The sequence below is a fragment of the Bos indicus genome, chromosome 28 (genome assembly GCF_029378745.1).
Source record: "Bos indicus isolate NIAB-ARS_2022 breed Sahiwal x Tharparkar chromosome 28, NIAB-ARS_B.indTharparkar_mat_pri_1.0, whole genome shotgun sequence".
Lineage (NCBI taxonomy): Eukaryota > Metazoa > Chordata > Mammalia > Artiodactyla > Bovidae > Bos > Bos indicus.
The window spans coordinates 35,497,450-35,564,313 of NC_091787.1; the positions used below are offsets into that span (position 1 = coordinate 35,497,450).

At 43.5% G+C, this 66,864-nt stretch overlaps 1 protein-coding gene and 2 long non-coding RNA genes across 3 annotated transcripts; 2 read left to right on the forward strand and 1 right to left on the reverse strand.

Moving 5' to 3' along the window:
* Window positions 1-14,539: 14,539 nt before the first annotated feature.
* LOC139180365 (uncharacterized) lies at window positions 14,540-16,031 on the forward strand. Its single transcript, XR_011564636.1, has 3 exons — window positions 14,540-14,728; window positions 15,485-15,600; window positions 15,798-16,031. It is a non-coding gene; the product is annotated as an uncharacterized lncRNA (long non-coding RNA).
* Window positions 16,032-48,922: 32,891 nt separating this feature from the next.
* LOC109553865 (collectin-46) lies at window positions 48,923-58,864 on the forward strand. Its single transcript, XM_019954117.2, has 8 exons — window positions 48,923-49,022; window positions 49,438-49,639; window positions 53,944-54,060; window positions 54,381-54,488; window positions 54,811-54,918; window positions 55,277-55,393; window positions 56,009-56,092; window positions 58,308-58,864. Exons 2-8 carry the CDS (start codon window positions 49,441-49,443, stop codon window positions 58,688-58,690), a joined length of 1,116 nt encoding a protein of 371 aa, XP_019809676.2. The 5' UTR covers window positions 48,923-49,022; window positions 49,438-49,440; the 3' UTR covers window positions 58,691-58,864.
* LOC139180366 (uncharacterized) lies at window positions 50,460-58,312 on the reverse strand. The gene is made up of 2 exons (XR_011564637.1): window positions 57,457-58,312; window positions 50,460-55,354 (listed from the first exon to the last, which is right to left on the reverse strand). It is a non-coding gene; the product is annotated as an uncharacterized lncRNA (long non-coding RNA).
* Window positions 58,865-66,864: the final 8,000 nt, after the last annotated feature.

Consider the following 66,864-nt stretch of genomic DNA (forward strand, 5'->3'; position numbering starts at 1 on the left):
TTGCCTGGAAAATCCCATGGATGGAGGAGCCTGGTAGGCTGTAGTCCATGGGGTCGCGAAGAGTCGGACACGACTGATCGACTTCACTTTCACTTTTCACTTTCATGCATTGGAGAAGAAAATGGCAACCCACTCCAGTGTTCTTGCCTGGAGAATCCCAGGGACGGCGGAGCCTGGTGGGCTGCCATCTATGGGGTCGCACAGAGTCGGACACGACTGAAGCGGCTTAGCAGCAGCAGCATCTTTTTTATCCATTCATCTGCTGATGGACATCTAGGTTGCTTCCATGTCCTGACTATTGTAAACAGAGCTGAGATGAACATTGGGGTACACGTGTCTCTTTTGATTCTGGTTTCCTCAGTGTGTATGTCCAGAAGTGGGATTGCTGAGTCCCATCTTTGCATTCTAGAGATAAATCCAATTTGTCATTATGTATAATCCTTTTAATGTGTTCTTGAATTTGGCTTACTATTATTCTTTGCATCTGTATTCATCAGGGATATTGGTCCATAGTTTTCTTTCCTTGTACTATCCTTACCTGTCTTTGGTATCAGAGTAATACTGGCCTTGTAGAATGAGTTTGGAGGTATTCTCTTCTCTTTAATTGTTCAGAAGTGTTTAAAAAGAATTGGCATTAATACTTTAAATGTTTGGTGGAATTCACCAGTGAAGCCATCCACTTTTGGAGTTTTCTGTGTTGGGCTTTTAAAATTACTGTTTCAATTTCTTTATTTGTTCTTGATCTATCTAAAATTTATATTTCTTCCTGATTGAGGTTTTCAGGTTGTTGTGTTTCTAGGGACTTATTCATTTCTTATAGGTTATCTAACTTTGTGGTATATAATTGTTCACATCCTCTTATGATCATAAGTATTTCTAGAGTATAAAGTTGCAATGTCTTCTCTTTCATTTATAATTTCATTGATTTGTATTTTTCCTATAGCTAAACATTTATCAATTTTTTAAAATACTTTGAAAAACCAGACCTTTTGTATTATTGTTCTTGTCTTTATTTTCTTTACTTCTGCTCTGATATTTATTACTTCATTCCTTCTGCTAACTTTGAGCTTAATTTGTCTTTTTCTCATTCCTTGAGGTGTAAAGTTAGGTTGTTTATTTGAGATCTTTTAATTTCTCAATATTTTCATTTATCGCCAAAACTTCCCTTTCAGAATTGATTTTGCAACAGCCCCTAGGATTCAAATGTCTGTTTCCATTTTCCTTTGTTTGGAATTAATTTTTTAAAAAAAATAAATTTATTTATTTTAATGGGAGGCTAATTACTTTACGATATTGTATTGGTTTTGCTATACATTGACATGAATCTGCCACGGGTGTACATATGTTCCCCATCCTGAATCCCCCTCCCACCTCCCTCCCCATCCCCTCCCTCTGGGTCATCCCAGTGCACCAGTCCCGAGCATCCTGTATCATGCATTGAACCTGGACTAGTGATTCGTTTCACATATGATAATTTACATGTTTCAATGCCATTCTCCCAAATCATCCCACCCTCACCCTCTCCCACAGAGTCCAAAAGACTGTTCTATACATCTGTGTATCTTTTGCTGTCTCGCATACAGGGTTATCGTTACCATCTTTCTAAATTCCATATATATACGTTATTATACTGTATTGTTGTCTTTCTGGCTTATGTCACTCTGTATAATAGGCTCAAGTTTCATCCACCTCATTAGAATTGATTCAAATGTATTCTTTTTAATGGCTGAGTAATATTCCATTGTGTATATGTACCACTGCTTTCTTATCCATTTGTCTGCTGATGGACATCTAGGTTGCTTCCATGTCCTGGCTATTATAAACAGTGCTATGATGAACACTGGGGTACACGTTTCTCTTTCAATTCTGATTTCCTCAGTGTGTAGGCCCAGCAATGGGATTTCTGGGTCATATGGCACTTCTATTTCTGGTTTTTAAAGGAATCTCCACACTGTTCTCCATAGTGGCTGTACTAGTTTGCATGCCCACCAACAGTGTAAGAGGGTTCCCTATTCTCCACACCCTTTCCAGCATTTATTGCTTGTAGACGTTTGGATAGCAGCCATTCTGACTGGCATGAAATAGTACCTCATTGTGGTTTTGACTTGCATTTCTCTGATAATGAGTGACGTTGAGCATCTTTGAATGTGTTTGTTAGCCATCTATATGTCTTCTTTGGAGAAATGTATATTTAGTTCTGTGGCCCATGTTTTGACTGAGTCTTTTATTTTTATGGAATTGAGCTGCAGGAGTTGATTTTATATCTTTGAGATTAATTATTTGTCAGTTGCTTCGTTTGCTACTATTTTCTCCCATCCTGAAGGCTATCTTTTCACCTTGCTTATAGTTTCCTTTGTTGTGCAGAAGCTTTTAAGTTTAATTAGGTCCCATTTGTTTATTTTTGCTTTTATTTCCAATATTCTGGGACATGGGTCATAGAGGATTCCGCTGTGATTTAGGTCAGAGAGTGGTTTGCCTATGTTCTCCTCTAGGAGTTTTATAGTTTCTGGTCTTACATTTAGATCTTGAATCCATTTTGAATTTATTTCTGTGTATGGTGTTAGAAAGTGTTCTAGTTTCATTCTTTTACTAGTGGTTGACCAGTTTCCCCAGCACCACTTGTTAAAGAGACTGTCTTTTCTCCAGTGTATTTTCTTGCATCCTTTGTCAAAGATAAGGTGTCCATAAGTGCGTGGATTTATCTCTGGGCTTTCTATTTTGTTCCATTGATCTATATTTCTGTCTTTGTGCCAGTACCATACTGTCTGATGACTGCAGCTTTGTAGTAGAGCCTGAAGTCAGGCAGGTTGATTCCTCCAGTTCCATTCTTCTTTCTCAAGATTGCTTTGGCTATTTGAGGTTTTTTATATTTCCATACAAATTATGAAATTATTTGTTTTAGCTCTGTGAAAAATACCGTTGGTAGCTTGATAGGGATTGCATTGAATATACAGATTGCTTTGGGAAGTATATTCATTTTCACTGTATTGATTCTTCTGATCCATGAACATGGTATATTTCTCCATATATCAGTGTCCTCTTTGATTTATTTCACCACTGTTTTATAGTTTTCTATATATAGGTCTTTAGTTTCTTTAGGTAGATATATTCCTAAGTATTTTTGAGAAGGCAATGGCAACCCACTCCAGTACTCTTGCCTGGCAAATCCCATGGACGGAGGAGCCTGGAAGGCTACAGTCCATGGGGTTGCGACGAGTCGGACAGAACTGAGCAACCTCACTTTCACTTTTCACTTTCATGCACTGGAGAAGGAAATGGCAACTCACTCCAGTATGCTTGCCCGGAGAATCCCAGGGAGGGGAGCCTGGTGGGCCGCCGTCAATGTGGTCGCACAGAGTCGGACACAACTGACGTGATTAACAGCAGCAATATTCCTAAGTATTTTATTCTTTTCGTTGCAATGGTGAATGGAATTGTTTCCTTAATTTCTCTTTCTATTTTCTCATAATTAGTGTATAGGAATGCAAGGGAGTTCTGTGTGTTGATTCTATATCCTGCAACTTTGCTATATTCATTGATTAGCTCTAGTAATTATCTGGTGGAGTCTTTAGGGTTTTCTATGTAAAGGATCATATCTGAAAAGTGTGAGGGTTTTACTTCTTTTCCAATTTGGATTCCTTTTATTTCTTTTTCTGCTCTGATTTCTGTGGCCAAAATTTCCAAAACTATGTTGAATAGTAGTGGTGAGAGTGGGCACCCTTGTCTTGTTCCTGACTTTAGGGGAAATGCTTTCAATTTTCCACCATTTAGGATAATGTTTGCTGTAGGTTTGTCATACATAGCTTTTATTATGTTGAGGTATGTTCCTTCTATTCCTGCTTTCTGGAGGGTTTTTATCATAAATGGATGTTGAATTTTGTCAAAGGCTTTCTCTGCCTCTATTGAGATAATCATATGGCTTTCATTTTTCAATTTGTTAATGTGATGTATTACATGATTGATTTGTGGATATTGAAGAATCTTTGCATCCCTGCGATAAAGCCCACTTGGTAATGATGTATGATCTTTTTAATGTGTTGTTGGATTTTGATTGCTAGAATTTTGTTAAGGATTTTTGCATCTATGTTCATCAGTGATATTGGCCTGTAGTTTTCTTTTTTTGTGGGATCTTTGTCAGGTTTTGGTATTAAGGTGATGGTGGCCTCATAGAATAAGTTTGGAAGTTTACCTTCCTCTGCAATTTTCTGGAAAAGTTTGAGTAGGATAGGTGTTAGCTCTTCTCTAAATTTTTGGTAGAATTCAGCTGTGAAGCCGTCTGGACCCGGGCTTTTGTTTGCTGGAAGATTTCTGATTACAGTTTCAATTTCCGTGCTTGTGATAGGTCTGTTAATATTTTCTATTTCTTTCTGGTTCAGTTTTGGAAAGTTGTACTTTTCTAAGAATTTGTCCATTTCTCCCACATTGTCCATTTTATTGGCATAGAGTTGCTGATAGTAGTCTCTTATGATCCTTTGTATTTCTGTTGTTGTCTATTGTGATCGCTCCATTTTCATGTCTAATTTTATTGATTTGATTTTTTCCCCTTTGTTTCTTGATGAGTCTGGCTAATGGTTTGTCAATTTTATTTATCCTCTCAAAGAACCATCTTTTGGCTTTTTTGATTTTTGCTATGGTCTCTTTTGTTTCTTTTGCATTTATTTCTGCCCTAATTTTTAAGATTTCTTTCCTTCTAGTAACCCTGGGGTTCTTCATTTCTTCCTTTTCTAGTTGCTTTAGGTGTAGTGTTAGGTTATTTATTTGACTTTTGTCTTATTTCTTGAGGTATCCCCTTATTGCTATGAATCTTCCCCTTAGCACTGCTTGTACAGTTTCACACAGGTTTTGTGTTGTTGTTGTGTTTTCATTTTAATTCGTTTCTATGCATATTTTGATTTGTTTTTTGATTTCTTCTGTGATTTTTTGGGTATTCAGCAGCGTGTTTTTCAGCCTCCATATGTTGGAATTTTCAATAGTTTTTCTCCTGTAATTGAGGTCTAGTCTTACTGCATTGTGGTCAGAAAAGATGCTTGGAATGATTTCAATTTTTTTGAATTTACCAAGGCTAGATTTATGGCTCAGGATTTGATCTAACCTGGAGAACATTCCCTGTGCACTTCAGAAAAAGGTGAAATTCATTGTTTTGGGGTGAAATGTCCTATAGGTATCAATTAGGTCTAACTGGTCTATTGTATCATTTAAAGTTTGTGTTTCCTTGTTAATTTTCTGTTTAGTTGATCTATCCATAGGTGTGAGTGGGGTGTTAAAGTCTCCTGCTATTATTGTGTTATTGTTAATTTCCCCTTTCATACTTGTTAGCATTTGTCTTACATATTGCGGTGCTCCTGTGTTGGGTGCATATATATTTATAATTGTTATATCTTCTTCTTGGATTGATCCTTTAATTATTATGTAGTGTTCTTCTTAGTCTCTTTTCACAGCCTTTGTTTTAAAGTCTATTTGATCTGATATGAGTGTTGCTACTCCTGCTTTCTTTTGATCTGTATTTGCATGGAATAGCTTTTTCCAGCCCTTCACTTTCAGCCTGTATGTGTCCCTTGCTTGTAGATGGGTCTCTTGTAGACAACATATACAGGGGTCTTGTTTTTGTATCCATTCAGCCAGTCTTTGTCTTTTGGTTGGGGGCATTCAACCCATTTACATTTAAGGTAATTATTGATCAGTATGATCCCGTTGCCATTTACTTTGTTGTTTTGGGTTTGAGTTTATACACCCTTTCTGTGTTTCCTGTCTAGAGAAGATCCTCTAGCATTTGTTGGAGAGCTGGTTTGGTGGTGCTGAATTCTCTCAGCTTTTGCTTATCTGTAAAGCTTTTGATTTCTCCTTCAGATTTGAATGAGATCCTTGCTGGGTACAGTAATCTGGGCTGTAGGTTATTTTCTTTCATCACTTTAAGTATGTCCTGCCATTCCCTCCTGGCCTGAAGAGTTTCTATTGAAAGATCAGCTGTTATCCTTATGGGAATCCCCTTGTGTGTTATTTGTTGTTTTTCCATTGCTGCTTTTAATATTTGTTCTTTGTGTTTGATCTTTGTTAATTTGATTAATATGTGTCTTGGGGTGTTTCACCTTGGGTTTATCCTTTTAGGACTCTCTGGGTTTCTTGGACTTGGGTGACTATGACCTTCCCCATTTTAGGGAAGTTTTTAACTATTATTTCCTCAAGTATTTTCTCATGGTCTTTTTTGTCTTCTTCTTCTGAAACTTATATGATTCGAATGTTGGGGGCATTTAACATTGTCCCAGAGGTTTCTGAGATTGTCATTTCTTTTAATTCATTTTTCCTTTTTCCTCTCTGTTTCATTTATTTCTACCATTCTATCTTCTACCTCACTAATCCTATTTGTTGCCTCCATTATTCTACTGTTGGTTCCCTACAGGGTATTTTTAATCTCATTTATTGCATTATTCATTATATATTGACTCTTTTTTATTTCTTCTAGGCCCTTGTTAAACTTTTCTTGCATCTTCTCAATCCTTGTCTCCAGGCTATTTATCTGTAACTCATTTTCTTTTCAAGATTTTGGATCATTGTCACTATTATTATTCGGAATTCTTTATCAGGTAGATTCCCTATCTCTTCCCTTTTGTTTGCTTTGTTGGGCATTTATCCTGTTCCTTTACCTGCTGGGTATTTCTCTGCCTTTTCATATTGTTTATATTGCTGTGTTTGGGGTAGCCTTTCCGTTTTCTGGCAGTTGTGGAGTTCTATTTTTTGTGGAGTTTCCTTGCTGTGGGTGGGGTTGGACAGGTGGCTTGTCGAGGTTTCCTGGTTAGGGAAGCTTGTGTCTGTGTTCTGGTGGGTGTATCTGGATTTCTTCTCTCTGGAGTGTAATGAAGTGTCCAGTAATGAGTTATGAGATTTCAATGGGTTTGGAGTGACTTTGGGCAGCCTGTATATTGAATCTCAGGGCTATATTCCTGTGTTGCTGGAGAATTTGCGTGGTATGTCTTGCTCTGGAACTTGTTGGCCTTTGGGTGGTGCTTGATTTCAGTGTAGGTATGGAGTCTTTTGATGAGTTCCTATCGATTAATGTTCCCTGGAGTCAGGAGTTCTCTGGTGTTCTCAGGATTTGGACTTATGCCTCCTACCTCTGGTTTTCAGTCTTATTCTTACAGTAGCCTCAAGACTTCTCCATCTATACTTCACTTTCAGATAGTGCCTTGATCCAGCTTATACTTCTCAAGATCTATAGGCCCCTTTCTATGTAGTCGGTACTAACTACAGGGTTTTAAAATATTGCAGCTGTCACTTCCAAGGCTGTTCCCTCTGTTTTCGCTTCTGTTTGCTGGTTTCTTCGGTGTCTAATTTCCGCCCTGACACAAGGGGGTGGTGCTGGACACTTTTTTAGGCTCCCTTGTTCAGTTGTGGACAATTCTGAAAGAGATCGGAATACTAGACCACCTCTCCTGACTCCTGAGAAATCTGCATGCAGGTCAAGAAGCAACAGTTAGAACCAGACATGGAACGACAGTCTGGTTCCAAATCAGGAACAGTGTACATCAAGGCTGTATATTGTCACCCTGCTTATTTAACTTATATGCAGTGTATAGCATGTGAAATACCAGGCTGGATGAAGCACAAGCAGGAAACAAGATTGCCGGGAGAAATATCAACAACCTCAGATATGCAACAACTTCAGATCTACCACCCTAATGGTAGAAAGTGTAGATGAGCTAAAGAGTCTCTTGATGAAAGTGAAAGAGTAGCGTGAAAAAGTTGGCTTAAAGCTCAACATTCAGAAAACTAAGATCATGGCATCTGGTCCCATCACTTCATGGCAAATAGATGGGGAAACAATGAAAACCATGAGAGACTTTACTTTTCTGGGTTCCAAAATCACTGCAGGTGGTGACCACAGCCATGAAATTAAAAGACATTTGCTCCTTGGAAGAAAAGCTCTGACAAATCTAGACAGCATATTAAAAAGTGGAGACATTACTTTGCCAACAAAGGTCCATCTAATCAAGGATATGGTTTTTCCTGTAGTCATGTATGGATGTGAGAGTTGGATCATAAAGAAATCTGAGCACCAAAGAATCAGTGCTTTTGAACTGTGGTGTTGGAGAAGATTTTTGAGAGTCCTTTAGACAGCAAGGAGATCCAACCAGTCCATCCTAATGGAAATCAGTCCTGAACATTCATTGGAAGGGTAATGCTGAAGCTGAAACTCCAATACTTTGGCCACCTGGTGTGAAGAACTGGCTCACTGAAAAGATCCTGATGCTGGGAAAGATTGAAGGTGGGAGGAGAAGGGGATGACAGAGGATGAGATGATTGAATGGCATCACTGACTCGATGGACATGAGTTTGGGTAAGCTCCGGGAGTTGGTGATGGACAGGGAGGCCTGGCGTGTTGCAGTTCATGGGGTTGCAAAGAGCTGGACATGACTGAGTGACTGAACTGAACTAAACTAAACTCCATGATGAGTGAGAAAGGATGAGGCACTGTGGCCCCATAACAAGCCTGAATAAAAGGATTTTCCCTCAATACATTACAGAGGGAAAGAAAGGGACCTTATATTTCATAGTCCGGTCCTGTGCTTAGGAGTTCACTTGAGTCATTCTAGCAAGTGATGCATTAATCTCATTTGATAGGGAAGACAATTGTGATACAATGATGCTATGTGAAACCCAACCCAGAAGGTGAAAAGGACATGGGTTTCTTTTTCAGACACATCTGTGCATGTCTGATAGCTCTTTGTCCACAGCAGAGGTCCCTAGGTCAAAGTACTCAGTGTCTCTGAGCCTCAGTTTGCTCATCTATGGATGGAAATAATACAACCACAGAGTGATAAATAATTGAGCCAAGCCTTCATCTTTCTTTTTCTTTTTTTGGTGAGGCTTCAGGATAAAGTTGCATCCTCTTGCTGTACCAATTAGGTGGATTCTCCTGATTACTGGTGAGAACTGAGAATACAATAAACCAACAATGAGTACGAGGGGACCACCATGGCCCTGAACCAGGGCTGTGGAGGGATCAACTGAGGTCTTTATCTTTTTTGGTTTGCATTTTAGCTGTAGAGGAAAGAAGCGAATAACATTTAAGCTGCAAAGAATACACAATATCACCAGGCTTTGTAGGATAAGAGACAAGTATCTCTCCTTTACAGACAGAAAGTCGTTCCCAGCATTAATGATCGGAGCCGTGATAAGGATGTCTAGACGTGAACTCAATCAGATCAGATCAGATCAGATCAGTCGCTCAGTCGTGTCCGACTCTTTGCGACCCCATGAATCGCAGCACACCAGGCCTCCCTGTCCATCACCAACTCCCGGAGTTCACTGACTCACGTCCATTGAGTCAGTGATGCCATCCAGCCATCTCATCCTCTGTCGTCCCCTTCTCCTCCTGCCCCCAATCCCTCCTAGTATCAGAGTCTTTTCCAATGAGTCAACTCTTCGCATAAGGTGGCCAAAGTACTGGAGTTTCAGCTTTAGCCTCATTCCTTCCAAAGAAATCCCAGGGCTGATCTCCTTCAGAATGGACTGGTTGGATCTCCTTGCAGTCCAAGGGACTCTCAAGAGTCTTCTCCAACACCACAGTTTAAAAGCATCAATTTTTTGGTGCTCAGCCTTCTTCACAGCCCAACTCTCACATCCATACATGACCACAGGAAAAACCATAGTCTTGACTAGACAAAACTTTGTTGGCAAAGTAATGTCTCTGCTTTTGAATATGCTATCTAGGTTGCTCATAACTTTCTTTCCAAGGAGTAAGCATCTTTTAATTTCATGCCTGCAGTAGTGGGGTGGTATTCAAGATACCACTTCCCTCTAGTTCCCAGAGTGTCCTGAATTGAATCCTGGGGCAGGGGGTGGGGTGGAGACTTTCCCTACAGTGGCTCTCAGCTGCATGATGTACCCCAGACCTCTCTTTCTTGTGCATTCCAAGTCTGGCCTTGGGTTGGTGCTTGGAGAGAGAACAGTGCACAGTCGGGCCAAGACCAGGCTCCACACTGGCTCCCCAGATCCAGGCACTGTCGTCCTTCAACAGTGATGGGTCTGAGAATTTCCTGGAGATCCTATCATCCTCAGATCCTGACCAGTAGGGCTGGGTGGAACCAGAGTCTGCACTGGCGACAACCTCCCCCACAGATTCTGACACACATGTTCCCAAGAACCTGATGTAAAGGACAAGATGGGCCTGAGAGGAGAGACCTCTGAGCAGAGGTAGAGGGTGGCGCTGAGTCACTTGGTGATGCCCCAGACGTGTCGTGCAGGGCCAATAACACCTGGGCCCTGCTTGGGGAGCTGTATTTCCAGGGTCAGTTCCTTCCTTAATGACTCTGAGATTGTTGCCCAGAAGGATTCAGTGCCAGAGTGCCTCCTGGGGTGCACATCTCCCATGGGAGTGAAACTCACGTCCCACAGCATCTTCCAACCTCGACCCCTGCTGATCTCTCTGAGCTCATTTCCTTCCCCTCTTCCCACACTCCTTGGACTCTGACCATACTGGCTCCTTCTTGGTCCCTGAGCACGCACATCCCCCTGCCTCCCCAGGGCCCTGTCCTTGCTCAGTCCATACACATCCCCATGGCTCACTCCTCACCCCCATCACAGCTTCACTCATAGACTCCCTCTCTGGCCATCCTATTTGGAAGACACCCCCACCAGTTCTCTAGGCTTCAATTTACCTCTGTAGCACTTATTCTGATCTGATGAATTACCATCTGTTGTACACTTTAATTTTTATTATCTATTTCTACATAGCTGAGTTTAAGCTCTGTGAGGAAGGGACATGGTTTTTGTCTGTTTATTTTTTTCACTAGTATAATCTCAGCATTTAGGACAGCACCATGTACCTAGTAGAAGCTCAGTGAATACTTGTTGGAATAAAAGAATGTAAATGGCCAGGAGATGAGGCATTTTAGTACAGTTAAGGCTGGCCAAATTGCTGGTCAATCAAGCTTCACTTCAGGTGCCAGTAAGGTACAGGGCTAGGACTTCAGGGGATGTGAGGAGGCAAAGATGAGTGCTTGGGAGGCATGGTGATTGCTGCTCAGCAGGACGTTCCTTCCTCCACCTCAGTGCACCCATGGCCTCCATGGTTTGTGCACAAGGATGGGCAACCTGTGATGCTCCCTTCTAAGGAGTGACTTTCTTTCCAGGTAGTTGCTGCCACCCAGCCAAGGGCGAGCTCGGGAGGGGCTCATTGGGAGCCCAGGCATCTCTGCCTGAGCACAGTGCACCACGGTGTCTGGGATGCAGGGCTCAACCTCTGGGCTTCCGTACCGTGCCTAGTGAAGGTTGTAACTAACATCAGGACACAACGCCCAGCACAGAGGCTCTCAGCCACACATCAAATGCACCAGTCTCCCACCACCTGTGCATTCTTGGCCCAAGCAGGCCAGATCCTCTTACTCTGGGAAAATGGTTTCCCAATCTGATATGTCACCTCTCCTCTCTAAGTCTCTCTAAATCCTCTTTAGCCTTAAAGTCCTGTTTGCTCCAAATGTGTGTGCTCAGATTGAGGATGCTCTGATGGGATGAGGGACATCTTAGGAACTGTTTTCCTCACTCATTACCTGTGCCTCACAGTTTAAAACTTGATGAAAGATTCCTTGCAGATCAGGACCTGGTGCTAACGTGTACATCCTGCTCAGTGCTAGGCAGAAAGCGATGTTCTGCAGATAGTTTCTCAGTGAACAGAGAAATGAAATAATGAGGAAATGAACAAAGAAGTGAATGAACAAGTTAGCAGCACCTGACAGATTTCTTTTGTTGTCTTTTTGCACATGAATGCTTTACTCACAAGAGCCAAAAATGGAAACAACCCAAGTGTCTATCAACGTTTATCCATAGTGAATGATAAATAAAATGTTTTGTGTTCACACTATAGAATATTGCTCAATCATACAAAGAAATGAAGTTCTGAGATGTGCTTCAAATTGGATGAGCCCCAAGAAGGTTGCTCTGTGTTTAAAAAGCCAGACACAAAAGGTCATTTTTTGTATGTATTTATATAAAATATTCAGAATAGATCATTGAGACAGGAAGCAGAACAGTGGAAGCCAGGGCCTGGGAGGAGGCAGGGACGGAGTGATGAATATATGTGAGGTTTCCTTTGGGGTTGATGAAATATTTTTAAATTAAATAGAGGTGGTAGTGGCACAATGTTGCGAATGAGCAAATGACACTCATTTGTACACTTTGAAAAAGCTGATTTTAGGGAATTGGATGGTGGCCCAGTGGTTGCGACTTAGCGTTCTCACTGAGAGGCCCTGGGTTCAATCTCTGGTCAGGGAAAGAAGATTCTGCATGCCATGTGGCACAGCCAAAAAAAATTTAAAAGTTAATTTTCTATTATGTGAATTTCATCTCAATGGATCAAGAATAACCAAATTCCCAGAATGGAGTGTAAAATTCTTAAGTAGGGGTAAATCTCATATAATTTCAGACCTAGGCAGCATTTTGTGAAGTAATATGTCTTTTTAAAAATGTTTGTTCACTTTCCAATATAGAAAATAATACATGGTCACCAAAGATAAAAAGAAGAAAATCAAGATGACCTGAACTGTGCCACACAGAAAGAACAACTGTGAGGACTGTTGTATATGCTGTTCTTATGGTTTTTCCAATACGTATTACATGTGCACATGCATAATACATATTGAATGAGTGTTTATAACATACTTTTATCACTTAATGGTACATTATAATTTAGTCTATTTTCTGTACTTTCAAGAGCATGTTACATAGCTTTTTCTCTTCCTTTTATTAAAATATAAATGACCTAAAATATATTAGTTTCAAGTATAAAACCTAATGATTTTATATTTATATATATTGTGAAGTGATTGCACAATAAGACATGTCAAAATCCATCAACACACATAGTGACAATTTGTGTGTGTGTGATGAGGACTTTTAAAACCTACTCCCTAAGCAACTTTTAAGCATGTAACCCAGTATTACTAACTACAGTAACCTTGCTGTACATTCACTCCTGGGACTCATGTGTTTTATACCAGGAAGTTGTGCCTTTTGACTGGGTTTACCCCTTCTGTTCACTTCCCAACCCCACCTGGAGGGACCATCAGTCTCTTCTCTGCATCTATGTGTGTGTTGCTTTTGTCCATTTGTTTTTTAGATTCCAAATATAAGATCCTATGATACCTGTATTTCTCTGCCTGACTTATTCCACTTATAACCATTTATAAGCCCTCAGGGTTTTTCCATGTTGTTGCAGATTGCAATTTTTCATTCCTTTTTATGGCTGAATAATGTTCCACTGAATATACAAACTGCATTTTCTCCATCCATTCATCGATCCACAGATTCTTAGACTCTAGGCTGCCTCCATGTCTTGGCTCCTATAAACAATGCTGTGATGAATTTGAGATTTCAATATCTTTTTGAATTAGTGCTTTCATGATCTTTGCTTGAATACTCAGAGGTGGAATTGCTGGAAAGTATAGTAGACCTATTTTTAATTTTTGAGCAACTTCATACTGTTCTCCATAGTGGCTGTATCAATTTACATTCCCACTGGGCTCACTCATTCAGTCATATCTGCTTCTTGCTACCGCATGGACAAAAGCCCATCAGGCTCCTCTGTTCATGGGATTCTCCAGGCAAGAATGCTAGAGTGGGTAGCCATCCCCTTCTCCAGAGGGTCTTCCAAACCCAGGGACTGAACTTGGGTCTCGTGTATTACAGGCAAATTCTTTACCTTCTGAGCCACCAGGGGAGCCTACATTCCCACTAACAGTGCATAAAGATTTCCTTTTCTCCACATTCTCCAACAATTATTTGCTATCTTTTTCATCATAGCCATTCTAAAGGTATGCAGTGACAGCTCATTGTGGTTTTGATTTATATTCCTCTGGTGATTAGTGTCAGGTGTCATTTCTGACATAAACTTTGATTCTCAGCAGGTGAAGAGCAGGGAGTCCATGGTCAAGGGTAAAAGCTGACAGACTTACCTGTCATAAATATTACAGCCTTGGGGCAGGGGCAGGTGCATTTTATGCAGTCAGGTGGGTCTTGGTTTGGATCTGCCTCCAACTCTGCAAGCCTGTTTCTTCACCTGTAAATGGGGATGTGGACACACATTTCCTGGATCACCACTGGCCCGGTCAGGTGGAACGGAGTGTATACACCCTACAGAACCCCAAAGGAATGCCGGGGCCCTGACTCTGCAGGCAGCTGGTTCCTCCTGGGCTGGAGTCAGCTTTATTTCCATCTCTTCTATGTCACAGGTTCACCAGGACCTGCAGGACGAGCAGGAATGCCTGGACGGGCTGGCCCTGTATACCCAAAGGGGACAATGGCTCTGTGGAGAACCTGGACCAAAGGGAGAGCCTGGATCACCTGGTGAACAGCTGGGCATGGAATGCAGGTGTTTGTAGATGGCGTGCTGCTGCTAGGCCATGGCAGTAGGTGTGCACAGATTCTACCCCAGGAAGAGGAAGAAGGTCATTCTCAAGGTGGCATGGGGTTATTTCAGGGAACGCTGGAGCTCCTGGGGAGGGTGGAGAGTGAGGGAAACATCTTTTGGAAGAGGCTGCCTGTCTGACTTCTATTACAGCCCCATCATTTATGCACTCCACTTCCAAGGAGATTCAGTGTCACTGACTGGGCTGGTCCTTTTTCCCAGGGCCTCCAGGTATTCCTGGACCAGCTGGAAGAGAGGGCCCCTCAGGGAAGCAGGGGAGCATGGGACCTCCAGGCACACCAGGCCCCAAAGGAGACACTGGGCCCAAAGGTAGGAGGGTGCTATGTGGTGGGTGAGGGAGGGGGAAGGGAGGGGTGACGTTGGCAGCCCTGGTGGGGACCAAAGAATGTGCACAGTGCCTAGAAAGCCTAGAACCTCCACCCCTGGTAGGCCTGGCCTGGGCCTCTCCCCCCACATTCCCACACTGACTGAAGGTCCTAGAGGAGACCAAGTGGTCAGGAGCAGTCTTCCAGGTCACTCTCTCACCTGGAGCTGTGGGTGACAAGCTGCACTGCTGAGGAAATGGTACCTGCTGAGTGCACTCTGAGCTGTGTTTCCCCAATGTGTTCCTTCCTCAGGAGGAGTGGGTGTCCCAGGCATGCAGGGCTCCCCAGGCCCCGCAGGTCTCAAAGGAGAGAGAGGTATCCCTGGTGAGCCGGGAGCCCTGGAAGCATTGGCACACAAGCTGAGCAATGGTCATGGGGCTGGGCTCACATTCCCTGTGCCCACCATCACCAGGCTAGAGCTGGCATTCCAGGGAGAGAGCCAGCGTTGGGCTCTGAGAACTGTCTCTAGGGAGAGGACGGTGTGAGCAGCGGGGACTATCTGTATTCAGGGAAGGATGGTTGTTGAGTTATGGGACAGTCAGTGTACAGAGAGAATGCAAGAAGAGATTTCAGGCACTTAGGGACAATTGTACAGGGGGAGTGCATACTGCTGGGGATATGACAGTCTATGTACTGGAGGAGGTGAAAATTGCTGGACAATGTGTCCAGAACTCACACAGCAATTCTTTTGTGATCCCAGGGCCTGTTGGAGCCATTGGTCCACAGGACCTTCCGGTGCCATGGGTCCCCCAGGACTGAAGGGAGACAGAGGTGATCCTGGATAAGAAGGAGCAAAGGGAGAGAGTGGACTTGCAGGTAAGAAAGCTCTCGGGGCTCTAGTGGGTGTGGAGAGGGTAGGAGGCCCTCTTTAGTTCAGCACTTTCTCTCATGCATCCCGTGTCCTTACCCCATCCCCAATATGCAGCTCCACTTGTCACCCTTCCTGAGGCCTGGGCTCTGAGTGACCCCATGCTGTACTTGATCTGTCTTCACTCGGCCTCTCTTTCCTGCAGAGGTCAATGCTCTCAGGCAGGAGGTGGCAGTCTTAGAGGGACAGTTACAGTGCCTCCAGAATGCCTTCTTTCAGTATAAGAAAGGTGAGTTTTTGGACCTGACCCTGAGCCAGGCCCCGAGCCTGGGCCTCAGACTGGGTCTGGGCTTGGCTTGCAGTTCACTGGGCTTGGGTTTAAATTGGACTTACTGGGACAATGATTGGGACTGGACCTAGACCTGGAGCAGGAGGTGGGGCTAAGGACAGGGTTGAGACAGTCATGTCACCACATGCTCCAGGAGCTCATCAGACGCAGAAGACAAGGAGCAGGATGCGGCCTATACAGTTCAGCAGACCTTCATCCGGTTTACCCTTGGTGAGTCCCTATGACAGACAAGGGGACACCCAACCCAGGATGCGTTTCTTCCCTCTGTGGGGCCAGGTGTGCAAATGCCCAGAGAAGAAGCTGCACAGCCCAGGGCAGAAGAGAATCCAGACATGATCCTGAGAGTGGGGGTGGGATGCTGCTGTAGGGTTCAAGGCTTCTGGGGACCTATCCTTGGTGTGTGGCCAAGTATCTCACCCTAAACATGCCCCTGGGTTTGGCAGGGGCAGGCTGCCCCCAGTATCTGGCCAGTGCTGGGCCCTCTCTTCATCTGCCTAGGTATTTAAACCAGAGTTTCTTCCCTAAGCCTGGATCCTAAGCAGACAGAGGCCTCCTGGAGCACACACCTGAGTGTCCTGTGCCTTTGGGACTTTCTACCAACTGTACCTCCTCCTTCTCTGCTCCTCCTGACAATAGCTTGGAATCCACATCATTCATCAAGTGAGGTGAAGTGATTGGGCTTCCCTGGTGGCTCAGCTGGTAAAGAGTCCACTTACTATACAGAAGACCTGGGATCAGTCCCTGGGTTGGGAAGAACCCCTGGAGAAGGGGAAGGCTACCCACTCCAGTATTCTGGCCTGGAGAATTCCATGAACTGTATAGTCTATGGGGTCACAAAGAGTCGGACACGACTGAGCAACTTTCACTTTCATTCATCAAACCTCAGTGATTGAAAAAAGAGTTTTCTGAAGGTGCAGATCAGGTGATCTGGTGAGACATGGGGTTGGCTCCTAAGAACTAAAGCCAACTAAGTACTGAAGTAGTGAGATGAGGAATTCCAGCAGTTTATGTCTTCCTTCTTGCACAAGCATATTTGTATACCTGTTTCTTCCCTCATTCCCTGGTAGCTCAGTTGGTAAAGGATCTGCTTGCAGTGCAGGAGACCTGGGTTCAATCAATGGGTTGGGAAGATCCCCTGGAGAAGGAAATGGCAAACCACTCCAGTATTCTTGCCTGGAAAATCTCATGGACAGAGGAGCCTGTGGGCTGCAGACCATGCGGTCAAAAAGAGGTGGGCACGACTGAACAACTAAAACATCATGCAGCTGATACAAAGGAGAATTTGGGCATATGTGCTTGAACACGTGTGTACCTAAATGCTGTCACTCAGTTGACATCATCTACGTATATGAACACAAATGCACACATATGCACACCCATCCAGATGGACCTTTAGTCGGCATGTACCTTCAGATGGACACACGGATATATTCACACATGTACACGCATACCCACCAGATGCATGGATGTAACATAATCATGGCACACGAGCTTACACTGACCTTGTCCAAGGCTGTCTGTGTGCCATCCTACTCCATTGAAAATCTGGTCTCCAACTGCTTGTTGAAGGTACTCAGACAAAAAGGGCATGTGTTCAGAACACAGCCTGAGTTCTGAACCAGTCCAGTAAGCCCTCATAGGAGCCCTGAAGATTTCCATGCATGACCCTGGAAGTCAGAGGGGTGTGGATGGAATGGAATAAAATGAGATACTTAAAACATAGGGGATGCTGTTATATAGTGTTTCTTCCTTAGAAATGAGAGATTAGACTCTGAAAAGGTAAATGACTTTCCTTGTCACTTGGGCTGTTATTGCCAGGGTAGAGCTTAACACATGGCCTTCTGAGGCCCAGACAGGGCTCTCTCCAAAGCTGATCCCACTCTGCCCTCCTGCCCCCACATAGAGATCTCAGATGCTGTCATCCCCTGCCCAGTGGTCCAGAGAGGCTGACTGGCTGTAGGATCACCTGCGAGCATATGGAAGCCAACACTGGACTGCCCCCAGTGCAGAGGTCAGCACTTGGCTGCTCTCAGATGCACCCCTGTCCTCCCCTCTCTCCTCACCCATTCACACAGCACAGAACCGTTCAGACATTTCCACATGCCCAGTCATCATGCAAGGGTGAGAGTGAGCTGCCTATTTGGTGTTTTCCACACTCTCAGAAACTGCCCCAGGCTCTACAGTGTCATTTCCCTGCCAAAGTCCTTCCTATTTACACAGTAATTAAAGTCCCGGTTTCTGGTGAATAACACGGGGAGGAACAGAAAGTGTACATGGGAGTTTTAGTGTCACATCCAATAAGGTATGATCCTTACATCTCTACATCTGACAGTTGGGCGACTTTGGCCCTCTCACATAAGCACCTGAATTCCAGGGTCCTCATCTGTTGCTCTGGAATTAAGTGCCTCAATTTTGACCTCTCTGGTGCCCTGGTACCCTGATGGCAGGCTGACCTCTCCAGTGCCCTGGTACCCTGATGGCAGGCTGACCTCTCTGGTGCCCTGGTACCCTGATGGCAGGCTGGCCTCTCTGGTGCCCTGGTACCCTGATGGCAGGCTGGCCTCTCCGGTGCTCTGGTACCTGATGGCAGGCTGACCTCTCTGGTGCCCTGGTACCCAGATAGCAGGCTGGCCTCTCTGGTGCCCTGGTACCCTGATGGCAGGCTGGCCTCTCCGGTGCCCTGGTACCCTGATGGCAGGCTGACCTCTCCGGTGCCCTGGTACCCTGATGGCAGGCTGACCTCTCCGGTGCCCTGGTACCCTGATGGCAGGCTGACCTCTCCGGTGCCCTGGTACCCTGATGGCAGGCTGACCTCTCCGGTGCCCTGGTACCCTGATGGCAGGCTGACCTCTCTGGTGCCCTGGTACCCTGATGGCAGGCTGGGGACTCCAGTTGGATCACAAGGTCTAGGTGCTGCACATCCCCAGCCTGACTCTCCTCTTCCACTAGCAGTGGTCTTCCCTGATGGCCAGGCTGTCGGGGAGAAGATCTTCAAGACGGCAGGAGCTGTAAAATCATATTCAGATGCCCAGCAGATCTGCAGAGAGGCTAAGGGATAGCTGGCCACCCCACGCTCTGCAGCCGAGAAGGTGGCTGTGATACAGCTGGTCAGAGCCAAGGACAATGATGCTTTCCTGAGCATGAATGACATCTCCATGGAGGGAGGTTCACCAACCCCACAGGGGAGTCACTGGTCTATTCCAACTGGGCCAGCGGGGAGCCCAACAAAAACAATGGTTGACAGCCAGAGAACTGTGTGCGATCTATCCTGAGGGCAAGTGGAATGATGTGCCCTGCATTGAGCAACTCCTCATGATCTTTGAGTTTTGAGACCCTTCTCCACCCCAGGGAGGAAAGGGCAGTGCCCAGAGCTGTGAGCTGCCAACATCCCAATAAAAAGGTGACCCTCTGCTGCTCAGGGCTTCCCCACTGAGCTACAGGATGAGGTCACAAGGCAGGCCTCCTATGGAACTCCTCCCTCAGAATAACGTTTGAAACTGGCTTCACATCTGGAAGACTTGTCACAAAAAAAGAGGGGCAGCCTGCTGACTCAGGGGCAAGGCTAAAAAGAGGTCTCCAAGATGTCCCTGTTGCTAAATCCAGTATCTCCTCCTCACCTGGATAGATGTCTATTCCGCCACCTCCGCCAAACACGGGCTGCCTTTGACTCCACTGATCACTGCCTGCTCCTTCACTTTCCTCTTCTGCCTGAAATTTTCTTTGGTCTCTTTCACTTGTCTCTCCTCGTCTCCTGGACTTCCACAGATGGGGAGCAGGATCCTCAGCTCTGGCTCCCTTCTCTCCTTGCATTCACTCTAGGCTTGGGCTCATTCTCTCCCATGGTTTCAAATTCTTTCTATTGATGCCTCCCCCAGGTAGAGCCCTCTTCAGACCTCTCCCCAAACCTCAGACTCCTCTCAGCAATGCAAGCTGTAGCCCTGAGGCTTGGAGGTCATCGTGGCTGCCTCTTGCTGGGAGGGAGGCACCAATCTCTGGCCAGATTGAATGGCCTTACATCCAGTAAACTGCTCCCCATCCTTAACCTTGACCACCCAGGATCTCTGTCTTCCCATGATAATGGGACTGTGGATGTCTTATCAGAGAATTTACTGTCTGCACAGCCCTAATCCCTTCTGAAGTTTCAGGCAGAGTGGGTAGCTAGCCATGTTGAGATTCAACCCCCAACCTCTTCCTGCGTTGGAATTTGAGGGATGTTCTTCTCCACTCTGCCTCAGAGATAACTGATTCAAACTCTTCCATTTTACATACATGGAATCCAAGACACAGAGAGGAAAGGAACCTGCACAGGTAGTAAGGTAGGAGAGAGTGTGCCTCTTGGCTGGGCAACCGATGTTTGTCAATTCAAACAAAAGTCAAGCTTTGTTCTCGTCCAAACATTCCAAGGACAAAAGTGAAAGTGGAGCCACTCAGTCGTGCCCGACTCTTTGCCACCCTGTGGAACCCGCTAGGCTCCTCCATGCATGGAATGTTCCAGGCCAGAGTACTGGAGTGGCTGCCATTTCCTTCTCCAGGGGATCTTGCTGATCCAGAGTCAAAGCTAGTGGCAAAAGCTGAGCTCTGCTAAAGCAAAGAGATAAGGTGCCCACTCCTGAGCTCAACAAAGACTTCCCTGTCTACACAAGTGCAGGAAGGCTTTTGGGGGGTCGAAAAGGGAGGGGGTCCCACCCCATATTAAACATGGACACATACCCATAGGCCTCTGCAGTGGGATCTAACTTAGAAAACAGTTTCACATGTACCATTTGAGGGTCCATGGACCAGTCGGGTATGAATAAAATTAACAAGATAATTGGCCAAAGGTAAACAAAGACCCTGAAGGACTGTCCTATATAAGTCATTTATGTCACTTTACTGCTCTCCCCCTCATTCAGAAAGCCTGCACTCCACCACGGGTGTGTGTCTCTGCTTAGCTCTGACTACTGCACTCCTCCTCATTAGAGAGGATGCCCATACCCTTTCTCTCTGGGGGCATATTTCTGCCTTCTTCTGTCTTAAATAAACAACCTGCTTCTCTGTGTGCTCTGCCATGCATTGTGCTGTGTCTCTAATAATAAACGTTTTATCTATTTACAGTTTTTGCCTCCTTGAAACATTCTTGCTTTCAAATGGGGGAAGGAGCCAGAGTCACTTTGCTTCTAGCCTTTAGTCCCTGGTGGTGTGTTGGCTAGGATTCCTGGGGTTTCATCCAGGGTACCCAGGTTCCATCCCTGGGCAGGGAACTAAGATATCCCTTCAGGAGCGCTCACTGCTCTCCCTCCGAGATCAGGAGCACTGGTGCTGCAACTCACTCATGAAAAAGGTCATCTGACCCCAGAACTTACACTTTTGGCTTGTAATTTTTAGATCAATGCATCTGTATACTTAGTTGATTACACTGACAATGTACTGCAGAGAAAAATGTAAAACGACATCTGTACTTCAGAAATTGGAATGAGGCCTGAATGAACCACAGGCTCATGGAAAGGGGTAATGAATACCCCTCCTCCAGACAGGAAACCAGCCACTTTTTCCTTTGTTCCCAGGGACCAGGAGGACTGACCTCTCTGGCCCTTTCTGAACAGACCCCAAGCCCCACCCCTCTTCCCAACACACTTGCAGCCACACTGAGTATATGGGACAGCACATCTGAAAACAAAGCCACACCTCTCAACAGCATGCAGCTCAGGCTCCTGATAAGATCTTTCTCCTGTTACTGAAGATATCCTGGTAATATCTGAAATATCAACAATTACACTACAGTGAGCAAACAGCGCTCCAGTACAAAGACCTCACCTGGTCATTCTTATCTGGGAGTTTAGACAGCCTGTTTTTATCATAAATAAGACAAACAATTGGATCTAGTTAAGCCCAAGGGAGATATTTTTTTCTGAGAATGGAGAATTCTGAATTGATTTGTGAAGGACTGGGGGGCACAGGCAAACTGTGCCACCTCCCTGGCTTCTGCCTCTCTCTGCCCATCCTCACCTCTTGGTTATCAGTTGGGAAAGGGTGAGGGCAACACAGAGGTGTGAGAGCTGGAGGCAGAGACCACTGGACGTGAGATGGGCTCAAGGTGGTGTTGCACAACGTGTGGAATACAGCCAACATTGGGTAGCACCTGTGACTAGAAAGTAATCGTTAAAATTGTATAAAAACACAAAATTTAAACAAAAACAAAAGTTAAATATTGGGTTCACCAGAGTTTCTTTGTTTAGATTTGATTCCAAATGCAGCAAGAGGAAACTAGAATGATTATTTGCCCAGTAGAATGTGTTGGTAATTGTGTCCTTTCGTTTCAATGAAATTTTTTTAAGACACCATTTTGAAACCTGTTTTATGTTCTGTATGCTGTTGCCTATGAGGAGATACCAGGTCAAGTGAAGACAGACACCCACTGACACAGCAATAGGTTATAGGCTGGGGGAGGTAGAGGCTGAAGCATCAGGACACAAAGTAATAGACTAAACAAATTGAGAGAATGTCATGAGATGGGTCATATTACTGATTGAAGACATCTTCTATCCTTTTCTGTCTGAAAGGCAAAACTTAGATGCGTATTATGCGAATAGAGCTAAAGTAGACCTCATTCAATTTTGAGCTCACAATATTTCCTAAAAGGAGCATGAGGTCCTGACCCACTGTGAACAGTTGTATCAATAACTTGTCAAGGTAGTTTAATTTTTGGCAGGAGTACTTGGCTTAATAGCTTTGGTGAGGTCACACAGCTTGCCATGACTACTGAATGAAAGTAGCCAGCACATAATACATTATGTTTCTCAAGTTAGTAAAAGTCAGTTCATATTTTTGGAGTTATCGTGCATGTGAATAGCATAAACCTAGCTCACAAAGAAACTCTGCTCACATAGATTAAGATCTTGAAGAATGCGTTTTGATCAGGTGAAGATTCTTTTAAAATATGCTCAAATATTCAATAATCATGTCATCCTTGGATTTTTTAAAATTTAAAGTGGTTGGTATAACCATACTTTTCTGTGAATTTAGAAAGGAGGAGAAAAACTGGAAAATCCATGATACTTTTTTCTTTCTTTAAAGCAGTAGTGTTCTGGGGAGTTGGCAGATTGTAGCTCTTAAGGGCACATTGACAAATTTTGAAAGCTGGTCATTAAACCATTTGTAGATTAAATGCATGAAAATTAGAAAACACTATGAAGAAGTACTTTTTACTTCGATGAGCTACTTTGCCAGCACACCAGTAGATAGATGTATATGGTGGACAAATATCCTAGTCCATAAACAAAGATGAACAAATAAGATGAAATAAAGATGAACAAATCCCAGCATTTGCATTGTAACTTACATGCTATCACTGGCAAAAATGAGGCTTAGAAATAAGGTGGTCTGTTATCATCCAAAACTATTCACCAAAAGTCATTAAAGCATATTCAAATATGTGCAAGTTTTGTGCAAATTTTTCTATTTTAATTCTTTTAGAACAGAATATCAGTAAAATGTTGGGCTTTTAAGTGAATTAATATGCTTCCTTCTATTAGAGTTGATAGATTATTTGCCAATGGTTTCTGCTTTAGTTTTGAAAGGAAATGTAATACCAGTCTACTTAGTACTTTCGTGGTTAAAGATATTTTTATTATTTACTTTTTAAAGATACTATTTTATTTCTTATTTTAACTTTCTATTGATTTCATGGTTTGTAATATGGCATTTCTGCTCATGTAATTTAGACAGTACCACTAATGAAATCAGAGGAAAATGATATTTTTCATGACAGAAGCATTTGGCAAATATGCTTTTTTTTTTCCTGTCTATTATTTTTTAATTTAAGAGACCATATCACTTAGAGGCTTTTTAAAATTAAAGTGTATTGAATTTACAGTATTGTTTACATTTCTGCTGTATAGCAAAGTGATACAGCTATATATATACAGCTGAATATATATATACATTTGTGTATATATATACACACACAATACACACATTCTTTTTGTTAATTAATTAATTTATTTTAATTGGAGGCTAATTACTTTAAAATATTGTAGTGGTTTTGCCATACATTGACATGAATCAGCCATGGGTGTACATGTGTTCCCCATCCTCAACCCCCCTCCCACCTTCCTCCCCATCCCATCCTTCAGGGTCATCCCATTGCACCAGCCCTGAGCACCCGATCTCATGCATCAAACTTGGACTGGAGATCTATTTCACATATGGTAATATACATGTTTCAATGCTATTCTCTCAAATCATCCCACTCTTGCCTTCTCCCACAGAGTCCAAAAGTCTGTTCTGTACATCTGTGTCTCTTTTGCTGTCTCGCATATAGGGTCATCGTTACCATCTTTCTAAATTCCATATATATGCATTAGTATACTGTATTGATGTTTTTCTTTTTTTTTTCTTTTTTTTTTTTTTTTTATTATTATTATTTTTTAAATCTTCCAATTTTTCTCTTTCTGATGTACTTCACTCCGTATAATAGGCGCCAGTTTCATCCACCTCTTTAGAACTGGTTCAAATGCATTCTTTTCAATAGCTGAGTAATATACCATTGCACAAACACATTCTTTTTCCCTACTTTCCATCATGGTTTATCACAGGATATTGAATATATCTCCCTATGCAATAAAGTAGGACTTTCTTATTTATCTAGTCTATATATAATAGTTTGCATCTGCTAACCCCAAACTACAGCTCTATCCCTTCCCCATGGCCCATAAAGAAGGTTTTAATTGAACAAATTATGGATCATCTACAATCAGAAATATTATATATTCCTCTTTGTCTCTAATAACATGGATGTGTATTCTGAAATAATCACAATCAACATTTAAGCAAGACTTTAGAACCTAATTTAGGTTTTGCTTTTAAAACTAACATGTCATTTATTTTCATATTTATATTGTCTTCTTAAATCATAACTTAAAATATTGCATTGTATTCTATCAGGTTGATATGTTGAAACTTACTAGTTAACTTATTGTTTCACCAGAAGAACTGGATTTCCATTCTTGTTTCTTATCCCTGGTTTTCTGTGAATGCCATGTTTATTTCTGGAAAAGTCTGTGTCCCTACAGGGTTATTTCCCTTGGCAGCTGTCACAATAAATCAGTAGTAGAATAATTTGCTGCAACAAATATAATTTGTCTATTGTCTTAATACCATCTCAGAGATTCACCCTAGAGCACCTAATGGCCCGTGTGGGTAATATAATAATCACATCCCAGATGGGAAATGTGAACACCACCTATTCCTTGTAAGTATAGGGCTGACACTTCCTCACCAGCTGCTGATGCTGTTTAGTCCCTAAGTTGTGTCTGACTCTTTGCAGTCTCATGGGCTGTAGCCTGCTAGGCCTCTCCTCTGTCTATGGGATTTTCCAGGAAAGAATCCTGGAGTGGGTTGCCATTTCCTTCTCCAGGGAATCTTCCTGATGCAGGGATTGAACCTCGGGTCTCCTGCATTAGCAGGAGGATCCTTTACCACTGAGCCACCTGGGAAGCACTCCTCACAGCCGTAGCCTCTCATTCACTTCCCACCTGCACTGAGGGAAAGGAATCCCTTTCACATGAGTCACTTCTGCTTCGGCTTCTACAGGGAATAATATGCAGAATGCATAAAAATAAAATGCAGAAATGAATAAAAGGAGCAATAAATAAAAGGCTAGTTATCTGTAGAGATAACATTTGTTCACATATTCTTTTTTTGTGTTTTATGTATCATTTCTGCTTCTCCCATTCCCTTTATGGTTTTACAGTGTTATGTATCTTCTATTGCGTTGTGTATTTATTGATGTATATTTTTGCAATTTTTGTGCCTTTCACATTTTTCTCTTCTTCTTTGTCTTCTTTATTTACATTGCAATGTTTCTATGTATGAATACATATATACTCTTCATTTCTTTGAATATGTTTTCTTCTCACTTATCATTTGCTGTTCATTCCCTAAACTATTCACTCCATCACCCTATCCTGTCTTATTTGAATTCAATAAATTTATTTCTCTAGAGAGCCTTTTCTTTCTTGTCTCACAAAGCTCCTTCATCTTATATTTTTTACCCACAATGCCCCTATATTTTTCACTTTCTTTATTCTTTTTCTTTACCATAATTTGAATTTTCACATGCTCTCAATATTTTCTCTTAAAGAAATCTTGCATGATTTATGGAATACCATCAAGGAACTGCTGTACACATTATGGCAGTCTCAGAAATAAAAGAGAAAGAAAAAGGAAAAGTATATTTAAGGAGAAGATGGCTGAAAACTTCCCAAATCTTGGGAGTAAAAAAGGACAAAGAAACGAAAAAGCTCAAATGACCCCAAATAGAATTAACCCAAAGCAGATTACTCTGAGACTTATTAAAATCAAATTTTCAAAATCAAGGACAAGGGGAATTTTGAAAGTAGCAATAGAAAACCTACTTATCATATATAAGAGAACTCCCATAAGACTATCTGCAAGTTTTTTTGCAAAACCTCACAGTCCAGGAGAAAGTGTTTGATATATTCAAAATACTGAAAGAAAAAAAAAAAATTCAACCAAGAATACTTTACCCAGAAACAATAATCTTTTCAAAGAAAGAGATAATGTCTTTCCCAGACAAATAACAACAGAGGGAATTCATCACCACTAGAACTGCTTGCAAGAAAGAGAAATGCTAAAAAGCAAAATGGCTGTCTGAGAAGGCCTTACAAATGGCTGTGAAAAGAAAAGCAAAAAGCAAAGGTGAAATGGAAAGATATACCCATTTGAATGCAGAGTTCCAAAGAATAGTAAGGAGAGATAAGAAAGTCTTCCTCAGTGATCAGCGCAAAGAAATAGAGGAAAACAACAGAATGGGAAAGACTAGAGATCTCTTCAAGAAAATTAGAGATACCAAGGGAACATTTCATGCAAAGGTAGGCACAATTAAGGACAGAAATGATATGGACTTAACAGAAGGAGAAGATATTAAGAAGAGGTGGCAAGAATACACAGAAGAACTGTACAAAAAAGATCTTCACGACCCAGATAATCATGATGGCGTGATCACTGACCTAGAGCCAGACATCCTGGAATGTGAAGTCAAGTGGGCCTTAGGAAGCATCACTAAGAACAAAGCTAGGGGAGGTGATGGAATTCCAGTTGAGCTATTTCAAATCCTAAAATATGATGCTGTGAAAGTGCCGACTCAATATGCCAGCATATTTGGAAAACTCAGCAGTGGCCACAGGACTGGAAAAGGTCACTTTTCATTCCAATCCCTAAGAAAGGCAGTACCAAAGAATGCTCAAACTACCGCACAATTGCCTTCATGTCACACACTAGTAAAGTAATGCTCAACATTCTCCAAGCCAGGCTTCAGCAATACTTGAACCATGAACTTGCAGATGTTCAAGCTGGTTTTAGAAAAGGCAGAGGAACCAGAGATCAAATTGCCAACATCCGCTGGATCATGGAAAAAGCAGGAGAGTTCCAGAAAACAAATCTATTTCTGTTTTATTGACTATGCCAAAGCCTTTGACTTGTTGTGTTGATCACAACAAACTGAAAAATTCTGAAAGAGATGGGAATACCAGACTACCTGACCTGCCTCTTGAGAAACCTGTATGCAGGTCAGGAAGCAACAGTTAGAACTGGACATGGAACAACAGACTGGTTCCAAATAGGAAAAGGAGTACGTCAAGGCTGTATATTATCACCCTGCTTATTTAACTTAAGTACATCATGAGAAACACTGGGCTGGATGAAGCACAAGCTGGAATCAAGATTGCCGAGAGAAATATCAATAACCTCAGATATGCAGATGACACAACCCTTATGGCAGAAAGTGAAAAAGAACTAAAGAGCCTCTTGATGAAAGTGAAAGAGGAGAGTGAAAAAGTTGGCTTAAAGCTCAACATTCAGAAAACAAAGATCATGGCATCTGGTCCCATCACTTCAAGGCAAATAGATGGAGTAACAGTGGAAAGAATGGCTGACTTTATTTTTGGGGGCTCCAAAATCACTGCAGATGGTGCCTGCAGCCATGAAATTAAAAGACGCTTACTCTTTTGAAGAAAAGCTATGACCAACATAGAAGGCATATTAAAAAGCAGAGACATTACTTTGCCAACAAAGGTCCGTCTAGTCAAGGCTATGGTTTTTCCAGTAGTCATGTATGGATGTGAAAGTTGGACTGTGAAGAAATCTGAGTGCCAAAGAATTGATGCTTTTGAACTGTGGTGTTGGAGAAGACTCTGGAGAGTCCCTTGGACTGCAAGAAGATCTAACCAGTCCATCCTAAAGGAGATCAGTTCTGAATGTTCATTGGAAGGACTGGTGTTGAAGCTGAAACTCCAATACTTTGGCCACGTGATGCGAAGAAGTGACTCATTTGAGAAGACCTTGATGTTGGGAAAGATTGAAGGCAAGAGGAGAAGGGGATGACAGAGGATGAGATGGTTGGATGACATCACTGACTCAATGGACCTGAGTTGAGTAAACTCCAGGAGTTGGTGATGGACAGGGAGGCCTGCGTGCTACAGTCCATGGGGTCACAAAGAGTTGCACACGACTGAGCGACTGAACTGAACTGAAGTGTGGAGCAACTAAATCCGTGTGCCACAACTATTGAACCTGTGTTAGAGCCCATGAACCCATCTACTGAGCCCACTTTTTCAACTATAGAACCTTGCAGGCCTAGGGCCTGTGCTCTGCAACAAAAGAAGGCACTGCAATGAGAAGCCCACACTGCAATTAGAGAGTAGCCCCACCTCACCGCATCTAGGGAAAAGCCCACTCAGGTAGGAAGACCCAGCACACCAAAAATAAGTAAATAAATAATATGAAATTATATATAAGAAAGAAACTCTCTCTAGCTTAAAGGACACACGCGGGCAAAAGTGAAGGAAACTTAGAAATCATTCCAAGCAAGTATAAATGAAAGAGAGCAAGGTAGTCATACTTTATTGGATGGAATAGTGTGAGACAAAAATTGTCACAAGGACAAAGAGAGGTCGTTATTTCATAATTGGGCCCATTCATCATGAGGGTATAAAATTTGAAAATACATATGCACTAAATAGCTGAGCATCTGAATATATAAAATAAATATTAACATAACTGAAGGGAGAAACCAGCAGCAATAAAACAATTAGTAGTTGAGTTTAAATACATCAGTTTCAACAATGGGTAGATCATCCAGATAGCATAATGTGGAAAAAAAATGGACTTGAGCAACAGTATAGACAAAATGAGCTGAAAACACTATACAGATCATTCATGCAACAATATTAGAATACACATGCTCAAGCACACAAAGAATAGATCATATGTTAAATCATATGTTAAGGGGCAAAATAAGTCAACAAATTTCAAGGGATTAATATCATACAGATAACTTTTCCAACTGTAATCATATGAAACTAGAAATGAATAACAATACTGAAAAATTCACAGAGGGTAAAATTGAACAGTGCACTCTTGAACAACCACAGAATTAGGGAAAAATCAAAAGGAAAAGTTTAAGGTATCTTGTAAGGAATGAAGATGGAAACACACTATACCAAAAATTATAGAATGCAACAAAAGTCATGCTAAGTGGAAAGTTTATAATGATAGACACTCATGTTAAGAAAAAACAAATACTTTTACTAAAAAACAAAAACTGCACATCAAGTAACTAAGAAAATATAGACTAATTCCAAAACTAGCAGAAGAGATCATACAGGAGAAATAATGAAATAAGACTAGAAAAATAGAAAAGATCAATAAAATTTAAAGTTAGCTTTTAAAAAAGACAAAATTTAGCTCAAATTAATAAACAGAGGGAATACTCAAAATTATAAACAAAAGAAGTTACAACTGATACCACAGAAATACAGAGGGTCATAAGGGATTACAACAAAGAAAAATATATTTCAACAGATTAAAATAATTTGTTGAAATAACAATGAAGGAATGGATAAATTCCTGGAAGCACAAAACCTACTAAGGCTGAATCTTGAAAAATAGTCTGAATGAATAAAGAATAAGGAGATCTATCTTGAGGTACAACTGAAAACAAAATTCTGAAAAGAAATAATCCTTCAATTAAAAAAAAAAAAGAATAAGAAGGTCAAATCAGTAACCCAAAACCTTTTAACAAAGGAAAAGCCCTGGACCAGATAACTACACTGCTGAGCTCTACCAAACATTTAAAGAAGAGTTAATACCAATACTTTTCAATGTCTTCAAAAATTGAGAAGGAACTCTGCCACAGTCATGTTGAGGCTTGTGTTACTTTGATACCAAAGCCATATAAGGACAAGGAAAGAAAGTTACAGGCCCTAGTGAACATAGATGCAAAAGTCTTTAACAAAATACCAGCAAACCAAATTCAGCAGCACATTAAAAGGGCCATATATAATGATCAAGTGGGATTCATGCCTGCGACACAGAATGGATTGACATTTTTACATAAATGTTAGCAGAACAAAGATTATATTAATAGATGCAGATAAAGCATTTGACAAAAGATCCTATAATGATCAGATCAGTCACTCAGTCGTGTCTGACTCTTTGTGACCCCATTAATCGCAGCACGCCAGGCCTCCCTGTCCATCACAAACTCCCGGAGTTCACTCAGACTCACGTCCATCGAGTCAGTGATGCCATCCAGCAATCTCATCCTCTGTCGTTCCCTTCTCCTCTTGCCCCCAATCCCTCCCAGCATCAGACTCTTTTCCAATGAGTCAACTCTTCGCATGAGGTGGCCAAAGTACTGGAGTTTCAGCTTTAGCATCATTCCTTCCAAAGAAATCCCAGGGCTGATCTCCTTCAGAATGGACTGGGTGGATCTCCTTGCAGTCCAAGGGACTCTCAAGAGTCTTCTCCAACACCACAGTTCAAAAGCATCAATTCTTCGGCGCTCAGCCTTCTTCACAGTCCAACTCTCACATCCATACATGACCACAGGAAAAACCATAGCCTTCACTAGACGAATCTTTGTTGGCAAAGTAATACAAACTCTAAAAAAAAATAGGTATACAAGGAGTGTTCGTGCATACTCAGTCACTTAGTCGTGTCCAACTCTTTGCAAACTTATGGACTATAGCCCACCAGTCTCCTCTGTCCATGGGATTCTCCAGGCAAGAATACTTGAGTGGGTTGCCAATTCCTCCTTCAGGGGATCTTCCTGACCCAGGGGTCAAATCTGATTGGCAGGCAGGTTCTTTACCACTGAACCACCAGGTAAGGAGTGTCAGTCAGTCAGTCAGTTCAGTCCCTCAATTGTGTCCAAATCTTTGGAACCCCATGGACTGCAGCATGCAAGTCTTCCCTGTCCTTCACCAACTCCTGGAGCTTGCTCAAACTCATGTCCATTGAGTTGGTGATACCATTCAACCATCTCATCCTCTGTCATTCCCCTTTTCCTCCTGCTTTCAATCTTGCCCAAGATCAGGGCCTTTTCCAGTGAGTCAGTTCTTTGCATCAGATGGCCAAAGTATTGGAGCTTCAGCTTCAGCATCAGTCTTTGCAATAAATATTCAGGACTGATTTCCTTTAGGATCGACTGGTTTGATCTCCTTGCAGTCTAAGGGACTCTCAAGAATCTTCTCTGACACCACAGTTCAAGAGCATCAATTCTTAGGCACTCAGCTTTCTTTATGGTCCAGTTCTCACATCCATACTGGAGAGTTGGATCATACTGGAAAAACCACAGCTTTGACAAGACAGACCTTTGTCAGCAGAGTAATGTCTCTGCTTTTTAATATGCTGTCTAGGTTGGTCATAGCTTTTCTTCCAAGGAGAAAGTGTCTTTCAATTTCATGGCTGCAGTCACCATCTGCAGTGATTTTGGAGCCCAGGAAAATAAAATCTGTCACTGTTTCCTTGTTTCACCACCTGTTTGCCATAGAGTGTGGGGACCGGATGCCATAATCTTCGTTTTTTGAATGTTGATTTTTAAGTCAGCCTTTTCACTCTCCTCTTTCAGTTTCATCAAGGGGTTCTTTAGTTTCTCTTCATTTTCTGCCATAAGGGTAGCATCATATGCATATCTGAGGTTATTGATATTTCTCCCAGCAATCTTTTTTTAATATAAATTTATTTTAATTGGAGGCTAATTACTTTACAATATTATATTGGTTTTGCCATAGATCAACATGAATCCACCACGGGTGTACACATGTTCCCCATCCTGAACCCCCTCCCACCTCCTTCCCCATACCATCCCTCTGGGCCATCCCAGTGCACCAGCCCCAAGCATCCAGTATCATGCATCGAACCTGGACTGGTGATTCGTTGCACATATGATATTATACATGTTTCAATGCCATTCTCCCAACTTATCCCACCCTCTCCCTCTCCCACAGAGTCCAAAAGACTGTTCTATACATGTGTGTCTCTTTTGCTGTCTCGTGTACAGGGTTATTGTTACTATCTTTCTCAATTCCATATATCTGTATTAGTATACTTTATTGGTGTTTTTCTTTCTGGCTTACTTTGCTCTGTATAATAGGCTCCAGTTTCATCCACCTCACTAGAACTGATTCAAATTTATTCTTTTTAATGGCTGTGTAATATTCCATTGCGTATATGTACCACTGCTTTCTTATCTATTCGTCTGCTGGTGGACATCTAGGTTGCTTCTATGTCCTGGCTATTATAAACAGTGCTGCAATGAACATTGTCTCCTAGCAATCTTGTGCTTCATCCAGCCTGACATTTTGCATGATGTACTCCACATATAAATTGAATAAGCAGGGTGACAGTATACAACCTAATAAAGAGTGTACTGCAACATAATAAAGAGTATATTTAACAAAGCTTATTAAGTTTATTAGTCACTCAGTTATGTCCAACTCTTTGCAACCCATAGACAATAGCCTGGCAGGCACCTCTGTCCATGGGGATTCTCCAGACAAGAATACTGGAATAGGTTGCTGTGCCCTCCCCCAGGGGATCTTCCCAACTCAGGGATAGAACCCAGTTCTCCCTAATAGCAAGCAGATTCTTCACCATCTGAGCCACCTGGGAAGCCCATATTTAATATATTTAATAAGCCTACAGCTAATATTGGACTTCCCTGGTGGCTCAGATGGTAAAGCATCCGTCTACAATGTGGGAAACCTGAGTTCGATCCCTGGGTCTAGGAAGATCCCCTGGAGAAGGAAATGGCAATCCACTCCAGTACTATTGCCTGGGAAATCCCATGGATGGAGGAGCCTGGTAGGCTACAGTTCATGGGGTCGCAAAGCGTCCGACACGACTGAGCGACTTCACTTCACTTCACAGCTAATATTATACTCGACAGTGAAAAGGTAAAAGGTTTTCCTCTAAGATCGTGAAGAAGACAAAATATTCTCTCTAATCTCTTCTATTCAATACGGTACTAGAATTCCTACCTAGAGAAGTTAGGCAAGAAATAGGAAATAAAAGGCATTCAAATCAGAAAGAAGTAAAATTGTTTCTTTAGTCTTTCATGAAAATGAAACCCAAGACTCCACCCAGAATATTTAGATCTAATGAATGAATTTGGCAATGTTGTAGAAGAAAAAAATCAACATACAGAAATCAGTTGTGTTCCTATACACTAAAATGTACACTATAAGAATTAATTTAAGAAATCTTTTTCAGTTACTATACAATACCTTTAAATAGAGTAAACTACATGGGAAATATTTAAAGAAGGAGGTGCAAGATCTGTAACCCAAAAACTATAAAACATTTAAGGAGGATACAAGTAAATCAAAGTTATTCTGAGTTCTTAGATTGACAGAATTAATATGGTAAAAATGTTCCTACTTTCCCAGAGTGATTTACATGTTCAAAGCAATCCATTTCAATATTACAATGGCATTTTTCATATCAATAGGAAAATCCTAAACGTTTACATGAAACTGTAAAATACATCAAATAGTCAAAACAAACTTGAGAAAGAGCCAAATTCAGGGGCGTCACACTCCCTCATTTCAAATAAATTGCAAAGCTAGAGTAATTTTCTGATCTACTTTTAAAATTGAAGTATAATTGATCTATAATGTTGTGTTACTTTCAGGTATATACAAAACTATGATAATCTTTTGGAAGTGTGGTACATAGTCACATAAGCCATTGGAACAGCAACGAGAGCCTAGAAATAAACCCTCACAAATATAGTCAACTAATCTTTCACAAGGGCGCTGAGAATACACAATGGAAAGAGGATAGTCTCTTCAATAAACGGTGTTGAAAGCTTAAATATCCACATACAACAGAATGAAAGCGGACACTTACCGTCCATCATTCAAAAAATCAGCTGAAATGGATTAAATACTTAAAATATAAGACCTGAACCATAAAACTCCTAGGAAAAAAAAACATACAGAAAAATTTTCTTGATGTTGGTTTTGGCTATGAGTTTTTGGTTATATTACTAAACTCTCAGGCAAAGAAAGCAAAATAAAGTGGGGCTACATTAAACTAGAAGTATTCTGCATAGTAAAAGAAGTAATCAAAAAAGAAAAGCAAATCTACAAAATGGGAGAAAATATTAGCAAACAATGTATCTGACAAGGGGTTAATATCCAAAATACATAACAAACTCATACAATTCAAGGCAAAAAGAAACAAATCATTTAACTCAAGTTTAAAAATGGGCAAAAGATCTGAATAGATATTTCTCAAAGGAGACATACAAGTGGACAGCAGATACATGAAAAAATATTCAGTATCACTAATCAACAGGAATTTTTTTTCAGTGGCTCAGGCATGTCTAACTCTTTGTGACCCAGTGAACAGCACGCTAGGCTTCCCAATATCCTTCACCATCTCCTGGATCTTGCTCAAACTCATCTCCATTGAGTCGGTGATGCCATCCAACCATCTCATCCTCTGTCATTCCCTTCTCCACCCTCCTTCAATCTTTCCCAGTATCAGGGTCTTTTCAAATGAGTCAGTTCTTCACATCAGGTGGCCAAAGTATTGGAGCTTCAGCTTCAACACCAGTCCTTCCAATAAATATTCAGGACTGATTTCCTTTAGGATTGACTGGTTTGATCTCCTTGCAGTCCAAGAAACTCTCAAGAGCCTTCTCCACCACCAGAGTTTGAAAGCATCAACTCTTCGGTGCTCAACCTTCCTTATGGTCCAATTCTCACATCCATACATGCCTACTGGAAAAATCCATAGCTTTGACTAGATGGACCTTTGTTGGCAAAGTGTTGTTTCTGCTTTTTAATTTGTGGTTTATGTTTGTCATAGCTTTTCTTCCAAGGAGCAAGTGTCTTTAATGTCATGACTTCAGCCATCATCTACAGTGATTTTGGAGCCCAAGAAAATAAAATCTGTCACTGTTTATTCCATTGTTTCCCCTACCTATTTGCAATGAAGTGATGGGACTAGATGTCATGATCTTTGTGTTTTGAATGTTGATTTTAAGCCGTTTTTTCACTCTCCTCTTTCATCTTCATCAAGAGCCTCTTTCATTCCTCTTCTCTTTCTGCCATAAGGGTGGTGTCATCTGCATATCTGAGGTTATTGATATTTCTCCTGGCAATCTTGATTCCAGCTTGTGCTTCATCCAGCCCAGCATTTCACATGAGGTATACTCTATATATGTTAAAGATACAGGGTGACAATATACAGCTTTGATGTGCTCTTTTCCCAATTTTGAACCAGTGTTTTGTTCCATGTCCAGTTCTAACTGTTGCTTCTTGACCAGCATACAGGTTTCTCAGTAGGCAGGTCAGGTCATCTGGTATTCCCATCTCTTTAAGAATTGTCCACAGTTTTCTTGTTTGTTTCAACATGAATGCACACAGAGAAAAGCATGATATCAAGTCACACGTATTATAATGGCTATTACCAAAAGTATAAAAGATAGTGATGGTTGGGGACAGGGAAAATTTGTATACTGTTTGTGGAAATGTAAATTAATATGAACTTTAGGAAGAAATGGTTTATTCAAATCATTAAAAAAAAAAAACTAATACATGATCTGTCAATATCATTTTTGGGTATTTAAAAGAATTGAAGTCAGGATCTGAAGCGATATGTTCATTGCAGCATTATTCACAATAGTCAAGATAGAAACTACCTATAGTATCATCAATAAGCAGATAAGGGAATGTGGTATATACATAAAATGGATTATTAAGCCTTAAAAAATAAGAGAATCCTTTCTTTTACAACAAGTTGGATGGATCTGGAGGGCATGATGTTAGGTGAAAATAAGCCAAGCACAGGAAAACAAATGCTGCATGATCTTAGTGTAAATGGAATCTAAACCAGTCAAACACATAAGAAACAGAGTTGATGGTAGCTGCCAGGGGATAGCAGTAGGGAGAAATGAATGATAAAAGGTACCAAAACAGGCAAGAAGGCCAGGGGTCTCCAAATGGAGGAAATAGCCTGCAAGTATCAGACATTTTTCTCTCTTAAGCGGCAGGAGGAAACAAACTAGCGATATTTTTTCCTTCTTTATACAAATTTAAAAGCAGGTTTCTCTTAAAATACTGTGTTGCCATAATGACACCTGGTTTCACCAGAAGTTAACTATTCTCAAACCTTGAGATAACCAACGCCTTTTTTTTATGGCAATGTTTGTCTTAAGCTATGCTAACGTACTATGCATTTACCCCAAACTCTGTCTTCAAGTCGGTTCTGCCTCTTGGCTCAGAACCTACTTGACAAACCAGTATGTTATACTCAGATATTGTTCTGCTGGGGTCCAGCCCCGGTGGATCCAGGGAATTCGAAGCGGGGACGGCATCGGCGAGGATCAGGAAACAACTGCTTAATTAAACGTTAATTAAGGATATAAAGAGTGGTTAAATAAGGATAGCTCAGTGAGGAAATTCAGTGGAGAAAAGCGGCTGAAATAAGGATAGCTCAGTGAGGAAATTCAGTGGAGAAAAGAGGCTGAATAATTCAGCCAGAAGGTGAGAGAAAGAACGACATGGGGAGACCAAGTTTCGGTGAACAAGGCCCGCACTTTACTTTCCAAAGTAGTTTTTATACCTTAAGTTATGCATAGAGGATAATGGGGGAAGGGGTAGAGTCATGAAGTAAGCCAGGTTTTCTTCCTTCAAACTTATCAGATGCAAAAGTTCAGGTGATTTGCATCATCTTCTGGCCCAGAGACCTGTTAACACTTTAAGACCCTTTCTTCAGAAAACTTATTTTTTTCTAAAGGTGATTGGTCAGGAGCCACCTTCCAAAAGCATTAGATAAAGTTGCATTCCTATAGGGCAAAGGTGTGGTGGGCTATAACAAGTAAAAGAATTAACCCAAGGGTCCAAGGTTACAAACATTAAAGCTACTACTTACACCAATTATATTAATCAATACACTGCCAGGGACACAGCAGGTAAGGGATATGGAGACTTAGCAGCAAACATTGGCCCAACAAGTGAAAAACCCTTCACCAATACAATTTCTAATCAATCTTTTAACTGCTCAAAGGAATCTGTATTTAGACAGTTTAGAATATCTCATGCCTCTCACAGTTGGGAGGCTCTGAGCAATCACATGTGGCCAGAAAAACCTATTCAAGCAGGCTAGAGGACTTCCAAAGGAGTTTGTAGGTTGAAACACTATCACACCCAGGAACTTTATTAACTGGAGCTGTAAGTTAACTCTTTTTTTTTCAGAGAGAGGTAGTGGGGGACAGCCCCCCGTAAAGTCAGAGGTGTAGGTGAGAGCACAAAGCAGAAAGTAGGCAGACTCTGGTTTTGGGGGTAGATGCTCGAGAATTTCCAGGGGGACTCCTGAGGCTCGATCCCACCTTTGCGTACGCCAAGCCTCCTTCCTCATGACCTTTGCCATGGGTGGAGCTCGCTCCCGGCATCTCCTTTTTTATTTCTTAAAACAGCCAGATGCAGCTCAGATGCTGGGAGCGAGCTCCGCCCGTGGCAATGTTCCCCTAATCTATGTAAATGAAACTATTTGTATGGTGGTCTGCCCTTCTTCAAGATTCACCTTAATCATTTTATGGCCCAGGATAAACCATTTGCTGCCAAGATTATCCCAAAATGCATCTTATGGGTGAGGGGCCTGGTGTCATTCTGAATTTGAAGACATTCCTTTCTTTTATTAACAGACTGCTAGTGATTATATAACATCCAGCTGAAGACTAGCAGGGGGATACTCTTTTTGCCCCCTTCTGATGCCTATGTCAGAAGCTTTCTCTATCTCCTTTATACTTTAATACAACTTTATTACACAAAAGCTCTGAGCGATCAAGCCTCATCTCTGGCCCCGGATTGAATTCTCCTCCTCCGGGGGCCAAGAATCCCGGTGTCTTTGCGTGATTCAACAACAACCTTTCAGTTTCATGAATATAAGATCTGGAGATCTATTATACAATAGTGTTTAAGCTAATAATATTGTATAGAATACTTCAAACTCACTAAGAAGTAGATCTTATGAAAAGAGTCTGTTCAATTCAGTCACTCAGTCGTGTCCGACTCTTTGTGACCCCATGAACCACAGCATGCCAGGCCTCCCTGTCCATCACCAACTCCTGGAGTCTACCCAAACTCACGTCCATTGAGTCGGTGATGCCATCCAGCCATCTCATCCTCTGTCGTCCCCTTCTCCTCCTGCCCCCAATCCCTCCCAGCATCAGAGTCTTTTCCAATGAGTCAACTCTTCGCATGAAGTGTCCAAAGTATTGGAGTTTCAGCTTCAACATCATTCCTTCCAATGAATACCCAGGACTGATCTCCTTTAGGATGGACTGGTTGCATCTCCTTGCAGTCCAAGGGACTCTCAAGAGTCTTCTCCAACACCACAGTTCAAAAGCATCCATTCTTCAGTGCTCAGCCTTCTTCACAGTCCAACTCTCACATCCATACATGACCACAGGAAAAACCATAGCCTTCACTAGACGGACCTTTGTTGGCAAAGTAATGTCTCTGCTTTTGAAAATGCTATCTAGGTTGGTCATAACTTTCCTTCCAAGGAGTAAGCGTCTTTTAATTACATGGCTGCAGTCACCATCTGCAGTGATTTTGGAGCCCCCCAAAATAAAGAATGACACTGTTTCCACTGTCTCCCCATCTATTTCCCATGAAGTGATGGGACCAGATGCCATGATCTTCGTTTTCTGAATGTTGAGCTTTAAGCCAAATTTTTCACTCTCCTCTTTCACTTTCATCAAGAGGCTTTTTAGTTCCTCTTTATTTTCTGCCATAAGGGTGGTGTCATCTGCTTATCTGAAGTTATTGATATTTCTCCCAGCAATCTTGATTCCAGCTTGTGTTTCTTCCAGTCCAGTGTTTCTCATGATGTACTCTGCATAGAAGTTAAATAAGCAGGGTGACAATATACAGCCTTGATATACTCCTTTTCCTACTTGGAACCAGTCTGTTGTTCCATGTCCAGTTCTAACTGTTGCTTCCTGACCTACATACAGATTTCTCAAGAGGCAGGTCAGGTGGTCTGGTATTCCCATCTCTTTCAGAATTTTCCACAGTTGATTGTGATCCACAAGTCAAAGGCTTTGGCATAGTCCATAAAGCAGAAATAGATGTTTCTCTGGAACTCTCTTGCTTTTTCCATGATCCAGCGGATGTTGGCAATTTGATCTCTGGTTCCTCTGCCTTTTCTAACACCAGCTTGAACATCAGGAAGTTCACGGTTCACGTATTGCTGAAGCCTGGTTTGGAGAATTTTGAACATTACTTTACTAGCATGTGAGATGAGTGCAATTGTGTGGTAGTTTGAGCATTCTTTGGCATTGCCTTTCTTTGGGATTGGAATGAAAACTGACCTTTTCCAGTCCTGTCGCCACTGCTGAGTTTTCCAAATTTGCTGGCATATTGAGTACAGCACTTTCACAGTATCATCTTTCAGGATTTGGAATAGCTCAACTGGAATTCTATCACCTCCACTAGCTTTGTTCGTAGTGATGCTTTCTAAGGCCCACTTGACTTCACATTGCAGGATGTCTGGCTCTAGGTGAGTGATCATGCCATCGTGATTATCTGGGTCGTGAAGATCTTTTTTGTACAGTTCTTCTGTGTATTCTTGCCATCTCTTCTTAATATCTTCTGCTTCTGTTAGGTCCATACCATTTCTGTCCTTTATCGAGCCCATCTTTGCATGAAATGTTCCTTTGGTATCTCTGATTTTCTTGAAGAGATCCCTAGTCTTTCCCATTCTGCTGTTTTCCTCTATTTCTTTGTATTGATCGCTGAAGAAGACTTTTTATCTCTTCTTGCTATTCTTTGGAACTCTGCATTCAGATGCTTATATCTTTCCTTTTCTCCTTTGCTTTTCACTTCTCTTCTTTTCACAGCTATTTGTAAGGCCTCCCCAGACAGCCATTTTGCTTTTTTGCATTTCTTTTCCATGGGGATGGTCTTGATCCCTTTCTCCTGTACAATGTCACGAACCTCAGTCCATAGGTCATCAGGCACTCTATCTATCAGATCTAGGCCCTTAAATCTATTTCTCACTTCCACTGTATAATCATAAGGGATTTGATTTAGGTCATACCTGAATGGTCTAGTGGTTTTCCCTGCTTTCTTCAATTTAAGTCTGAATTTGGCAATAAGGAGTTCATGGTCTGAGCCATACTCAGCTCCTGGTCTTGTTTTTGCTGACTGTATAGAGCTTCTCCATCTTTCGCTGCAAAGAATATAATCACTCTGATTTTGGTGTTGACCATCTGGTGATGTCCATGTATAGAGTCTTCTCTTGTGTTGTTGAAAGAGGGTGTTTGTTATGACCGGTGCATTTTCTTGGCAACACTCTATTAGTCTTTGCCCTGCTTCATTCCGTATTCCAAGGCCAAATTTGCCTGTTACTCCAGGTGTTTCTTGACTTCCTACTTTTGCATTCCAGTCTCCTATAATGAAAAGGACATCTTTTTGGGGTGTTAGTTCTAAAAGATCTTGTAGGTCTTCCTAGAACTGTTCAACTTCAGCTTCTTCAGCATTACTGGCTGGGGCATAGACTTGGATTACTGTGATATTGAATGGTATGCTTTGGAAAAGAACAGGGATCATTCTGTTGTGAGAAATGCTGGGCTGGATAAAGCACAAGCTGGATCAAGAATGCCGGGAAAAGTATCAATAACCTCAGATATGCAGATGACACCACACTTACGGCAGAAAGCAAAGCACTAAAGAGCTTCTTGATGAAAGTGAAAGAGGAGAGTGAAAAAGTTGGCTAAAAACTCAACATTCAGAAAACTAAGATCTGGTCCCATCATTTCATGGCAAATAGATGAGGAAACAGTGGCAACAGTTGCAGAATTTATTTTGGGGGGCTCCAAAATCACTGCAGATAGTGACTGCAGCCACAATATTAAACAATGCTTGCTGCTTGGAAGAAAACCTATGATCAGCTTAGACAGCATATTAAAAAGCAGATACATTACTTTGCCAACAATGGTCGATCTAGTCAAAGCTATGGTTTTTCCAGCAGTCATGTATGGATGTGAGAGTTGGAGAGTAAAGAATGCGGAGTGCCAAAGAATTGATGCTTTTGAAATGTGGTGTTGGAGAAGACTCTTGAGAGTCTTTTGGACAGCAAGAACATCCAACCAGTCCATCCTAAAGGAAATCAGTCCTGAATATTCATTGGAATGACTGATGCTGAAGCTGAAATCCAATACTTTGGCCACCGGATATGAAGAATTGACTCATTGGAAAAGATCCTGATGATGAGAAAGACTGAAGGTGGGAGGACAAGGGGATGACAGAGGATGAGATGGTTGGATGGCATCATCAACTCAATGGGCATGAGTTTGAGTAGACTCTGGGAGATGGTGATGGATAGGGAGGCCTGATGTGCTGCAGTCTATGGGGTCACAAAGAGTCAGACACAACTGAGCGACTGAACTGAACTGAACTGAACAAATAGTACCCAAAAGGCTTTGAGGGAACTTCCCTGGTGGTCCAGTGGTTAAGACCTCCTGCTGGCAATGCAGGAGATATGGATTCCATTGTTGGTCAGGATCTAGGATCCCCCATACCCTTGCTCCATGGCCGAAAACAAAAGAAACAAACCAATAAGCTATGGCTTAAGGGACTTCAAACTGAGGATCCACTGGGGAGAAAACTTGTTTTTCTTTTTTTCGCTATACCATGTGGCTTATGGGATCTCAATTCCCTGATTAGGAACTGAACCCAGGCCACAGGTGTGAAACCCAGGAATCCTAACTACTGTGCCACCAGTTGTTGGGGGTTCTTTGTACCTTTGCACCTTTGTACCAACCCCTTCTTGAACTCTCAAGAAGACCTGATTCTCTTGCTTTCCTCTGGGGTGTATGACACAGCATTTACTCAAATCCTAGTAGTTAATGTTTATCCCTTGGGAATACATGTGGCCTTAAGTGGTTGAGTGGTACAGGCTTATTTGAATGGGTGGTCAAGAAGGAAAGTCCATAAAATAATAAAGGGTTGGGCTGTTTGGGCATGTGGTTTATTCCTTTATTCCTTATCTCCAAGTACACCAGTGCTGAATCACTGCTCTCGTAAGTTCTGAAATAAGTGATTATGAAACAGAGGTAGCCAGCATCTTGTGCTTAAGGGCCCTAGGGCCCCAAATACACCTTCTCCTACCCCTCAGGATAACCTAATCATCTCAGGTCTTTGAATTTATCCTTGGTTGGGGTTGAGACACAATTATACCTAGATGAGAACTGTTATTCTCCAAAAGATAGGAAGATAGTGATTTGGGGTATATCTGAGTCTCTGAAAGAGTCATTTGTATCAAAAAAAAAACCCTATGATACTGCTTCAATTGGCTTGCAAGACCTGTGTTCTTCTGTTCTGCATGGAGGGAAAGGAAATTCAACATCATCAGAAAAGTGCTTCTCCTGATACAGCCTGAAGGAAGACTGTTGATTCTAACTCAAATGCTTTTTATCTGGACTTGGTGGCTGCTTATGTCTGAACATCTGTCCATAAGAGATGAGCTTACAGTCATATAAGTGGGCACATGAACTGAAGGCATGAATTTCAATCCATGCCTAAACCAAGAAAGGCACCGGAGCCACAGAAGGTGATTTTTCATTTGTATCCCAACTCTTAGCAGAGGGAGAAATGTTTTAAGGAATGCCTGTATACCTGAGGACTTGAGCACTCTGGGCAGTGCACGGAAGGCAGATCACTATTTGACCTAAGAGTCAAAACATGGGAGCTACTAAGATGTCAACTTTAAGGAAATGAAAGGACAATAAAGGCAATAGTACATGAAGAGGCCCTCCATTCTAGCCAACCAACGGATAAGCCACTCCTAGCCAGGTGTGGACAGTTGTTCTGGATTTGTACCTAGTATACAACAATCAAATGAAAGGTACAAAGAATCTCCAGTTTGGCCTCAGAGACATTGCCCTCTGCCTGACAGGCTAGGAGGGAAACAGAGCTGGAATCTTACTTCTTCTGATGTCCATGTCTCTATTTTCCTGCCTGTGTTATGGTTTTAGAAGCAAAGAGCTCAGCATCCAGAACAGAGCAGAAGTGAGTCTATAAATGCTTTGGTGGAAGGCACCACTGCCAGACCTCCCCTGACAGTTCCCAGAGACCAAAACAAAAGCAACCTGCCCACTGCTGTTGGGCTGGACCTCACAGGCCTTCATGCCTTGTAGATGCCCTGCCCTAAGACTGAAGCAAGGGGGAGAGACTGCAACAAAGACATCAATGGTTATTGGACAGGGCATCTTACATGTTCGAAACACATTATCCTAGAGTGATGTGCCAATGTTTATAGCAGCTAGGAAATGGCAGCAATTTTTGGCACTGGGGAGAAGTGTCAATGTGTCCCCCTACCATTTACAGGGGGAGTTGATGTCAGCTGGGCTTATCTGTTACCAGGGAAACCTGCAGCTAGATCAGCAGCCAGCATGTAGGTGGTTATTAATTAAGCAATGTATGAAATAGGATTGAGCAGTCCTGTGAGTGGAGCAGGGACTGGTCGAGCAGGGAGATGTAGTAAAAGCAAGGGAACAGCATCTCAAATGGGCTGACCATACACTCCATCCCTACATAACCTGTATGACCTATGACCCTTACTATCTAGGTCCACCCCTCTTCCACAGTATTCCCGGCCTCAGGTATACAAAGATGCACCACAGTCAGATACCACAAATGCAATACAGACAACCACAGCTGCAAATACTGGGAGTCCAAAGAGTAGGAAGTCTTTGGAGACAGCCATTTATCAGGTCAATTTTCATGGAATTCCTGAGGACAAAAACAGCATATCACTGTAGACCCACCATCAGATTCATTCTGGAGTGAGGTCACCATTGTTGCCCTGTCTGCAAATAGATTCTTTACCGCTCAGACTAGACATGAAATGTAAGATGTCTAACAGACTCAATGCAGGGAAGATCATGACCAGTAAGCAAAATACAAGCAGTCACAGCATTCTGACATAATAACACCCCTGACTCGATATTTGTTCTGACTGCAGTACCATTATGCTGTCCAACCTCAGTCCACTTCAGCTAGTGTCACTTCAGCTGGAGGGGTATAACAGAACACAAGGTTAATATAATGGTGCCTTTTCTAGTAGGGGCCCTAGATTAATTTCTTAGTCTTCTTAGGTGGGCCTAGATGAAATCTTTAAGTCCCTTATTCCTAATCTCCACAGGGATGCAAACCCAAAACACCTGGGACATCCATACCAGTTTTAGTCCCAGAGCCACTTACAGTATGTTCCCCTGGGTATAGATCCTGTGGCAAGGACAAAAGTGAGTTATTCTCCTGATCGTTAGCTGGCAATGATACTTGGGTGGTCAACACTTGAACTCTGATGATGTTGAATAGTTTGCTCTGGGTTAGACACCAAGGGAACATTTCATGCAAAGATGGGCTTGATAAAGGACAGAAATGGTATGGACCTAAGAGAAGCAGAAGATATTAAGAAGAGATGGCAAGAATACACAGAAGAACTGTACAAAAAAGATCTTCATGACCCAGATAATCACAATGGTGTGATCACTCACCTAGAGCCAGACATCCTGCAATGTGAAGTCAAGTGGGCCTTAGAAAGCATCACTATGAACAAAGCTAGTGGAGGTGATGGAATTCTAGTTGAGCTATTTCAAATCCTGAAAGATGATACTGTGAAAGTGCTGTACTCAATATGCCAGCAAATTTGGAAAACTCAGCAGTGGCTACAGGACAGGAAAAGGTCAGTTTTCATTCCAATCCCAAAGAAAGGCAATGCCAAAGAATGCTCAAACTACCACACAATTGCACTCATCTCACATGCTAGTAAAGTAATGTTCAAAATTCTCCAAGCCAGGCTTCAGCAATACGTGAACCGTGAACTTCCTGATGTTCAAGCTGGTTTTAGAAAAGGCAGAGGAACCAGAGATCAAATTGCCAACATCCGCTGGATCATGGAAAAAGCAAGAGAGTTCCAGAAAAACATCTATTTCTGCTTTATTGACTATGCCAAAGCCTTTGACTGTGTGGATCACAATCAACTGTGGAAAATTCTGAAAGAGATGGGAATACCAGACCACCTGACCTGCCTCTTGAGAAATCTGTATGTAGGTCAGGAAGCAACAGTTAGAACTGGACATGGAACAACAGACTGGTTCCAAATAGGAAAAGGAGTACGTCAAAGCTGTATATTGTCACCCTGCTTATTTAACTTCTATGCAGAGTACATCATGAGAAACACTGGACTGGAAGAAGCACAAGCTGGAATCAAGATTGCGGGGAGAAATCTCAATAACCTCAGATATGCAGATGACACCACCCTTATGGCAGAAAGTGAAGAGGAACTAAAAAGCCTCTTGATGAAAGTGAAAGAGGAGAGTTAAAAAGTTGGCTTAAAGCTCAACATTCAGAAAACGAAGATCATGGCATCTGGTCCCATCACTTCATGGGAAATAGATGGGGAGACAGTGGAAACAGTGTCATTCTTTATTTTGGGGGGCTCCAAAATCACTGCAGATGGTGACTGCAGCCATGTAATTAAAAGACGCTTACTCCTTGGAAGGAAAGTTATGACCAACCTAGATAGCATTTTCAAAAGCAGAGACATTACTTTGCCAACAAAGGTCCATCTAGTGAAGGCTATGGTTTTTCCTGTGGTCATGTATGGATGTGAGAGTTGGACTGTGAAGAAGGCTGAGCGCCGAAGAATTGATGCTTTTGAACTGTGGTGTTGGAGAAGACTCTTGAGAGTCCCTTGGACTGCAAGGAGATCCAACCAGTCCATTCTGAAGGAGATCAGCCCTGGGATTTCTTTGGAAGAAATGATGCTAAACCTGAAACTCCAGTACTTTGGCCACCTCATACGAAGAGTTGACTCATTAAAAAAGACTCTGATGCTGGGAGGGATTGGGGGCAGGAGGAGAAGGGGACGACAGAGGATGAGATGGCTGGATGGCAACACTGACTCGATGGACGTGAGTCTGAGTGAACTCCGGGAGTTGGTCATGGACAGGGAGGCCTGGCGTGCTGCGATTCATGGGGTGGCAAAGAGTCGGACACCACTGAGTGACTGAACTGAACATGATATAGGTAGGCCCTGGAGTTACTGCTCCTGGAATGTTTAATGACAAGCTCTGTGACTTAAGCTAGCCTCTTGGTTTACAGGTAGAGACAATGGGGTTTCCTGTATCAGTTCTTCCTTATTTTGTCCACTCGTCCTTCTTCTAGCCCGGCAGCAGTAAGGGTGTAGGACAGGCGGAAATGCCAGGGTATGGCATTTTTATCAGCGCATCCTGAACTTCATGGCCTCTAAAGTGGTGTTTTTTTGCACTGTTCAGCAACTTGAGTAGGCCCACTGTAACAGCTTCCACCTGTTGTAAAGCATGTAGGCTGCATAGAGCTGTGTTCCTTGACACTATATCCCTGCTCTGCCCCCTCCCACTCCTGGGACCAGAAGCCCAGAATGTACTAATTTTATTTCGCCATTACCCCAGGTTCAAAACTAACCCTTCATAGTAACCGACCATGGCCAATTCACAAGCCTGTCCCAGTTAGTGTCCATAAAGCCTGTAATTGTTTTGGGGTGGTGGGTCAGGGGTATGTTTGTATTTTGTAGAAAACAATAAAACCAGAAAGGCTCTTGTGTTTTGCCAGTATCACAAGCCCTCCTCCTGCAGTCAGGTGAAGCACAAGCCCAAGTTGCTACTTTTAAACTGGAAGAGCCTCTGAGGTTAATAGGATATCATCAATTTAATGATAGAGAAAGATCTCTCTCACAGGAACCCACGTGCTACAGGATTGCCACCCTGGAATTATCACCACAACTTTCCCTTCTCAGTCCTCATTCTCCAACATCTCTGCACTCATGGGATTTTCTGTAACTTTCTGGCTGACTCACCAATTGTTGGGCATCACCCTGCAGGTGTGCATCCTTATTGATGCCCAGCCTTGAGACCGAAGCAAGAGCTGGGAGCCAGGGACAAAGACGTCCATGGCTTATTAGATAAGGAATCTACGTGTCCAGAAAAGAAGGGTCCTAGCGCAACAGCATACCATGTTCAGCAGAGAGCAGGAAGGACATGGAGGCACTCTTCACCACTTGAGGGAGGAGCCTACCAGTCTAACAGAGAGTTGACGTCAGTTTGTTCATCAGTTGCCAGGGAAACCAGTGTCTGGGCAGCAAGCATGTAGGGGTTGCCAGTAAACCCTGTAATTAATACAATTGGATAGTCATGTGTGTGAAGGAGAGTTGGGCAGGGGATGAACTGAGAGCAAAGAAAGCCATCTTGGGCAAGTAGAGAGTTGTCCTAGATCTAGAGCAGAAAGCAAAAGAGTGACCCCTGCCAGATGGCAGCTCCCCCAGATGCTGTCTCCCACAGGCTGTTGCCTCAGCAGTCCTTCACCTGCCCCACTTCTGCTCAGTTTAGCCAAGCTTCTCCCAGCTCTTTCCTAGGGTCTGAGGAGAAATGTTGAGATGAGGAGGAAGAAAAGTGGGCACAGCAGGTGCTGACTCTTGCAGGCTGCTTTTGCAAGAGTTGTAGATCATTGTGCAACTTACTGTTCTTCTCTGGACCTTGGATCCCTGGACATCATGAAATACAGACACCGATGCTGCCATTTTACTTACAAGGCTGAAGTGGGGAATCCATGAGATCCTGGGCTGAGGTTGCTCTTTGAACTCTAATGTGTGTTTAGTCCTGTCAACGTTAGTGGCAGGTGTCCAGAACCCAGGTGGACACCTGAGCTCAGGTGGGGGTGTAATTGAGTGAGTCAATAATAAGGAAATTACCCTACTTCCCGAAGAGAATTCTCAGGAAACTGGGGCTGAGGGTCACATTATAGGGCAGATATAAAGAGCCAGTGCTTACCCAGGAACTCTAATTTGCCTGGATGTTCTGGAGCCTTAGAGGAAGAAACTGTGAGTGTCTCTGTCCTTGCCTCTTAATTTGTTTTCTAATGTCTGGTGAATATCTCCCTGCCTATGTGGGTGTTGAGGAAGGCAGGGTGTGTGTAGATCTTCCACTCCAGGAGGGTCAGTGCCGGTGGTGGGAACAAGTGAGGCAATAAGGGGTGCTCTTTACCCTTCTCCCTTTGTTTGGTGGGAGATGGGCTTCCAGGACAGGGAGAGGGGGAGAGTTGGATAAGGGATCCAACCAGATGTCTGATGCCATTGTCTGGAAGTCCCCAGGATAAAAGCAATTCATCATCTTCTTGGAAGGAGGCACGTCTCTGGTCAGGAAACCCCTTTCCTCCCATGAGCCTGCTTGGCAAACTTCAGTCCTTTACTAGGTCCTTTGGGCTTTCTTCCAGGTCTCTGTAACTCCCATAATTCTTCTCCATGCTCAAAGCTTTACAGTTTCTCTCTCAGAGAGGAGAAAAGCCCAACACTGGGAGTGACCCATGTCCTGCACCCTGATCTCACTTAGCTCCTGAGTCCCTTTCTGATGGTAACCAGAAGTTCTATTGGACATCGGCTTTCCTCCTCTGCAGCCAGTCTGCCCCTGGTGGCACCCGTCTCACACATCCCCTCTTCCATGAGGCCCCTGTCCAAGTCCTTTCAGGAGGTCTGGGCAGGACTCTGGGTGCACCAGGAACTTTCCTGGTGGAGCCCAGGAATGAAATATCTGGTAAAGAAGCAATCATGCACGATTCTGTGCTTAGGACAGAACTCACTAGGCATTATCACTCTGGCCTTTTGCTTCATATAGCACTTCAGACTCCAGTACTAGCCTGTCCAGAGCAGCAAGTGAGAGGAAACAAGCCAGCATTGTAAGAGGTAAAGCAACCGACTTTCTGGTACAGAAAAGGAGATCAGAGAGCAGACGAGTCCCACCTGAGGGCACTCAGTGAGTCCCTCCTGATGTGACAATGGCCTCAGTGAGGAATTCTACATCCTGGCCACAGTGCCCCTGGCAAGTGTGAATAGACCCAAAAAAGATGACACAGAGCATCTGAGAGTAGATTCATGCTGCTGGCAGACCAGGTCAAAGGCCCAGCTGGTCCACTCATGTCCTCCCTGGCCAGACCTTATCCTAACTTTCCCTAAACTGTTTTTGGAGCCCTGCTACTCTTGGCCCCAGAGGATGGGAGAGGAGATGGGGAAAGGGCTTCTCCTGACCGCCAGGAGCTGGGCCAGCCCTAATCCTCGTCCTTGGACCAAGAGCACCCCCTCTCTCTTTTCCTCTGCCTAGGACATGCTTCTCCTCCCTCTCTCCGTGCTGCTCCTGCTCACACAGCCCTGGAGATCCCTGGGAGCAGAAATGAAGATCTATTCCCAGAAAACACTGGCCAACGGCTGTACCCTTGTTGTGTGTAGGCCCCCGGAGGGTGGCTTGCCTGGTCGTGATGGACAAGATGGGAGAGAAGGCCCCCAGGGGGAGAAGGGAGATCCAGGTAGAGCTGGGACCATGGGCTTTCCCTGATGGGAAGGGGTGGGCCCTGGAATTGTAACCAGCTCCAAAACTCTGAATCTTCTGCTGTGGAAACCTTGAAGATGGTCTTCCCAAGAGGGGAGGTTTCCCCCAGATTTTCAATCCACCTAAAACATGGCTTTACTGGTTGGCAAAGATTGGCTTGCTCAAGCCCTCAGCTCCATAAACCACTGGTCCTGATTCCTCCCCTAGGATCTTCAGACTCTACCCACCTCAAGAATGTACAGTGAGTGAATGGCTGGTATTTGGATCCCCTGCTCCAGAACTCAATGGGCTTCCCAGGTGGTGCTAGTGGTAAAGAACCTGCCTGCCAATACAAGGGACTTAGGAAATGCAGGTTTGATCCTTGGGTCAGAAAGACCCCCTTGAGGAGGGCATAGCAACCCCCTCATGTATTCTTGCTTGGAGAATCCCATGGACAGAGGGGCCTGGCCGGCTTTGGTCCATTGCATTGCACATGACTGAAGCAACTTAGTACATACATGTAGGAGACAGGAGATGTAGGTTTGATCCCACAGTTGGGATGATGACCTGGATAGGAAATGGCAACTCACTACATTTTTGCCTGGAGAATCTCATAGACAGAGGAATCCGTTGGGCTACAATCCACAGAGTCACAGAGAGTCAGATGCTACTGAGCACAAACCCTCCAAAACTTAACTGTTGTTCGTTCGTATTAAATGTTGCCTCTGCAGAATGTTGAATATTTTTGAACTGATGACAGTGTTGTAAGTTTCAGTTTAATCATCTGTAGATGGGAATAATATCAACCACAAAGTGACAAAGAATTGAGCCAAGGCTTTATTTCTTTGTTGGGTCTTCAAGATAAAGTTATATCCTTCTGCTGTCCCAACCAGCAAATTCTCCTATAGTTTCCAAATGTACTGGTTATTAAAGGAATTGTCTAGAAACACTGAGACACTGGAGAAAATCTGGGTGTTACTGGCAAGAAGTGAAAATTCGATGAACCAGTGACAAGGACGAGGGGACCACCATGGCCCTAGGCCAGGGCTGCGGAGGGATTAACTGAGGTCTTTCATCTTTCTGGAGTTTGTGTTTGATTGGAGAGGAAAGAAATTAACAACATTAAAGCTTAAAAGAATACATAACATCCCCAGGATTTGTAGGGTAAGAGACAAGTATCGTATCTACCTGTCTTTTAGAAATAAAGTAGCTCCTAATATGAATTGGCTGGGGCTTGAAAGGCCGCCAAAAAGTAATCTCAGAGGAGGGGTGGTATTCAAGGTGCCAGCTCTCTCTAGCTCCCAGAAGGCCCCTACATTGAAAAGTATCCCTTCTTCTACCTCCCTGCTCTCATGGGCGCCATGGTTTGTGCACAAGGATGGGCAAGCTCCAATGCTCCCTTCTAAGGAGTGACTTGCTTCCCAGGTACCTGCTGCCCTCCCCAGCCAGGGGGGAGCCCAGAAGAGGCTCAGCCAGGGACCAAGAGTCTCTGCCTGAGCACAGTGCACCAGGGGATTTGGGATGCAGGGCCCATCCTCTGGGCTCCCATTGATTGCCTAGTGAGATCTGGAGCTAAGAGCAGGACACAATGTCCAGCACAGAGGCTCTTACCACCCACCAAATACCCCAGTCTCCTTCCACCTGCACATTCTTGGCCCAGGCAAGCCTGGCCCTTCTTACCCTGGGGGAGTGGTTTCCAGATCTGAAATGTCACCTTTCCTCTCCAGGGCTCTGAATCCTTTTCAACCTTGAAGTCTTGTTTCCTATGAGTATGTGCATGTCCATGGGTTGGGGGTGCTGGGATGGAATGAGGGACATCTCATAAGCTGTTTTCTTCCCTTGTTACCTGTGCCTCACAGTTTAAAACTTGATGACAAATTCCTTGCAGACCAGGACCTGGTGCTGACATTTACTTCCTGCTCAGTGCTAGGCAGAAAGCCATGTTCCACAGAGAGATTCTCAGTGAACAGAGAAATGAAATGAGGAAATGAACAAATAAGCGAATGAACAAGTTAGTAGTAACTGACAGATTTCTTTCATTGTCTTTTTGCACATGAATGCTGACTCACAACAGTCAAAAGATGGAAACAACCCAAGTGTCTATCAACATTTATCCACAGTGAATGAATAAAGAAAATGTATTGTATTCATACTATAGAACATTACTCAGCCATAGACTGGAACGAAGTACTGAGATGTGCTGCAAATTGGATGAGCCTCAAGAATGTCACTCCTAGTTTAAAGATGCAGACACAAAGGATCATATATTGTATGTATTTATATAAAATATCCAGAATAGATAACAGAGACAGGCAGCTGCATAGAGGTAGCCAGGGCCTGGAAGGAGGAAGGGACGGAGTGATAAATGGGTATGAAGTTTTCTTTGGGATTAATGAAATAGTCTTGAACTAAAGAGAAGTGGCAGTTGTACAATTATGTCAATGTTCTAAATGCCACTCAATTGTATACTTTAAATGATTAATTACAGGTAATTCCTGAATATCCAGTGGTTAGGATTCAGTGTTCTCACGGCCAGGCCTCAGGTTCAATCCCTGATTGGGGAACTGAGAGCCTGCAAGCTACACATCACAAAAAAAAAAAGGTTATTTTTATATTATGTGAATTTCATCTCAATGAAAAAAGAATATCCAAACTCACAGAACTGAGTGTATAATTCTTGAATCAATAGGCATTTCTCCCTTTAGTCTTTGAAGGCAAATCTCTTATATTTCAGACTTAAGCAGCCTCCTGAAGGTAATGTGATTTTTTAAAATGTTTGGTCATTTTTCCAAAACAAATTAGTACATGGTCACTAAATACAAAAAGAAGAAAATTAAAATTGCCTGAAATGTGCCCCTTAGAACGAACAACTGTTAACACTTGCATATGCTCTTCTTGTGGTTTTTTCAATGTGTGTTACATGTGCACATGCCTGACAATGCATGGACATGTTGAAGAAACCGAATCATATTAAATAGTGTTTATAAGTTTTATCACTTAATAATGAACAATAATGTCATCTATCTTCCATAATGTTAAAAGCATGTTACATAGTTGTTTTTTTTTTTTTGGATTAAATAGAATTGATCTATAATATATAGAATCAGATGTACATCATAATGAATTCATATTTGCATATGTTGTGAAATGATTGTCACAATAAGTCATCAACACACATAGTTACGATTTGTGTGTGATGAGAACTTTTAAGATCTGCTTGCTCAGCAATGTTCAAGCATGCAACCCAGGATTACTAACTATAGTAACTTCACTGTACATTGTATTCCTGGGACTCAATTGTTTTTTAACTGAACACTTGTATCTTTTGAAGATTTCTATCCATTCTGCTCACTTCCCAACCGCACCTCTAGCAACCACAAATGTGATCTCTGTGTTGTGAGTATGCTGTTTTCATTCATTTGTTTTTTAGACTTCACATATAAGTGAGATCGTATACTACCACCCTTCTCTGTGACTTATGCTTATTCACTAAGCATAGTGACTTCAATGTTTCCCAATGTTGCCTTGAATAATGCCTGAATAATGTTCCATTGTATATGCACCCTGCATTTTCTACATCCATTCCTCCATCCACAGATACTTGGGCTCTAGGCTGCATCTGTGTCTGGGCTACCATGAATGACATTGCAATTAACTTAGGGGTACATGTATCTTTACAGGTTAGTGTTTTCATTTTCTTTAGTTAAATGCTCAGAAGGGCAATTGATGGATTCTACGGTAGCTCTAGTTTTAACTTGCTGAGAAACCTCCATGCTGTCTCCATAGTGGCTGCTCCATTTGCATCCCTACTGCACAAAGTTTCCTTTTCTCTACTTCTGCAGCACTTCCTATTTGCTGTCTGATAATAGCCATTCTGAGAGGTGTGAGGTGACAGCTCATTATGCTTTTGATTTCTATTTCTTTGGTGGTAAGTGTCAGGTGTCATTTCTGACAGAAACTTTGGTTCTGGGAAAGGGGGAAGGCAGGGAGTCCATGGTCCGGGGTAAAAGCTGACAGACTTAACTGCCATAAATACCGTGGCCTTGGGGCAGGGGCAGGTGCATTGTATGCAAAGTCAGGTCGTCTAGGTTTGGATCTGCCTCCAACTCTGCAAGCCTGTTTCCTCACCTGTAAAATGGAGATGGAGACACGAATTTTCCTACATCACCACTGGACCAGTCAGCTGAAGGGGGAGTGTCTGCACCCTACAGAACCCTGGAAGTTGCCAGGGCCCTGACCTGCAGGCAGCTGGCTCCTCCTGGGCTGGGATCAGCATTTTGTCCATCTCTTCTGTGGCCACAGGTTCACCAGGACCTGCAGGACGAGCAGGGAGGCCTGGACCAGCTGGTCCCATAGGACCGAAAGGGGACAATGGCTCTGCTGGAGAACCCGGACCAAAGGGAGACACTGGACCACCTGGTGAGCAGCTGGGCATGGAATGCAGGTGTTTGCAGATGGTGTGCTGCCGCTAGGCCATGGAAGTAGGCCTGCACAGATTCTACCTGCACAGATTCTAAAGAAATAGAAATCAAAATCATCCCAGGAGGATGAAGGAGGTCATTCTCAAGGTGGTACAGGGTTATCTCAGGGAAAACTGGAGCTCCTGGGGAGGGTGGAGAGTGAGGGCAACATCTTTAGGAGGAGGCTGCCTGTCTGACTTCTATTACAGCCCTATCTTTTATGCACTCCCACTTCCAAGGAGATTCAGTGTCACTGACTGGGCTGGTCCTTTTTCCCAGGGCCTCCAGGTATGCCTGGACCAGCTGGAAGAGAGGGCCCCTCAGGGAAGCAGGGGAGCATGGGACCTCCAGGCACACCAGGCCCCAAAGGAGACACTGGGCCCAAAGGTAGGAGGGTGGTATGTGGTGGGTGAGGGAGGGAGAAGGGAGGGGTGACGTTGGCAGCCCTGCTGGGGACCAAGGAATGTGCACAGTGCCTGGAGAAGCCTGGAACCTCCGTGCCTGGTAGGCCTGGCCTGGGCCGCTCCCCCCACTTTCCCACACTGGCTGAATTTCCCCGATACTGTTGCTAGAGGACACCAAGCGATCAGGAGCAGTCTCTCAGGTTGCTCTCTCACCTGGAGCTGTGGGTGACAAACTGCACTGCTGAAGAAATGGTACCTGCTGAGCACACTCTCAGCCATGTTTCTCCAATGTGTTCCTTCCTCAGGAGGAATGGGTGCCCCAGGCATGCAGGGCTCCCCAGGCCCCGCAGGTCTCAAAGGAGAGAGAGGTGCTCCTGGTGAGCCCGGAGCCCCTGGAAGTGCTGGGGTGGCAGGTAAGCAATGGACGTGGGGCTGGGCTCATATTCCCCTGTGCCCACCCCCACCACCCTCCAGGTCAGAGCTGGCATTCCAGGGAGAGAGCCAGTGTTGGGTTTCGGGAACTGTCTGTGTCCAGGGAGAGGGTGGTGTGAGCAGCAGGGACTGTCTGCATTCAGGGAAGGCTGGTTGTTAGGTTATGGGACAGTCAGTGTATAGAGAGGATGCAAGATGAAGTTCCAGGCACAGAGGGACATTTGTATGTGGGAGGGTGTACTCCTGGGGATATGACAGTCCATGTGTGGAGGTTGAGGGGGGCACAAAAATGCTAACATATATGTTCAGCACTCACCCATTTCTACTTCTCTTATCCAGGGCCTGCTGGAGCCATAGGTCCGCAGGGCCCTTCAGGTGCCAGGGGTCCCCCAGGACTGAAGGGGGACAGAGGTGATCCTGGAGAAAGAGGAGCAAAGGGGGATAGTGGGCTTGCAGGTAAGGAAGACTTGGGGGCCCCATTAGGGTATGAGGGCAGGGAGGCGGCCTTATTCAGCTCAGCTCTCCTCTCAGATAACCCATTTCATTACAGGTGGGGGTCAAAGCAGGAAAAGTTGACAGGGTGTATGGCGAGGTGGACTCTGGTCTTAGCCTCTATGACTCACTGGAGGATAACCTGAGCAGATTTTCTATCTGATCTTTATGACAGGTCAACCTCCCTCTCCAGTTCATCAGATAACCTTGAACATCAAATAACTCAATGGATGGGAAATACTCAAGCTATGTGTATTCCTCTCCTACAACCATACCACCCCCTGCAATGCAAAAGGAAGTGCTATCAGATTCCTGGAATTTGGAATTAAAATGACATCTGGTTCACTGTCAGTGAGGCAAGGGACCTGTTCAGGGGATATTGTTCAGAAGAGAACCCCGGGAAATCCCATGGACGCAGAGGCCAGCTAGATCAGAAGAGGACTTCCTAGGTCTCTGTTCCACCTCTTTACCCTACTCCCAACTGGCGTCCCCACCTGGACTTTCTTCCCTCGAGGCCTGGGCTCTGAGTGACCCCAGACTGTTCTGGATCTGTCTTTACATGGCCTCTCTCTCCTGCAGACGTCAATGCTCTCAAGCAGCGGGTGACCATCTTAGAGGGACAACTACAACGCCTCCAGAATGCCTTCTCTCGGTATAAGAAAGGTGAGTTCCTGGACCTGACCCTAGCCAGGCCCTGAGCGTGAGCCTCAGAATTAGTCTAGGCTTGGCGTGTAGTATGCTTGGCTGGGCCTAATTGGACTTGCTGGGACCATGACTGGGACTGGACCTAGACCTGGGGCAGGAGCGGGGCTAAGGACAGTGCTGGGGCAGAGCTGTTCCCCACGTGCTCCAGAAGCTCAAGTAGATGCACGGGAAAAGGAGGAGGATGTGGTTTGAGTCATCCGTTCAGCCGACCTTACCCCGGCCTACCCTGGTGGGTTCCTATAACAGACAAGGGGACATGCAACCTAGGATGCATTTCTTCCCTCTGTGGGGCCAGGTATCCAAATGCCCAGAGAAGAAGCTGCACAGCCCAGGGCAGCAGAGAATCCAGACATGACCCTGAGAGCAGAGGTGGGATGCTGCCTGTGGGGTTCAAGGCTGCTCAGACCTATCCTTGGTGTGTGGCCAAGTATCTTACCCTAAAGATGTCCCTGGGTCTGGAAGGAATAGGCTGCCTCAGTCTCTGGCCAGTCCTGGACTCCCCTGCACCTCTTGGGGAGTTTAAAGCAGAGATTCTTCCCTAAGCCTGGATCCTAAGCAGGCAGAGGCCTCTTGGAGCACACACCTGAGTGCCCTGCGTCTTTGGGATGCTCCATCAACTGCCCTTCCTCCTTCTCTGCTCTCCCTGATGACAGCTTTGAATGCACATCACTTATCAAACCTCACTGACCCAAAAAAAGTAGAGTTTTCTGAAGAAGCAGAGCATTAAGGGGCCTGATTGGGTGAGACATAGGGTTAGCTCCTAAGAACTCAAGCCAATTAAGTACTGAAGTAGTGGAATGAGAATTCTCAGCAGTTTATGTGTTCCTTCTTGCACAATCATATTTACATACCAATGTACTACCTCATTCCCTGGTAGCTCAGCTGGTAAAGAATCTTCCTGCATTGCAGGAGACCTGGGTTTGATCTCTGGGTCGGGAATATCCCCTGGAATGGAAATGGCAAACCACTCCGATATCCTAGCCTGGAAAATCTCATGGACAGAAGTCCCCGGTGGGCTTCAGTACATGGGGTCAAAAAGAGTTGGGCACAACTTAAAACCTAACCCTTCATGCAGACTTATATAAACAAAGGTGAACTTGGGCATATGTGCTGGCCACCTGTGTGTATGTAAACACCATCACTCAGTCCACACCACCTACATACATGAACACACATGCAGACATATGCACACCCATCCTGATGGACCTTGAGTCAGCCCATGTACCTTCAGATGGACACACGGATGTATTCACACATGCACACACATACCCACCCAGATGCATGGGACATAAACCAATCATGGCACACAAGCTTGCACTGACCTTGTCTGGGGCTGTCTGGGCGCCATCCAGACTACGTGGAAAAACTGGTCTCTGATTGCTTGTTGAAGTTACTCAGAGGAAAAGGGCAGTGGGTCAGGGTGCAGCCTGGGTTCAGAACCAGTCCAGTGAGCCCTCTTAGGAGCCCAGAAGATTTCCATGCAGACCCTGGAAGTCAGAGTGGTGTGGATGGGATGGAATAAAAAGAGATACTTAACAGGTCACATCAGGGTTGCTGTTTTGCAATGTACCTTTTCCTTAGAAATAAGGGATTAGACTCTGAAAAGAGATATGACTTTCCCTTATCACCTGAGATGTCATTGCCAGGATAGGGCTGAACACATGACTTTCTGAAGCCCAGACAGGAGTCTCTCCAAAGCTGTTCCCACCTTGCCCTCCCGCTCCCACATAGAGCTCTCAGATGTCGTCATCCCCTGCTCAGTGGTCCAGGGAGGCTGACTGGCCATAGGTTCACCTGCGAGCATATGGAAGCCAACACTGGACTGCCCCCAGTGCAGAGATCAGCACTTGGCTGCTCTCAGATGCACCTCTGTCCTCCCCTTTCTCCTCACCCCTTCACACAGCACAGAACCGCTCAGACAACTCCACATGCCCAGTCATCATGCAAGGGTGAGACTGAGCCACCTGGTTGGTGTTTTCCACACTCTTAGGAACTGCCCTGACCTCTACAGTGTCGTTTCCCTGTCAAAGTCTTTCCTATTTACACAGTAATTAAAATGCCTTGCTTTTGTTCTATCTGGTGCCCTGGTACCCTCGTGGGATCTGGGGACTCCAGTTGAAGCACAAGATCTAGGTGCTGCCGCATCCCCAACCTGAATCTCCTCTTGCCCTAGCGGTGGTCTTCCCTGATGGCCAGGCTGTTGGGAAGAAGATCTTCAAGACGGCAGGTGCTGTAAAATCATATTCAGATGCCCAGCAGATCTGCAGAGAGGCTAAGGGACAGCTGGCCTCCCCACGCTCTGCAGCTGAGAACGAGGCCGTGGCACAGCTGGTCAGAGCCAAGAACAATGATGCTTTCCTGAGCATGAATGACATCTCCACGGAGGGCAAGTTCACCTACCACACGGGGGAGTCACTGGTCTATTCCAACTGGGCCAGTGGGGAGCCCAACAACAACAATGCTGGACAACCAGAGAACTGTGTGCAGATCTATCGGGAGGGCAAGTGGAATGACGTACCCTGCAGTGAGCCACTCCTTGTGATCTGCGAGTTTTGAGCTCCCCCACCCACCCCAGGGAAGGGGCAGTGCCCAGAGCTGTGAGCTGCCAACATCCCAATAAAAAGGTGACCCTCTGCTGCTCACGGCTTCCCCACTGAGCCACGGGATGAGGCCACAAGCCAGGCCTCCTATGGAACTCCTCCCTCAGAATAAAGTTTGAAACTGGCTTCACATCTGGAAGATCTGTCACAAAATAGGGTGGGGTGGGGGTGGGCAGCTTGCTGACTCAGGGGAAAGGCTAAAAGGAGGTCTCCAAGATGCCCTTGTTGAAAACTTCAGAGTCTCCTCCTCAACAAGACAGGTGTCTAGCCCTCCACGTCTGCCAAATATGGACTGCATTTGACCCCACTAGTCACTGCTACATCCTTCCCTTTTCTCTTCTGCCTTCAATCTTTTTATCCTTCAGCCTCTTTCACTCTTCTCTCCTCCTCTCCTGGACATCCACAGAGAGGAGCAGGCACCTCAGCTCTGGCTAACACTCTACACAATGGTGAAAAAGAAAAAGATTTTTCTCCAAGATCATTGTCAAGACAAGGAAAGTGAAAGTGAAAGTCTCTCAGTAGTGTCCAACACTTTGTCAGCCCATGGGCTAATCAGTCCATGGAATTCTCCAGGCCAGAATACTGGATTGGGTAGCCTTTGCCTTCTCCAGGGGATCTTCCCAACCCAGGAATCAAACCCATGTCTCTTGCATTGCATTCAGATTCTTTACCAGCTGAGCCAGAAAGATACCTTCTCTTTTTTTTAAAATTTATTTTAATTTGAAGTTAATTACTTTACAATATTGTATTGGTTTTGCCATACATCAACATGAATCCACCACAGGTATACACATGTTCCCCATTCTGAACCCCCCTCCCTCCTCCCTCCCTGTACCATCCCTCTGGGTTGTCTCAGTGCACCAGCCCCAAGCATCCAGTATCATGCATCGAACCTGGACTGGCGATTCGTTTCATATATGATATTATGCATGTTTCAATGCCATTCTCCCAAATCATCCCACCCTCTCCCTCTCCCACAGAGTCCAAAAGACTGCTCTATACATCTATGTCTCTTTTGCTGTCTTGCATACAGGGTTATCGTTACCATCTTTCTAAATTCCATATGTATGCCTTAGTATACTGTATTGGTGTGTTTCTTTCTGACTTACTTCACTCTGTATAATAGGCTCCAGTTTCATCCACCTTATTAGAACTGATTCAAATGTATTGTTTTTAATGGCTAGGTAATATTCCATTGTATATATGTACCACTACTTTCTTATCCATTCATCTGCTGATGGACATCTAGGTTGCTTCTATGTCCTGGCTATTATAAACAGTGCTGCGATGAACTTTGGGGTACACATGTCTCTTTCAATTCTGATTTCCTCAATGTGTATGCCCAGCAGTGGGATTGCTGGGTCATAAGGCAGTTCTAGTTCCAGTTTTTTTTAAGGAATCTCCCCACTGTTCTCCATAGTGGCTGTACTAGTTTGCATTCCCACCAACAGTGGAAGAGTGTTCCCTTTTCTCCCTCCTCTCTCCAGCATTTATTGCTTGTAGACTTTTGGATAGCAGCCATTCTGACTGCTATGAAATAATACCTCATGGTGGTTTTGATTTGCATTTCTCTGATAATGAGTGATGTTGAGCATCCTTTCATGTTTTTCTTAGCCATCTGTATGTCTTCTTAATATTTAGAGAAGAGCTAAGGATATCAGCCCTGGGATTTCTTTGGAAGGAATGATGCTAAAGCTGAAACTCCAGTACTTTGGCCACCTCATGAGAAGAGTTGACTCTTTGGAAAAGACTCGGATGCTGGGAGGGATTGGGGGCAGGAGGAGAAGGGGATGACAGAGGATGAGATGGCTGGATGGCATCACTGACTCAATGGATGTGAGTCTGGGTGAACTCCGGGAGTTGGTGGTGGACAGGGAGGCCTAGTATGCTGTGATTCATGGGGTCGCAAAGAGTCAGACACGACTGAGTGACTGATCTGAACTGAACACCTACCCTACTCAAACTCTTCCAGAAAATTGCAGAGGAAGGTAAACTTCCAAAGTCATTCTACGAGGCCACCATCACCCTAATACCAAAACCTGACAAAGATGCCACAAAAAAAGAAAACTACAGGCGAATATCACTGATTAACATAGATGCAAAAATCCTTAACGAAATTCTAGCAATGAGAATCCAATAACACATTAAAAAGATCATACATCATGACCAAGTGGGCTTTAACCCAGGGATGCAAGGATTCTTCAATATCCACAAAATCAATCAATGTAATACACCACATTAACAAATTGAAAAATAAAAGCCATGTGATTATGTCAATAGATGCAGAGAGAGCCTTTGACAAAATTCAACATCCGTTTACGGTAAAACTCTTGAGAAACCAGGAATAGAAGGAACATACCTCAACATAATAAAAGCTATATATGACAAGTCCACAGCAAACATTATCCTCAATGGTGAAAAAGTGAAAGCATTTCCCCTAAAGTAGGGAACAAGATAAGGGTGCCCACTTTCACCATTACTATTCAACATAGTTTTGGAAGTTTTGGCCACAGCAGTCAGAGCAGAAAAAGAAATAAAAGGAATCCAGATTGGAAAAGAAGAAGTAAAACTCTCACTGTTTGCAGATGACATGATTGTCTACATAGAAAACCCTAACGACTCCACCAGAAAATTACTAGAGCTAATCAATGAATATGTGGCAGGATATAAAATCAACACACAGAAATCCCTTGCATTCCTATGCCCTAATAATAAGAAAACAGAGAAATTAAGGAAACAATTCCATTCACCATTGCAACGAAAAGAATAAAATACTTAGGAATATATCTACCTAAAGAAACCTAAGACCTATATATAGAAAACTGTAAAGCACTGGTGAAAGAAATCAAAGAGGACACTAATACCATGTTCATGGATCGGAAGAATCAATATAGTGAAAATGAGTATATTTCCCAAAGCAATCTATAGATTCACTGCAATCCCTATCAAGCTACCAACAATATTTTTCACAGAGCTAGAACAAATAATTTCACAATTTGTATGGAAATACAAAAAACCTCGAATAGCCAAAGCAATCTTGAGAAAGAAGAATGGAACTGGAGGAATCAACCTGCCTGACTTCAGGCTCTACTACAAAGCCAGTCATCAAGACAGTATGGTACTGGCACAAAAACAGAAATATAGATCAATGGAACAAAATAGATGCCCAGAGATTAAACTACACACCTATGGACACCTTATCTTTGACAAAGGCGGCAAGAATATACAATGGATTAAAGACAATCTCTTTAACAAGTGGTGCTGGGAAAACTGGTCAACCACTTGTAAAAGAATGAAACTAGAACACTTTCTAACACCATACACAGAAATAAACTCAAAATGGATTAAAGATCTAAACGTAAGACCAGAAACTATAAAACTCCTAGAGGAGAACATAGGCAAAAGACTCTCCGACATAAATCACAGCAGGATCCTCTTTGACCCACCTCCCAGAATATTGGAAATAAAAGCAAAAATAAACAAATGGGACCTAATTAAACTTAAAAGCTTCTGTACCACAAAGGAAACTATAAGCAAGGTGAAAAGACAGCCTTCAGTATGGGAGAAAATAATAGCAAATGAAGCAACTGAAAAACAACTCATCTCAAAAATATAAAAGCAACACCTGCAGCTCAATTCCAGAAAAATAAACGACCCAATAAAAAACTGGGTCAAAGAACTAAATAGACATTTCTCCAAAGAAGACATACAGATGGCTAACAAACACATTCAAAGATGCTCAACATCACTCATTATCAGAGAAATGCAAATCAAAACCACAATGAGGTACCATTTCATGCCAGTCAGAATGGCTGCGATCCAAAAGTCTACAAGCAATAAATGCTGGAGAGGGTGTGAAGAAAAGGGAACCCTCTGACACTGTTGGTGGGCATGCAAACTAGTACAGCCACTATGGAGAACAGTGGGGAGATTCCTTAAAAAACTGGAAATAGAACTGCCTTATGACCCAGCAATCCCACTGCTGGGCATACACACCAAGTAAACCAGAATTGAAAGAGACACATGTACCCCAATGTTCATCACAGCACTGTTTATAATAGCCAGGACATGGACACAACCTAGATGTCCATCAGCAGATGAATGGATAAGAAAGCAGTGGTACATATATCCAATGGAGTATTACTCAGCCATTAAAAAGAATTCATTTGAATCAATTCTTATGAGGTGCATGAAACTGGAGCCTATTACACAGAGTGAGTAAGCCAGAAAGTAAAACACCAATACAGTATACTAATGGATATATATGGAATTTAGAAAGATGGTAACGATAATCCTGTATGCGAGACAGCAAAAGAGACACTGATGTATACAACAGTCTTTTGGACTCTGTGGGAGAGGGAGAGGGTGGGATGATTTTGGAGAATAGTATTGAAATGTATAATATATATGAAACAAATCGCCAGTCCAGGTTCGATGCATGATACTGGATGCTTGGGGCTGGTGCACTGAGACGACCCAGAGAGATGGTATGGGGAGGGAGGAGGGAGGGGGGTTCAGGATGGGTAACACGTGTATATCTGTGGTGGATTCATGTTGATATATGTCAAAGCCAATACAATATTGTAAAGTAATTAACCTCCAATTAAAATAAATAAATTTAAAAAATTAAAAATAATTAAAAAATCAGCAGAAACATAAAAAAAAGAAAAGAAAAGACCGTGATGTTGGGAAAGATTGAAGGTGGGAGGAGAAGGGGACAACAGAGATGAGATGGTTGGATGGCATCACCAACTCAATGGGCATGAGTTTGAGTAGACTCTGGGAGATGGCAATGGATAGGGTGTGCTGGAGTCCAAGGGGTCACAAAGAGTCAGACACAACTGAGTGACAACTGAACAAACAGATAGTACCCAATATTCTTTGGGGGAGCTTCCCTGGTGGTATAGTAGTTAAGACTTCCTGCTTGCAATGCAGGAAATATGGATTCCATTGTTGGTCAGGAACTAGGATCCCCCATACCTTGCTCCATGGCCAAAAACAAAAGAAAGAAACCAATAAGCTATGGGTCACAGGGACTTCAAACTGAGGGTACACTGGGGAGAAAACTTGTTTTTCTTTTTTGGCTTTACCATGTTGCTTATGGGCTCTCAGCTCCCTGACCAGGAACTGAACCCAGGCCACAGCTGTGAAACCCAGGAATCCTAACCACTGGGCCACCAGTTGTTGGGGGTTCTTTGTACCTTTATACCAACCCATTCTTAAACTCTCAAGAAGACATGATTCTCCTGATTCCCTTTGGGATGTACAAGACAGCATTTACTCAAATCCTAGTAGTTATTTATCATCCCTTGGGAATACATGTGGCCCTAAGTGGTTGAGGGGTACAGGCTCATTTGAATGGATGGTTAAGAAGGAAAGTCCATAAAATAATTAGGGGTTGGGCTGGGTGGGCATGTGATTTATTCCTTTATTCCTTATCTCCAAGATACACCTATGCTGAACCACCTCTCCTGTAAGTTCTGAAGTGATTATGAAACAGTGGTAACCAGGATCTTGTGCTTGAGGGCCCTAGGGCCCCAAATCCACCTTCCTCAAATCCACCCTCTCCTACCCCTTGGGATAACCTAATCATCTCAGGTGTTTGACCTTATCCTTGGTGGGGATTGAGACACAATTATACCTAAATGAGAACTGTTCTCCAAAAGGTAGGAAGATAGTGATTTGGGGTATATCTTAGTCTCTTTTGGAGAAGGCAATGGCAACCCACTCCAGTACTCTTGCCCAGAAAATCCCACGGATGGAGGAACCTGGTAGGCTGCAGTCCATGGGGTCACTAAGAGTTGGACATGACTGAGCAACTTCACTTTCATTTTCTGTTTCATGCTTTGGAGAAGGAAATGGCAACCCACTCCAGTGTTCTTGCCTGGAGAATCCCAGGGACTGGGGAGCCTGGTGGGCTGTCATCTATGGGGTCGCACAGAGTCGGACATGACTGAAGCGACTTAGCAGGCTTAGCAGTTAGTCTCTTTGGATACAAATGAAAGAGTCATTTGTACCCAAAAACCTATGATCCTGCTTCAACTGGCTTGCAAGACCCTTCTGTTCTGCATGGAGAGAAAGGAAATTCAGTCTCATCAGAAAAGTGCTTCTCTGATACAGCCTGCAGGAAGAGTGTTGATTCAAACTCAGGTGCTTTTCATCTGGACTTGGTGGCTGCTTATGTCTGAACATCTGTCCATAAGAGATGAGCTTATAGTCATATAAGTGGGCACATGAACTGAAGGCATGAATTTCAATCCATGCCTAAAACCAAGAAAGGCATCTGAGCCACAGAAAGTGATTTTTCATTTGGATCCCAGCTCGTAGCAGAGGGAGAAATGTTTTAAGGAATGCCTGTATACCTGAGGACTTGAGCACTCTGGGTAGTGAAGGGTAGGCAGATTACTATCTGAGCTAAGAATCAACAAATGGGGGCTACTAAGACATCAACTTCAAGGAAATGAAAGGACAATAAAGGCAATAGTACATGAAGAGCCCTCCATTTTAGCCAACCAATGGACAAGTCACTCCTAGCCAGGTGTGATGGAGAAGGCAATGGCACCCCACTCCAGTAGTCTTGCCTGGAAAATCCCATGGACGGAGGAGTCTGGTAGGCTGCAGTCTATGGGGTCGCTAGGAGTCGGACACGACTGAGCGACTTCACTTTCACTTTTCACTTTCACGCATTGGAGAAGGATATGGCAACCCACTCCAGTGTTCTTGCCTGGAGAATCCCAGGGATGGGGGAGCCTGGTGGGCTGCCACCTATGGGGTTGTACAGAGTCGGACATGACTGAAGCATCTTAGCAGCAGCAGCAGCCAGGTGTGGACAGTTGCTCTGAATTTGCACCTAGTATACAATGATCAGATGAAAGGTATAAATCAAATCCCCAAGATTTGACCTCAGAGACACTGCCCTCTGCCTGACGGGTCAAGGGGGAAACAGAGCTGGATTCTTACTTCTTCTGATGTCCATGTCTCTATTTTCCTGCCTGTGTTATGGTTTTAGAAGCAAAGAGCTCAGCATCCAGAACAGAGCAGAAGTGGGTCTATAAATGCTCTGGTGGAAGGCACCACTGCCAGACCTCCCCTGACAGTTCCCAGAGACCAAAACAAAAGCAACCTGCCCACTGCTGTTGGGCTGGACCTCACAGGCCTTCATGCCTTGTAGATGCCCTGCCCTAAGACTGAAGTAAGGGGGAGAGACTGCAACAAAGACATCAATGGTTATTGGACAGGGCATCTTACATGTTTGAAACACATTATCCTAGAGTGATGTGCCAATGTTTATAGCAGCTAGGAAATGGCAGCAATTTTTGGCACTGGGGAGAAGTGTCAATGTGTCCCCCTACCCTTTACAGGGGGAGTTGATGTCAGCTGGGCTTATCTGTTACCAGGGAAATCTACAGCTAGATCAGCAGCCAGCATGTAGGTGGTTATTAATTAAGCAATGTATGAAATAGGATTGAGCAGTCCTGTGAGTGGAGCAGGGACTGGTTGAGCAGGGAGGTGTAGTAAAAGAAAGAGAACAGCCATGTCAAATGGGCTGACCATACACTCCATCCCTATATAACCTGCATGACCTATGACCCTTACTATCTAGGTCCACCCCTCTTCCACAGTATTCCCGGCCTCAGGTATACAAAGGTGCACCACAGTCAGATACCACAAATGCAATACAGACAACCACAGCTGCGAGTACTGAGAGTCCAAAGAACAGGCAATCTTTGGAGACAGCCATTTATCAGGACAATTTTTCATGGAATTCCTGAGGATAACAACAGCATATCACTGTAGACCCACCATCAGATTCATTATGGAGTGAGGTCACCATTGTTGCCATGTCTGCAAATAGATTCCTTACCACTCAGACTAGACATGAAATGTAAGATGTCTAACAGACTCAGTGCAGGGAAGATCATGACCATTAAGCAAAATACAAGCAGTCACAGCATTCTGACATAATAACACCCCTGACTATGTTTTTTGTCCTGGCTAGAGTACCATTACTCTGTCCAAACTCAGTCCACTCCAGCCAGTGTCAAAAAACACTGGAGGGGTATAACAGAACACAAGGTTAATATAATGGTGCCTTTTCTAGTAGGGGACCTAGATTAATTTCTTAGTTAT

Excerpts from the sequence above, each read along its gene's own strand:
- LOC109553865 (XM_019954117.2), top strand. The coding sequence starts at position 49,441 with ATGCTTCTCCTCCCTCTCTCCGTGCTGCTCCTGCTCACACAGCCCTGG. Across the intron at positions 49,640-53,943 it reads GGGGGAGAAGGGAGATCCAG|GTTCACCAGGACCTGCAGGA; the intron begins GTAGAGCTGGGA and ends CTGTGGCCACAG. Across the intron at positions 54,061-54,380 it reads GGGAGACACTGGACCACCTG|GGCCTCCAGGTATGCCTGGA; the intron begins GTGAGCAGCTGG and ends CCTTTTTCCCAG.